Genomic DNA, 72,089 nt, shown 5'->3' on the forward strand with positions numbered 1-72,089 from the left:
AGATGCGTTTTCTTAATTATAGAAGATTTTTTTATCACACATATTTATAATATTTGTGAAGTCTATGATTATTTTTTTAAAAAAAATTAACATTGTCTTCTTTACCGTTTCTCCCTTTTGAAGAAATCGATTCTCTCTCTCTTAAAATCAAAAATCTCCGTCAACAATATATGATACATACTATCTAATACATACTCCCTCCGTCTTGCTTTAGGAGTCCCGATTGAGTCGGACACATATTTTAAGAAAGTGTTTGAGTGTGCAATAAATAAATGTTGTAATGAATATTGAGAATCACTTTTGGCACATGTTTTAAGAAAGTGTTTGAGTATGTAATATATAAATGTTGTACTGGATATTGGGACCCACTTTTAACACTTTTTAAAGAGTACAACCCCTTTTTGGTCCAAAACATATGGTCAAATTACGAATTTTGTCCGTTACATTCATTTTCAGGTTTTCGGGTCTATAACATACAAAAATCGCTCTCGGTTAGGTCCTTTTTGGACGGCTCCGTTAAAATACGCAAGTCAACCGTTACTTAGCAAAAGTTTGATTAAATTAAGCAAAAAACTAGATTATTAGTGACTAAATAATTTGCTAATTATTTTCTTCAAAAATACCAATTACCTCTCTATCGCCCCCGCTATGCTCTCCGCCGCCGCCGCCGCCGCCACCCCTCCCCCCTCAGATCCCCGCTCCTCGCCTCCGCCTTCACGAACGCCAGGCAGTTCCCGGAGTACTCCGAGGGAAGCGCCGGCTGCAACCTCCCCCCGGTAGTCCGCCGCGAAGCAGAAGTACTCCGCCTCGTCTGCCGGGGGCGGCGCCGCCTCCGCCGCCGCATGCAGCTCCACACGAAGGCGCAGGAGGCGGCGAACGTCGTCGGCCGGAGATCTGGGCGACGGCCCTGCACGTGGCTTTTCAGGCGGCGGATGTCGTCAGCGGTGAGGATGAAAGTTGCACGGTGTTTATTTAGGGGGAAAGTGACCGGAGGCGACTCGACTGCGCGTGATTGGTTCATCAAGTTCCAATAGTGTGAATCGAGGCCGCTGGGATCGGCCACGGCGGATCTGTCGAATGACGGAAGCAACAAGTTGTTCTCAAATTGGGCGGAGTTTTTGTTGACGGCGGCCCATGCCTTGATGAATTGGACGACGGAGCTGGCGTCGGCGATGGCATGGTGGTTGGTGAAGCCTAGGCAAATGCCTATATCGGGGAAAAGTGTGATTTGAATAGATAGAACGGAGAAAACGATGTCGTCGAAGGAATTCAACGGCGGAGGGAGGTGGGGGACGCAGGCGTAGAAGTCGTCGGCGTTGCGGGCGTGGTTGGCAGTGAGTTGGGAGAAGTCGTGGTCGGATTCGGCGACGGTGAGGGAGACAGAGTCGGAGGGGGAGAAGCGGGCGAAGGGGGAAGCGGAGGTGAGGGGGAGGAAATGGGAAATGGGTTTGGTATTTTTTGTTAAATTTAGTCAAACTTTTGCTAAGTAACGGTTGACTTGCGTATTTTAACGGAGCCGTCCAAAAAGGACCTAACCGAGAGCGATTTTTGTATGTTATGGACCCGAAAACCTGAAAATGAATGTAACGGACAAAATTCGTAATTTGACCATATGTTTTTGACCAAAAAGGAGTTGTACTCCTTTTTTAATTGAACTAGTATTTACACCCGTGCTATGCACGGGGCATATAATTTTTAAATAATGAATATTAATTTTAATGAAATATAGAAATTAAGAAGTAAAAACAATATAAAGATTTACAAAAACATAAATGTGATTATAAATAAAACATTTATAATAAATGAAGAATTTACTCATCAACTATAAATAAAATATTTCATATTCGGCAATCAATTTTATACAATTTTAATTTATGATATAAATGGAGTAAAATAAATGACAAATAAGAGATGTATGACTAATGGTCAATGAGTATGAGTTAGTTAGAAAAAGATACACAAATAAAGAACATGTTATTTGAGTAGAGATTAAAGAGAAGAATTAGAAAACAACAACAAACCAACTAATAGTTCATAAGTTTTGAAAAATTTCTTTGTAAACAACATTAACAGTAGCATCGCTTCTATTATCCTCTTCATCTCCACAAACTAAAATCTTGAGATTTCCACGACTCGTAACTCTAGATATAACAACATATAACTGTCCATAACTGGAGATTGATTTTCGTAAAAATAATCCAACATGAGATAGAGATTGACCTTGACTTTTGTTAATGGTCATTACATACGACACAGCCAAAGGAAATTTGTCAAGTTCTTATTCATTTATATAAATACATTATATTAAAACAGGCCCAGAAAATATGATGCACCCAAAAAACTATATGATTTCGCCTAAATTAAGTTTACAAAAAGCCCAAACCCTTCAATTAAAAAATCTAAAACAAAACAACCCAAATAGATAAAAAAAAAAATGGACAAAGAATAAATTAAATAAGAGGCCGAAAACAATAAAATTGTCCCAAACAATTTAACTACAATTAATCCCTAAACCTTAAGCTATTAATTTATTCATTAATTAAATCAACTAAACCTAACTTACCGAATAATAAGATATTTGCAGAATCGGTTCTTCTCCTCAACAGCGGCGTTCGATCCTTCATCCCTCTCCCATTAGATGATGATCACAAAGTCCCCAATCGGTGATAATCCTTGTATGAATCGGCGACGGATTAAAATCGACTCGCACCATGAAGTAGTTTCACTCCATTCAGCGAAATACTACCTCTCGAAAACCCTAAACGGATTTGTTCCTACACATCGAAGAGTTTCTCCAAAAATCTATACTAAAGGTAAAATCCATTTCTTGATTCATGAATTTTAAACGATTCGTAATTGATTTAGATTTCAGATCTGTTCTCATAGAACACTCATTGTTTTTCTACACGATAGCAGATCTGTTCTCATCTGTACAATAGCAGATATGAGGCAACAAAATGAACGGAAAGGGCGCCGATGAAAGCGGTGGAATGTCATATGGGTTTGTAAACTAACAGAGGACGTAAACTGAAGGTAACTAAATCCTTTTCCCAACCTTTGTATTCATGATTTTTGTACATGATTGTCACATATTGGTGAAAACCTACACAGATCTGAGAAAAAATTCGAAAGCATTCATACTTGGCTTTAAACACCTGGCTCAAAAACGTTTAACAACTTCATAACACATAAATCAATTGTTTTTTCAAAGCATGTTTAATTATTAATCATAGCAGGCTTCACAGATTGTAAAAAAATCATATCTGTGTCAAATTCTAGTCAAAATAGAGAACTTATACTGTTGCTAAATAAGTACCTGAACTTGAAGGAGTAAACTTCTTAGATGCCAAACTCTTAAGTATTACGGATTTTTTTTATTTCTTCATTGATTCAGAGCTGATAATTGAATCCACAACAGATTATAGTATAATATGAAGCTCGGCAGAAATAAAATTTAAGAAAACAGTGAGGGATAATGGATACTGAAAAAGCTTATATTTTATAGGTTTAGAACTCCACATAAACCAAGATGACCTTTCAGTTCATCCAACATTCCAGAACCCTAAATCTTGCAAAATGGGCTTTAAAATGGAAATTAGGTATTACTGTTGGGCTTGTAACAAAAAACCAAAGAATAACTTCAAAATAAACATAAATCATTTATATTTACACTGAGTGATTTAAAAACATATTTGACTTCAAAGGTGTGAAAAATATATCTACGACACATTTCTTGAAAAATTATACCAAGTGAACAATATCTATGTCAATCTTGAAATCTTACTTAATACTTGCTTTCAACAGGAAATGCCATGAATAACTGCTCCAAATCAAAATCCCACTTTACATGATTGAGAATAAGAAGAATGCCTAGAACTTGTGGTGTTCAGTAGATAAGTGCATAAACTTTAATGAGATTTATGTTCCTATGCCTTACACTTTTGTATTACATGTCTTTCACTTCTTCAATGCTTCCAGATGGGATTTCACTGATCTTGTCTTTACATATGTCTTTAACTTCTTCAATGCTTACATCCAATTGAGATGCAATACTAATATTGGGTTGATAAGCATATAAGTACATAAACTTGAATGAGATTTATGTTGTGATGCCTAACACTTTTGTATTACATGTCTTTAACTTAATTTAATGGTTCCAAATGGGATTTAACTGATCTCATCTTTACGTATGTCTTTAACTTCTTCAATGCTTACATCCAATTTAGATGCAGTACTAATATTGGCCTTATAAAGCTTGTAAAATATGTCATGCCAAAATAGAGATTTCAAAAAACTGTTGAGAACTTAAAAGAGGATTCCATTAATTGCTGCAGAAAGTGTGTCTGCATGTTTCTTGAATTTCTGTAATGCTATGTGACAACTTTTCTTTTAGTTGTTTTGTCCTTAAACAAACTATAACTAACTAAAAATCAATCAATTGTGATTTGCAGCGACGACATGGAATGAGGGGATAGATTCTCTCAATTGGATATAAGCATTGCCAGATTTGATTCACTCCATTTTTAAATGTTGGCTTCTACAATTAAATCTGAAATTTTGCATCTGATATTGCAGGTTTTGATTGTTTAGGATTAAGGTGAATCTAATTATAAGAAACAATGATAGGCATGGCATGCGAGAGAAGAAACTTCAAACTCATTTGAAAAAGAGGTTGGTGATTGAAACCGAGACTTTGAATAGAAATCTAATAGTTTTATCTCACATAGACATTTTTTCACTATTTTAGCTCTAATTATTTTGGGATAAGATCTGTAATACTCCAACTGATTTCTGAATTGGAGCTTGAACAACATACTCTGCCCCACCAGCTTCTTTTCAATTTCTTTAGCAATGTCCTCCATTGGCAAAACCTGCAATATAAGTGATTTTAGTAAAAGCTACTAAAGAATAAAAGCATCATATCAATATTTTAAATTACAAACCTGATTATCATCCCCTACAAATTCATAAACCTTTTTTCCTATCAGTTGGATCCCCTCCCTATCCCACACTAAAAGTGAAGTGTTGCTTGTATCATCAACAATATTGACAATAAATTTATACCTGCACAAGCTAAAAATTCAAAATATGTAACTTATCAAACATTAAACTTGTTGTCCTTTGCTTCAACATTCTTAAGATAAAAATTTAATACTATCATACCTTCTATAAGCATGGGAATAACTGCTCTTACATAGTGAACAGTTAAACTTATTATCCTCTGCTTCAACCTTCTTAAAACAGGTCTTGCATGACATGTAATACCATGTATCATAATGTGATTCCACAGATACAATCTTTCCAAAAACCCAATATAAACCATCCTGCGAATAAATGGCAGAAAAGAACTAATATTATGTAAGACAGTATAATTAACAAAATAAGTCAAGGTAAACTTTTTCATTTCAGTTGGAAAAAGAAGTATTAAATACCTCTTGACATTCTAAATCCTGCAAGGACTTCACTGTAGGATTATCAAACTCATTGCTAATCTTTGGTCCAACAGGACCCAAAGAACCATAGTGAATAAATCTCTCATCACCTACAATCTTATATAAATATCATCCAAAATCAGTTGACAATAAGATAATAAATGTAGTAAAACATATTCATTTTAAAAACTGTGAGAACTATATTACTGCTAATAGCTTATACCTTTTCCTAAAATCAGTAACTTCATCTAATTTTGGATTAATTAGAACATTTGATGCTTGAAAGTGTGTAGATATTCTCATTTCGCCTAATAAATAAAAACACATTTGATTAATACAACTTATGTCAGATAAACAAAGAAGAAAAACAAACAACAAAGAGAACAACGTTAGAGAAATGAAACCTCTAAATAAATTAGGCTTGCAAATTTGAACAATAACAATCGGAATGGTTCTTTCACTCTTTCTGAAATCAGAGAGATAAGAATCAACATTTGATTCCCAAATTGTACAAAAGATTTTATTATGCTTGTACACACAAAAAAAAGTATTAACTTTAAGACAAATTGTAGTACAGAATTTTAATTTACAACTCTTGATACAACTTACTGTTCATCACTAATTTCAATCTCAATAAGCCTATACTTAGATTGATTGAGAACTCTTCCTGGATTAGTGATGACACCAATAACATCTGTAAAATAAGTAATCAGAAACAACCTATGTAATGAGTATTAAAAACAAACATATTACAACATAGAATTTAAATTCTTACCAAAAAAGGATGTTTCGTCATAGTGTCTCATTTGTGAAATTTCAGGGAATGGCTTGAAAGAAAACATCATTCTAGGAAAAGTCAAATCTTTGACCTCAAACATCTCAGTGTAGCTATTCATTACCAGCCTAAATTGGTGGCTTGTTGCTTTGTTTTTAAGAGTGTTAATCTACACCAAGAAATTTTTTATAAAAAGACACCATCTTCCCTAAGTGGAGAGGCCATCTTTTGCATAATGTTATTAGTGAATGATGCTTGGATTCTTGTCTCCTGTAACACAACAGACATTAATAATTAGTTCCATTTAGTTTACAATAAAAGCATAGTTGTTTGGTAGAAAAAAGATCATACCGCATTATCATGCAAAACACACTCTAGGCTGTTATCATTTTTATCCTCTGGAACCCCTTCATACCTACGTACACATCTTACTTTAATGGTGGAGGTAGTGATTGCCTTGGAAAGATTGTTTAAGAAACATAATAATTAGAAAGGCCTTCCAAATAACAAAATTAATATATTCTGACTTAAAAATCTATTAATAAATAAGTCTTTTCATTATACTTCTTTTAACTACATATACTTAAATATTAATCACACAATACTAATATGTCACTCAAAGAGAATCAGATTAGGTGTTTCAATACTATTATTAAATCAGATTCAATTTATAATCAGTAGTATTAGATTTGATTGAGAAGCAAAATACCCTCAGAAAATAATCAGTAGTATTAGGTTTGATTGTGAAGCAAAATACCCTCAGAAAATAATCAGTAGTATGAAGCACAAAATAAAGTAATGAAGTCCTAAACTTAAAGTAACACAAAAAGGTAATAAAGATTGTCCCTATTTAATATATTAGTGCTTAGCTTTCCTGCAAATATAAGATTGAAGAAGGGCAAAAATAATACTTTGATGAATTAAAGAACACTGAACAAATGAGACTTTAATGAGACTTTTTGTGCAGAGATTATGATACTAAGATAAAAAAGTAAGCATGGTTACACATATGGCAATATATTTATCATACTTTATAAGATTTGCTTATAAAGTCTACTTTTGTGCAGGTATTATACTACTGAAGAAGGAGATAAAAGAAAGGAAAGGAATGCCAAGAAGATCTTTTAAAAGCATGGTAAGAGTTCTGGAAAAACTAAAGCCAAAATATGATTTGATAACTCCATTCACATGAAGCATTGAAATATATGAACCTTTCATTTATCTACCATAAAATATATAACAAATAATATTTTAACAGATTTATAATTAGAGTGTGAGAGTATCTGAACAAAATCAGGGTTATTAAACTGCCCAGCTATTTAAAAAAGGAATTAAAAAGAGTGGCAGTTGTATCTGGGAAAACGAAAGCATTAAAAGCTATTCATTCATTAAATGGCCCATTTAACTGTCCAATAAATGTGTTATTACTGGATATTTGTGTATTTAAAGAAATTCTATTTTGCAGGAATACAAAAGAGGTTCATTGAAACCCTAAAAAAAGCAGCTGCATCCTCTCTACCCAAACGAAAAAGTGAGACGAAAATATCGACATAGGCTGGTATCTACCTACACAGAGCTTGGAAAGGTGCAGAAGAGTGATTCATCCATGAGAAACTCTTCAGCTACACCTGCAGATGTGGAAAATCGGTGCTAATCAAAAGGTAATAGATACAAATATAATACACAATTCTAGAGCACAAACTATGCAAATCTACTTTCTAAATCTGATTACAAAATATATCGATCAGATTTATCAATCTAGGATTTCAGATTTAATTAGTTTAATTCTATAGTACAATTTTGGATTTCAGGTTTAAGTAATTAATTTGCTAATAATAACAGTTTTATGCACATATTACCAAATATTTGAGGATGAGAAACTATGTATCTCTTCACAGTTTAAAGTGGTTAGATATTTTGTATCACTATATTAACAATAATAGTTTTATGAAATGATTAGGAACAGATTTACATGATTCTGGAGCACAACTTTGGATTTTCAGGTTTAATTCTGGAGCACATTATCTATTACAAATAATACACTATTAATTAGTTTAATTCTAGAGCACAATTTTGGATTTCAGGTTTAAGTATATTAACGGCTAAAATTGCTTTTGTATTAGTAATACTAAGACAAAGGATTAGGAAACTTTTGAAAGTAAAGGTTAGATAATCAAAAGTTAATAGATCTATTACATCTTTGAAAGCAATATGGAGATTTATTAATACACCATTTATGTATTATAACTTTTGGATATAGTTGCTCATGTTAATACACCACTCTTTACATATATTGCTTTCATCTATGCTTTAGTATTACTAATTTACTAATAATAACAGTTTTATGCACAGATTACCAAATATTTGAGGATGAGAAACTATGTATCTCTACACAGTTCGAAGTGCAAAGGTTAGATACTTTGTATCACTGTATTAACAATAACAGTTTTATGAAATGATTAGGAACAGATTTACAGAAGATAATATACTAACAATTATAGTTTATACACAGGTTACCAAAGGATTTAAGGATGAGAAATTTTGAAACTCTCACCGTCTAAGTGCAAAGGTTATGAATTTATTTAAGGTAATAATTTCATGATTCTTTATGTCATGATTTGCATTTAGAGTTAATTGATTTAAGATAATAATTTCATGATTCTTTATGGCAATATTTGCATTTGGATTTAATATATGATTTCTGTCAGTCAAACAATGACATTATTGAGTTTGTAATTAAAAAAAATGTTGCACAACGTGTACTGTACAAATGAAATACAAAAGGTTATATAGAATGATTATACTTTATTTCTTAGATATAATCAACCACCTAACAAATGTGATTTTTATTATCAGGTACATATGGAAGGAGTGGTGTATTAACATGAGCACAACTATCAGCAGCATTGGGAACATGGAATTTACATTGTTTATTAAAATTTCACAGATTCACATGTGCAGACACAATTTCTGCATTTAATAGTGTATTATTTGTAATAGATAAACAACTAAATGGACAAAAAATATAAGTACACAGCAACTCCCATTTTTAAAATGACCATAAGGGTAAATAAAGATGCTTCGAAGTTTCCCGCCAAAAAGGGCAAATAAGTCCTTTCAACAAACTGGCACTTTAGATTAGTATAGATTGTAAGCATTTTTTATTTGTTTACCCCAACCGGGACTCCTAAAGCGTGACGCACAAAATTGATCAACCGGAACTCCTAAAGCGGGACGGAGGGAGTATTAAATTGTCAATAAATACATATCAAATTGTTATAACTCTAATATAGATGGATTGATTATCCTATCAAATTGCCCCTAAACATAAAAAAACTATTGGTTTGATTTGAGCTTTGAACTTTTGTTGAGGAGATAATGATGCAGTCCTAGTGAAATGCCAAATTTGAGACACTTTCAAAGAACATTTTGAATTCTTGAGCTCTTCAATCATTATTTTTGAGTGTTTTTGAACTAGCATGACCTATTTACCTAAAAGCAAGCATAATCTTAGGGTATGTGTGTATATATATATATATATATATATATATATATATATGGAAAGGTTGAAATGAAAACTCTTATTCAGTATAAAGAATGGCACAATCATGAATAATTTAGCTAGGTTCCTACTTCCTACAACAATAGTTGGATCCAGATACATGTGTCTTAAATATAATAATCTTTTTATCTTATCTCATATCACGGTCTCTAATTAAATAGTATTTCCTTAAAGAAAGTATAATTAATATTTTGTTCAAGAAAGTATATAATTTAATATTGGCACAAATTAATGATTACTGGTGCAATGATCGGTCATTCTCAAATCCTCCTCATCATCATGCTACTAAAACATCCAATAAAAATATGAAATATGTTCAATGGATGTGATTGAATGACATGAAACTCATTCATTCTTAACTAAATGACAAAAGATTAATCATAATTTTTAGATATAAAGCAGCTTTAAATCATTAGGCCTGCTATCTTATTCTTCAATGTGCTTACAAATCAGCATCGGAATAGCTATTAGGCTCGTCAATAAATACCTTGGTCTAACAATCCAAAAATATTATTGCAATTAACATAGAAGAAAACAAATTTTGAGATCCACATTGGCCATTTATTGCATATCAACGTGATTTGGACTTTAAAAAATAGGTTGCTGATGTGTGGATCGCATTTAGCAATTTTCCCATTTCAAACAAAACTGCTTGAGTCCCATAAAAATATACATTTTTTTAAATAGAATTAAAGTATTATTATTGGAAAATGAGTCCAATCTAACTAGAGAAAAAACAAACTTTTAGACCAAATAAAAAAACCAAAAATGGCCTATACTTCTTTGTTTTAAAAGCAATTAACAGTTAATTAAATATAGTACAGTACATTACAGGCATCCATTCTCAAAGCCAGAAATGTAGATATAGATTCAAAACATTTCAATAATGCCATTATTTTTTACTTTGAATAGCATAGAATGAAATACAACACCGATCTAATACAAAGCAACACTCAGCGGGATGAAAATCAATTGCAAGAACACTTATCGTAGTGATGATAAAAACTCTCTCAATCAAATTATCAAAACTATAATGTTATGCAACAGACATTCAATCCAACATATGAAATTGCTGCGACAGATCGAAAATTGGAGATAACTTTATATAGTATGTTCTAAACGACACAAAGATGCCACAACAACATTCGCAAAAACATTAAAAAGAACTCAAATTCTAAACCAAGCATTCGGTTTGAAACTATACTTCGACCTCAACCTCAGCAGGTGCCAAAGCTGGGCGGAATGCTTCTTCTTCCTTTGGAGGATGAATGATGACAATATCCGGAAGAGGGGTAACGGGGCCAAGCTTTCCCTTGGGATCCCAATCAAGCATGATCTTGACCTTGATACCAAGTACTCCCTAAGCAAATGAAATAACACAAGGTAAGAAAAAATACAAAAACACATAGTATGATAGAGTAAAAATAAATAAAACTTTACCTGTCTGAGAAGAACGTGTCTGACAGCAGAGTCGATGTATTCTTTAACTGGTTGACCAGAAGAAATCATGTATCCATCCTTGAACTTCATGGACTTGGCACGCTGAGCCCTAAGTTTCCCACTAACAATAACCTATGAACCACCCAAGTCAATTAAATTAATCTAATGTGGAGCAACATAGAGTAGAATGAGTGGAAGTTCAACACAAAATAGCTTACCTCACAACCCTTTGCCCCGTTCTCCATAACAAATCTTAGAACACCGTAGCAAGCCCTGAGAAACAAGATATTCAAGTTAGGGTCAAGTTTGGATTTTAATGCAGCCACTTTTACGACCAAAATTCAACAACAGAGAAGTGATCCTAACTGAATTAATCAGTAATCATGTACCTACTCCATGTCACAAAATGAGCATGATACAATTCATGATGATAAAGACATAGAGAAGACAATTCATTTAGTCATCATCCGACACAAAAAATGGTACTGAAACACCAAAATTGCTTTTAGGATGACATAGTATCATGAGCAAGTCACATTTCTTGTGAATTACTAGTACAATAGAAACACACAATACAGCTTATGAAGTAACAAATATATTAAACAAAGAATCAATTTTCAAATTTTAGACCCATTACTCAGAAAAACTTAGGAAATCTAATCATGTGCCACTTACATGAATGCAACAGGATGAAAAAAGGGAACTACTTATGACATTCCACTGACTGAAATTTAATGTACATTATAAACAGACACTAAACAGAGCCAGATCAGGGAATTATGTGCCTCCTCCATGACAACAACATAAGGATAGTACACTTCATGATGATTGCACCTGGAAGAAATTTTTTTCTAGTCATCATCCGACACAAAAATTGGTACAGAAAAACCAAAATTGCTTTGAAGATGACATGATAGTTTTAAGCACGTCACACACAGTAATCATTTATAAAAAAAACTTGGAAACCCATACTTTTCATGAATGCAAAGTGGAACTACTTATAACATTCAAGTGTCTGAAACTGAACTCTGCATATGAGTTAATTTTCAATACCTATAGACACTAACCAGAGCTAGATAAGATAATCATGTGCCTCCTCCATGACTACAACATGATAAACATTTCAGGACGATAATTGCACAGAGAAGATAATTTATCTAGTCATCATCCGACACAAAAATCGGTACTCAAACACCAAAATTGCTTTGAAGATGACATGAAATTTTTACTCAGTCACACAAATCAATCAATCCATAAACAAATGATGCAGAAAATAGTGGCACATAATTTGCAATATAAACAATATCAAGTGCGGATTTAACTAATTACCGTCTAACAGCAAGACCACCAAGGAGTTTGTAGCGAAGGGATTCAGCCTGAGCAATGGCGCAAAGCCCTCTGTTGTTAACCTTCTCAGCATACAGCTCCACGCTGTTTTCCGGAAACTTAAACCTCTTCTGCACCACTGAGGTGAGCTCCCTAATCCTCCTGCCCTTCTCTCCTGTTGTAATCAAGCGAAGTTAACACAATCAACATCTCAAAAAGCGTGAACTATATTTTCAAATTGATCAGCAAATCGAAAAAACTGACAACAAAATTCAAAATTAACGCAACGCATCATAGGAGAGCGATACTAACCGAGAACGTTTTGGGTGCGGGTAGCTCGGATGATGATCTCGGTCCTCATTGGAGTAACCCTAACCTCGACGCCGGAGTATCCGTCCTCCGCCAGCTCACGAGTGAGAACCTCGTTCAACTCCGCGAAGAACACTCCATCAGCCACAAACTGCGGCACATTCAATAAATAAGCTAAAACCGAACATAAATAACAGAAACAAACACGAATTTGGATTAAACGATGCAAAACCTTTCGCTTTTTGCTCATCTGAGTCGCCGCCATGGTTGGTTGCAGAAGCTCAGATCTGAGGATTCGTCCGCGAGAATAAGGAAAAGCCCTAGGGTTTGGAATGCGTTAACGTCATTTATTTAATTGCTAGGTTTCACTCAAACTTATGGGCTCTTATATTGGGCCGAATCAAATTTTGTCGTATAACCGACAATAATTTTTGGGCTTATAACAATAATTACCAGCATAATTGTGTTGTTTAATGAAGTCGTTATTTAAATAGAAAAATTGTGTTGTTTTAATAAAAATCATCAATATAATTTACACGTAAACAATAAAATATTTTGGTCCTAGAATAGTTGTGAGATCTAGTACCATAATTTGACAACTTAAGGGTTCCGGCACTTTGCGAGAAATGGGAATCAGATTTTTTAGGAGTTTTTGTGCTCCACCATCGGTTCATGTATTTAGACGGAAATCTATATCAATTTTTATCAGGGTACGATTTAATGAACAATAATTCATTTTCTACACACTACATGGTTGAGGGTATGAGTATTCGGTTTTCTGTTCAATTTTAATTGGTTTTCAATTTGGTTTTCTACCAAAATTGAATTATAAAACTCACCTCAAAATCGATAATCACATCATAATATCTTCAATGCTGTTAAAATCAAATCGAAAAAATATCTTATTTCACTTTTCTTATTTGGACAGTTCCAATAAAATAAAGAGAAATGGTTATTTTGCTTGTCAAGAGGGCTCGAACTCGTCACCTCATGCAATAATGTCTAAGCTTCTTGCCGCTAAGACAAAGGCTCTGGACAAAATGGTTATTTTGCTAAATGCGTGGTAGTGATAAGTTTAATAAATGAGATAAAATATGTTCAGTCCATTTTGGACAGATTTGCTGCTAACTACTGCTATTTGCATTTATGAGGCGGCCCAATGCTCAAAACTTGGGCCATAGAAATGGTAAATGATGTTTCAAATGCATGAAATCTTTAGAAAAGTCAAGGGTTAGACCATCCACAACGGGTCTCGCCGGCGTCTCGCGTCTCGTCTCAGCGAGACGAGACCCCGGCGAGACGCGTTGCAGCCTCCATCTCGTCCCGTCTCGTCGCGCGTCTCGCCTCGGCGAGCCACGAGACGAGCTGTCTCGCCACGCGCCTAGGCGACGTGGCGCAGCCCGGCGTCGTGCGTGACGCCCACTCGCCGGCCCGCGAGTGGGCGTCGTCACGTGCTGATGCAATAAATATTTTTTTTAAAAAAAATTCGAATTTAAATAAAAAAAAAATTTTGTAACGGTATTATTACCGTTTTTTTGTTTTTTTTTTTATATTTTTTTTGTTTTTTATTAAATTTTTTACTCTATAAATACTCCTAAACCCATCTTCATTTACACACAACTACACATCTATTCTTCCTATCATCTAAATTTTCTCTCAAATTTTCGCTGAAATTTTCATAACCCAACTCAAGATGTCCGGCGACGGCGAGGGCAACTATGGCGGCTCCGGCTCCGGCGGGTGGGATCTCAACTCATTCGGCGATTGGGAGAACATGATCAACACATTGGGCGGTGGAGGTTCGTCAACGCCGGGGACCCAGGGTTCGGCGACGCCGGGGGGGTACCAACCACCCAATTTTGACCTTGATGCATATGTTCGTCCCAACGTCCCGCGGTTTTTGCAGGGATTATCCCAGATCCGGGAGGATTTTCCAGTTGATCCCACGCCGGGAGTAGGCCGAGGCGGTGGAAGTGGGCGAGGCGGTGGAGGTGGCCGAGGCAGTGTACAACCCCAGACGGGCGAGGACGAGGAGGAAGAAGAGGAAGAGGATCTTGGCCGACATCCGTACAACAACCTCGAAACGATGGCGGTGTACAACGCCTGGATCACGGTCTCGTACGATCCCATCGTCGGGAATCAACAAACCCGGAAGTGTTTCTGGGAAAAGGTTGTCGAGGTCTACCACCAAATAAAGCCGAACCGCTGGTGCGTCTAGTGGTGACACTGCTGAAGGCATCAGCCAACATGATGTTGAATCCCAGGAGTTTGCGGGTACAGTCGGCGCTGCAGGAGGATCCGCGAGTGGGCGCCGTCGGCCGCAAGGGACGAAGGCGGCGAAAGCGGCTAGAGCAAGGAAGGGCCGAGGCGAATCAAGCCAGTCGGCCTCAGGATCGGGCTCGCGAGGAGGCTCGGACACACTTATGGTGGCGTACATGACTGCCACAATGGCGGACACTTCCCGCTTCTCGCACTCCCAATTCGCGGCCTGGTGGAACGAAATTGTGCATATGACAGCACAACTTGGCCTTCCGACTCCCCCTCAACCTCGACCGCCTCCGGAGGATGATTAGCCCTTCCGAATAGTTTTTTTTTTATTTTGTGTGTTTTTTTATTTTATGTTTTTTTTAATTTTTTTTTGTGTGTTTTTTTTATTTTGTGTGTTTTTTTTTGTTTTAATTTTAATAAAGTGTGTTTGTTTAAATTGAATTGGGTTTTAAAAAAAATTATAAATTAAATTGAATGAATAGTAATTAAGAGACGGTATAGAGACGGAGCGTTGCAGGTTCCGTCTCTTAGTTAAGAGATGGAGGAAAAAAGGACAGTGGGGCCCTCAAATAGTGCTCAAATAGTAGTTAAGAGACGGTTTAAGAGACGGTATAGAGACAGCGTTGTGGATGGCCTTAGTGTGCCTACATGTACCATGCAAAAGTCCTCATATGAGTACATGTTAAGAAACAAATTCCAAATTTCGAAATGTCTGTGACATGTCTGGTAATATGTCACGTCCAAGTGTAATACACCCTTAAATCGTACGCCCCTAATAGTTTTATATGGAGTAGATAATTTGATAATGATTGGCTGAAAAAATTATACTACTAGGTAGAATGGAATAAATATGGAAAAAAAATACAGGAGCGTACTAACCAAAAAATTAGAATAAAACTAGATAAAATGTAAGTACTACTAATGGAATAAAACCAGAAAAAAAAACTAGATAATAATTTAGGAAAATACCTAATCTATACTATTATATTTTTCTTCCTTAACTCTCTATTCACTATAAAAATCATAAACATATTACCAGAAGAAATAATAGTACTAAGATATACATAAACAGTCTATTCGGTGGTATATATACAGATAACTCAAATAAAAAATTGAAGTCTATTATGTCCATCTTCCTTCAATTTCGGTTTTCTCTATATTGTTCTATTTCTTATTTTACTTCTCTCTGTTGATTTATTGTCATTTTCTTAGCTCGGATGATGATCTCAGTCCTCATTGGAGTAACCTTAACCTCGACGCCGGAGTATCCATCCTCCGTAAGTTCACGATTGAGCACCTCGTTCAACTCCGCGAAGAACACTCCATCAACCACAAAATGCGGAACATTCAATCATCAGTTAAAACATCATTAACACATGAATTTTGAATTTAATAATTAAAAACCTTTCACTTCCGTTTCTTGCTCATTTGAGTCGCCGCCATGTTTACAGTTTTAGAAGCTCGGATCTAAGAATTTGCTCTGCGAGAATGTGGAATTAAGATTAGGGTTTGGAGTGTAACATCATTTATATTATTGTTGGATACTAGGCTTAAGTTTCATTCGAATTCGGGGTTTTCTTATATTGGGCAATGTCGGCCCAATCTAGTTTTTGTCATCAAGTTTTTTGTCACTTAGGTCATCTATAACAACTTTAAACTATTTTTCTCTTAAAATTCAAAACATTGAACAGTTATATTTCGAAAAAATCATTGTTCATTTGAAAATTATAAATTACAATTAAGAAATACAAACCCTAAAAAATCATAAATTACAATTCATAAAATTTGAAATTGTTGAACAATTATATTCTGAAAAATTCATAGGAATAATGTAGACGAAATGAAAACGTTGGGGTTTTAAATAGGCAAAAAATAAAAATAAAAATTGTTTTTTAATTTTTGAAAAATGGGGTTTGGCTCAATCTCCCGCAACGGGGCGCGGCCCCAGTCGCGGCCTAGACCAGGGCTCCCCTACCTGCAATGCACCCAGGCCTGAGGCGGACAGGTGCGGTCCGGCTCAGAGCGTTGTGGATGCCCTTAGGGTACTCATAATAGAGTCCTTAAACCCGACATAAGTGTAGGGCAGGTTTATAGACTCTATTACATGTGATTGCCCGAGGCCGATGATCCTGTCCCAAGGATAGGGCGCGCCTATGGGCACCCTATCGGCACTATTGCAGCTCCCCTCTGCCGATTTTTCTACCGATCGCCTAGGCTTTTTTTCCATTATTTTCATTCTATTAATATCCTCTCTTCTTTTTACCTTATTTCTTCACCTCCTCACTCCTACTCTTCTCATCTCACTTTTCTCTTTCTAGAAAGCAAAAAATGAATCACGGTCATTTCCCAAAATTTATGTTATTTTGATATTTTACCTTTAATTTATGTTATTTTTCTATTTAATTTCATTTAATAACATAAAAAAATTTAAAAATAAAAATAATAGTGAAAATGAGGATAGGCAGTAATGAGACTATAAGATAAAATGCTATTGCGAGGATACACTATATTGGCCTTACAAACAAATAATTTGACCAATTTTTTAAAAATATAGGAAATGGCCTGTTTTTTATTCAAAATTGTTAAAATAATTCGTTCTGAAGCTTCAAAAATCAGTCACGAGTTTAAGAATAGTTAAATAAATCTAAACACGAGCACTTATCACAAATTTTTAGTAACATTGTTTATATTTTAATAGTAAATAACATAGCACGAAAAATAAATTGCACGAAGAAATGTCGTACTGGCAGAAAAAACTCTCAATCAAATTATCAAAAAACAGGAATGTTAGGTGATAGTAATCAATCCAACATAAGAAATTACTGTAATGGATGGAAAATTGGAGATGACTTTTATATATGTTCTAACTGAAAACGATGCCCTAACAACATTCGCAAAACATTAAAAATAACCCAAATTCTAAACCAAGCATTGGTTCAAATCTATACTTCGACCTCAACCTCAGCCGGTGCCAAAGCTGGGCGGAATGCTTCTTCTTCCTTTGGAGGATGAATGATGACAATATCCGGAAGAGGAGTAACCGGACCAAGCTTTCCCTTAGGATCCCAATCAAGCATGATCTTCACCTTGATACCAAGAACTCCCTAAGCATATGGAATAAAACAAGGTGAGAGAGGAAATAATAGAATACACACTATGATCGAATAAAAATACAAAACTTACCTGTCTGAGAAGAACGTGTCTGACAGCAGAGTCGATGTATTCTTTAACTGGTTGACCAGAAGAAATCATGTATCCATCCTTGAACTTCATGGACTTTGCACGCTGAGCCCTAAGTTTCCCACTAACGATAACCTATGAACCACAAGTGAATTAAATTAATCTACAGTGGAGCAAAAATAGGGGCGGATGAGTGGAATTTTCAACAGAAAACAGCATACCTCACAACCCTTAGCCCCATTCTCCATAACAAATCTTAGAACACCATAGCATGCCCTGAGAAACAAGAAATTCAAGTTGGGAAAAATTGGATTTTATTGAAAATGAACACTACTTGAGGGTGGTTAATTCAAATTACAAAATATCCAAAAGATACACAAACATATTTCTTTAAACTATAAAAATATCCTAACTTAATTAATCAGTAATCATGTGCCTACTCCATGTTACAACATGAGCATGGCACGCTTCATGGTTGTAAAGACATAGAGAAGAAAATTCATCTAGTCATCATCCGACACAAAAATTGGTATTGACAAACCAAAATTGCTTTTAGGATGACATAATACTACACCATGTTACAACATGAACATGGCACGCTTCATGGTTATAAAGGCATAGAGAATATTCATGTAGTCATCATCCGACACAAAATTGGTATTGACAAACCAAAATTGGTTTTAGGATGACATAATATCAAGGGCCAGCCTCATTTATGATGAATTATTAAGAGACTCAATTTCCAATTTTTAAATCGATTACTCATAAAAACTCATGTGACACTTCCATGAATGCAACGTGAAGAAAGGGAACTACTTATGACATTCCAGTGTATGAAATTTAACAGTGCATATAATCTAAATTTCAATTCCTACAGACACTAGATCAGATAATTACGTGCCTCATCCATCACTACAACATGAGGATAGCATACTTCATTATGATAATTGCACATGGAAGAAAATTTCAAAAAAATTGGTACTCAAACACCAAATTGCTTTGAAGATGACGTGATAGATTTACTCACTTCACACACAGTAATAGAACTACTTATAACATTAAGTGTTTGAAATTAAACTCTTTAAATGACCTAATTGCTAATTCCTAAAAATACTGAACAGAGCTAGACCAGATACAACCATGTGCCTCCGTGATTACAACATGATGATTGTACATTTCATGAAAATAATTTCACAGGGAAGACAATTTCTCTAGTCATCATCCGACACAAAAATTGGTATAGAAACACCAAAATTGCTTTGAAGAAGACATGAAAGTTTTTTACTTAGTTGCACACAGTAATCATCTTGAAAAAATCCTTTATAATACAGCATCTTTTATGAGATGTAAAAGATATATGAGTGTAACATGACCAAAGGGAAGTTAATTATCGTTTTTTCATTCCTAAGCACACTGAACAGAGCTAGAACAGACACAAGCATGTGCCTTCTCCATGGATACAACATGAAGATGGTATATCTTATGATGGTAATTGCACGGAGAAGACAACTTATCTAGTCATCATTCGACACAAAAATTGGTACTAAAACACCAAAATTGCTTGGAAGATGACAAGAAAGTTATTCTTAGTCACACATATCAATCAATCTATAAACGAATGATGCAGCTAATAGTAGCACATAATTTTCAATGTAAACAACATCAGGTGAAAGGATTTAACTAATTACCGTCTAACAGCAAGGCCACCGAGGAGTTTGTAGCGAAGGGATTCAGCCTGAGCAATGGCGCAAAGCCCTCTGTTGTTAACCTTCTCAGCATACAGCTCCACGCTGTTTTCCGGAAACTTAAACCTCTTCTGCACCACTGAGGTGAGCTCCCTAATCCTCCTGCCCTTCTCTCCTGTTGTAATCAAGCGAAGTTAACACAATCAACATCTCAAAAAGCGTGAACTATATTTTCAAATTGATCAGCAAATCGAAAAAACTGACAACAAAATTCAAAATTAAAGCAACGCATCATAGGAGAGCGATACTAACCGAGAACGTTTTGGGTGCGGGTAGCTCGGATGATGATCTCTGTCCTCATTGGAGTAACTCTAACCTCGACGCCGGAGTATCCGTCCTCCGCCAGCTCACGAGTGAGCACCTCGTTCAACTCCGCGAAGAACACTCCATCAGCCACAAACTGCACACATCCAGAAAATCAGATAAAATTAAACATAGATTACACACACGAATTTCGGTGTTAAGTATGCAATACCTTTCGCTTCTTGCTCATCTGAGTCGCCGCCATGTTTACCGTTGCAGAAGAGCAGATCTGAGGGATTCGCCGTGCGACGGTGCGAGAATGTGGAATCCCTAAGTTTAGATTGGGGTTTTGGAGTCTATTGAAGGTTTTATATTATTGTTGAATACTAATGGGCTTCATTTGGGTTTTCAATGTATTGGTTAATATTGGCCCAATCAAGTGGTTGGCATCAAATTTATTGACACTTACAAACAAATAATTTTTGTATTTATAAAAATGACTAGCATTTTAAGACTACAGAAAATGGCTTTATTTTTATTAAAAATTGTTAAAATATTTTTACTTTGTTCGGAAGCTTCAAAAATCAGTAAAACAATCATAAAGTTTAAATTTATTTGCAAATTAATTTTGCTAAAATTATACTATATGGTTGGGGACAAATCATACATAAAAGTCATTGTCAATAATTTTAAGTATATCGTCTATTTATATAAAAAAAAAATTGGTTGTTTTGCTTAAACCTAAAAATATTAATGATATGAGTGTCGCATATAAGTAATCCAATTTTTTGGTAATGGGATGGATGTATTTGAGAACAAATCCAAACTTAATGATATATTTGACTGATTTTTAAATTGTCAAAAATTGTGGAATATAGTCGAATTTGACAGCCTCATGGGTCTCCTGACACTTTGCGTTTTGTTAACAAATAACCTTTCTAAAACACATTGAATGTAGTTCAATTTTGATCGTTTCTAGTTCTTCGATTTTGTATGAAAACGGAATCGAAAAATTGACATTTTCAAATTGATAAGCAAATCCAATCGAAAATTTGTCAAATACTACATGAAGCCTTCCATGACAGGTTATTCATTGGTAATCAATTTAAACTTGTCAAAATAGACGAAATCGTGCCATTCAAATATACTCCATATTGGAGTAATAGTTTATGTTAGGAGTTTTGTGATGATAACAACGAGCGAGGGTGCATCGGAACCGAGCGTGGAGTGTGCGACACATGGTCAAGAAGTTTGAGTTCAAAACTCTGTTATGCAACGGCTATTAAAGTTGTTACACATTCATGGCAGTTTCAACTGCATGATACAATCCCTATAAATATTGCTGCAATCCAAGGAGTTCATTTGAGAAGAAACGAGAGAGAAATCAGCTGAGAGATCATAACAACAATCAATAGACACACTATCTTTGTGAGGAATTAGCTTGTATAGTCTTCGGTGTGATATGAGTTCATATGCGAAGAGAGAGTAGCTTGTTCTTGAGGGTGTGATCTTGTTGTATGATTGTAGTTCTTGATCGTGATTGAAGTAAATCGATTCTGATGGGGTACGAACTAAACCCTAATGGCAAGCCCAATAACAGTGACGGCCCATCAGCCCAGAGCCCAAGAAAGAGTATCTGTTCGGCACCAAAGAGTTCGGCACAACCAAAGAGTTCGGACTCAGCCTACAGCTCGGTAAAAGCCGACCAGTCAAGCTCTCCTCTCAGATCGGCAAGAGCTGATCGGTAAAGTCCAGCAGTTCGACCTCCACGACCTCCGCTATACCCACGATCTATTTAGTGGTACGAAGCAGTTATTGAGCAGTTATTGCTCACCCACGATCTTGTTAGTGGGGCTGCAAACCACGACCTTAGTTCAATGTATAAATAGAACTTAGATCAGATAGAAAAGGGTTAAGCTCTCTCGAGATAAAATCATATAGCAAGTCTGTGTTGTAAGCTGTAATCCCAGATCAAGCAATACAATCTTGCCCTCCCTTCTTCCCGTGGACGTAGATTTACTTCAGTAAATCGAACCACGTAAATTCTTTGTGTCGTAGTTTTCATTCTCTACCAGCATTTACTAACATCAGAAGTTCGCGGATCCATCAGATTCGTTATTCTCCCGTGGACGTAGGCTTACGCCGAACCACGTATATCCTCGTGTTCTTGTTGTTCCATTTCGTTTTTGCTCCGATCTCGATTTCCAACGGTTTATGAAAATCGTAAGCTATTTCCAAAGAGGAACAGTTGTAATCTATCAACAAACAAGGGGAGTAATACATCTGACAGATTATTAAAAAAAACAAAAAACAGAGATAAAATGAAAAGCTTCAGGCCCGCTTGACCGGGTCGAAGTTGGCGAAGACCACCACGCTGCCAGCGACGATGCTGAGCAGGAAGTTCTTCAGCGAAGGGGAGCCTCCGCCACGTCGGGGACGACCATGGAGGCGGTCAGCGCGGCGGCAGTCAACCCAGCCGCGGCCTTTTCCTTGAACGAATTAGAAGCCTTGATCACTTCAAATCTCGCGGCGGCGGCCGCCTTAGACTTGGACGACGGCCTCAGCTGCGCACCCTTGACGAAGGCGGAGGAGGAGGTGGCGGCGCGGGGGAGCGGCAGCGCCATTGACACGGCTGAGGTTGAGGCCATTTGATTATGTGTGTGTGTGTGTGTGAAGGTGCGAAGTGAGAGAGAGTGTTTTGAATCTTTTGATGGAGTTTAAGAAAGATCTAAGGAGATGTGGAGAATCGATGGTATCTGACGTGGCGAATTCTCGATTTGCTTGTCGTGGATAAGCTTATTTATACCCTCTCATTTTGCCACTATTTTCGTCATAAAAATATTTATATTTTGATTTTGACACTATTTGCCTCGTAAATTCACTTTTGTTTTGGGCTTGCTTGTCGTGGAGTTTTACTGTTTCCGTTATTGATCGAGAATCAGTTGGGTTGTCAAATGTGTATTGTTCTCTCTTGATAATATGTGGTGAGCTAGTCTTTGTATATAATAGTCATCGAAATTGGAATCAACAAAAAAATATATATAAAGATCAACAACTTACCAACGAGGCATAAAGTAACGCACATTGTGGGACACCTTTGCTACAAAATAAACCAAGCAAAACTACAGCAAACTAGACATGCAGGAAAGTAAGAAATAACTTTAAGAAAGAAGATGTTGGTTTCTCGGATTACAAAGATAACTACCGGGCGTAATACAACCCAAAAGAAAGGAAAGGAAGAACTGAACTTAAAAATACAACGTATAATCGAAACTACTAAACCAGTGTGATTAGCCGAGTCGAGGAGGCCTCTTCCCGCAAGACGAGATACGCCCCGGTAGTGCTCTTCGGTTTGGCGTGTCGTCCCCAAAGGTAAAACGGCTACGTCTCTATTGATGCAGCACCGCAATCAACAGAGCTCCGGCGAACTGGATGGAGGAGAGGGCAGAGCTTCGACAGAAAAAACTATGCAGGGAGAGGGAGAGAGCTTATGATGCAGAATGCTTTTTGAATTGTGTAGTGATGCATGGAATGGCTGGCCTATTTATAGGCTCAGTCCACTGCAGGGGGTCAACAGCCATGATGGCTGTCATCATGGCAATTCGTAACCGACGTCGGTTACAGACGTGTGGCAGGAGTGTGCCATCCGTGTGTGGAGCGTGTGGATTTCTCACGTGGCAACCGTGACTGTGCCTCGCTTGACGACGTGTCAAGCCACTTGGATTGCTGACTCGGCGGTGGTCCAAAAAGAATAGTTTGGGCCAAGCACCAAGCCCAAAGACCACCCAAAGACCAATTGCCAAGATCCAAGTCCAAGTCCAAGTCCAAGTCCAAGTCCAAGATCGAGATCGGGATCGGGATCGGGATCGGGATCGGGCTCGGGCTCGGGCCCGGGCCCGAGGCCCGAGGCCCGCGGCCCGCGCCCGCGACCACGAGCACGAGCACGAGCACGAGCACGTGCACGGGCACGGGCACGGGCTCGGGCTCGGGCGGGCGGGCGGCGGCGGCGCGCGCGTGTGCGCGCGTGTGGGCTCTTTCACCCATCTTGGTCCACTATAATTATTAAGTAACATAAAGTCACTTAATTTATACACATTAAAGATGTGTTAATCCTCCAATGTGGGATAATTAACACTAGTTAATTATTCCCTAAGCTCCATCTCCAAGCTTTAATTAAAAGCTAATTATGCCCAACTTTAATCCACTATTTCTCACTCACCGGAAATCGGATTTGAGAAAGTGAATATACTACATTTACCTACGTAAAATGTAGATCGACGCTATGTCATTTAATTTCACAAAATTAAATGTCTCGTCACATTTATTATTTGGTCAAAATCCATTGACCGGGCATATTTAATCCATGATTTTTTACAATCCCCCACATGAGTGGAAATAGCCGAATGCATATGCATGCAGACACAAGCTCAACCCTCGCGAGGTATATAAGCATAAGGATAGGTAGTTGTTGACTTTGAACCCTCCATAGTCGACACCATCGGATACACAGGCGGCTTAGTAGCGCGATGCTTTGAACTAATCCCCCACGGCGTGCACCGAGACAATGGTGTTAACACTTAAACACCTCAACCTCATCCGTTCTCACGTTTTGTGTCCATTGCGGTCTTGGACACCACTTTGGATTCATAAGTGCGTTTTTTACGAAGCGACCACACTTCGCACTTACGTAGGTGATTCTTAGTCAAGTACCTTGCCATACTTGGTCTCTTTGAGAATTCCATCTCTTTGAGATCCTTAAGAACCATTAAAAGTCATAGACTTAGCCTTTACCACGAGGCAAGTTCTCCAACACTCTATTGCTCTCTAGGGAATAGATATAGTTTGAGTGTTTTTCCTTGAACTCTCATAGCTTAGTTGTCCCTTTGAACCAAGTTCTTGGGATCTCCAGTCATCATGGTTGGGTTACCACTATGACAATTCTTTAGTTTGTGGATTTCAAACCCATTCCCTCTAGCAACTTATTCATTTGATCACGGTTTAACCCTTTGGTTAGCGGATCCGCTAGATTATCTATTGACTTCACATAGTCAATTGTAATCACCCCTGTTGTGATCAAATGTCTCACGGTGTTATGTCGTCGACGTATATGTCGAGACTTACCGTTATAGAAACCATTGTTTGCCCTTCCAATAGCCGCTTGGCTATCGCAGTGAATCAGCACTGGTGGCACTGGCTTAGACCAACATGGAATGTCTTCAAGGAAGTTCTTAAGCCACTCGGCTTCCTCACCAGCCTTATCCAAGGCAATGAACTCCGATTCCATTGTTGATCGGGCTATACAGGTCTGTTTTGTGGATTTCCACGATACAGCACCACCCCCAATAGTAAAGACATATCCACTTGTTGAAAGTGAGTCTCTATTATCGGATATCCAATTGGCATCACAGTACCCTTCAAGCACCGGGGGGTATCTCGAGAAGTGTAGCCCAAGATTTTGAGTGTGTTTTAAATATCTCAAAACCCTCACAAGAGCTCTCCAATGCTCTTTGCTTGGATTGCTCGTGTAACGACTTAACTTGTTCACGGCACAAGCAATGTCAGGTCGAGTGCAATTAGTCAAGTACATAATGCACCCGATGACCCGTGCATACTCTTCTTGTGCAACGGGCTCGCCTTTGTTTTTGCTCACGTGGCAACCGTGACTGTGCCTCGCTTGACGACGTGTCAAGCCACTTGGATTGCTGACTCGGCGGTCCAAAAAGAATAGTTTGGGCCAAGCACCAAGCCCAAAGACCACCCAAAGACCAATTGCCAAGATCCAAGATCCAAGATCCAAGATCCAAGATCCAAGATCCAAGATCCAAGATCCAAGTCCAAGTCCAAGTCCAAGTCCAAGATCGAGATCGAGATCGAGATCGAGATCGAGATCGAGATCGAGATCGGGATCGGGATCGGGCTCGGGCCCGGGCCCGGGCCCGCGCCCGCGACCACGAGCACGGGCTCGGGCTCGGGCGGGCGGGCGGCGGCGGCGCGCGCGTGTGCGCGCGTGTGGGCTCTTTCACCCATCTTGGTCCACTATAATTATTAAGTAACATAAAGTCACTTAATTTATACACATTAAAGATGTGTTAATCCTCCAATGTGGGATAATTAACACTAGTTAATTATTCCCTAAGCTCCATCTCCAAGCTTTAATTAAAAGCTAATTATGCCCAACTTTAATCCACTATTTCTCACTCACCGGAAATCGGATTTGAGAAAGTGAATATACTACATTTACCTACGTAAAATGTAGATCGACGCTATGTCATTTAATTTCACAAAATTAAATGTCTCGTCACATTTATTATTTGGTCAAAATCCATTGACCGGGCATATTTAATCCATGATTTTTTACAGAAGACAATCATGAGCTCCATATTGTATCGTAGACAGAAGATGAGAGAACATATATGAATTTCCCAACTACAAATACATACAAATACATTAAAAAAAAAGTATTATCTTCTCGAATCCCAATTGGAATTGAAGTCTTGAACCAAAATTTTCTAATGGATAGTCTAAATTGACCACATGTACCAAAGACTGGACGAAATATTACAGTTGAAAAAAAGGTGGTCAACTTTGTTTTGGTTCTCCTAGCAAAAAGGTTCATTGATCATCAACAGTATCAGTCATGCTCAGCTTGGAAACAAAAGATCTCCTTAGTATTGAATTGTTCTTAAGCCAAAAAAAAAATATGGATCTCCTACTCCATTCCTATACTCCTATACTCACAACACAATAAAATAATGTTATAAACATGTAAGTGATGGTGGGATTTTATAATATTATTTTATTGTGTTGTGAGTGTTGAAGTATGAATGGAGTAGGCGAGTAGGAGTGTTGGCAGTGGCGGAACCAGAATTTCAGCAGTGGGGGCCCAAACTGCCATTAAAATTTGCTGAGTGCTAACGATACAGAAACAACTCGTATGTGAGCAATATAAAAATCCACACGTTAGAAACGAATGATGAGAAAATTTATTAGTGAATAGATGTTTAGAGCATATCACCAATTTTACTAATAATATGATATATTTGCATATTTATTAGATCAAAGAGTTATCTTCTATTCTTGATTTTTTATAATAAAGGACATCAAATTAAAAATATTATAATATAATATTTTAAAATATTTATAGAATCAAAGAATTATTTAGTGAATAGATGTTTAGAGCATATCACCAATTTTACTAATAATATGATATGTTTGCATATTTATTAGATCAAAGAGTTAACCTCTATTCTCGATTTTTCATAATAAAGGACATCAAATTAAAATTATTATAATATAATATTTTAAAATATTTATAGAATCAAAGAATTGTTTTCTATTTTCATATTATAAAAATCATTTTTCATGATTATAATTTAAAATGATTCGTACAAAATTACTAGTGAAAAAATCAATAAAAGTTACAAATGTGAGAAAACCATAAAATATACTCCAAGCATAAAATCAATGTAGGAGTAAATGGATATGAGGAAATTTTTAAAAAAATATTAATTTGAGAAAGAAAAAAAAAAGTAAATGAGCTACAAGAAGAGAATCAATTTTACTAATATTAAATCTAATTAATATAGATATAATAAAACATAAAAGAATAAAAAATAGAAGGAAATCACTGGGTGTTAGAAAGGTCCAGCTGGGAATCAACTTTACACCTAAAGCACAACAAGCTTATGTAGAAACCAACTACCCTACTATTTTATTTATATTACATTGCATACATATATTATATATTAATCATCCAAATGGCTGAGGGGCCCAAGGGCCCCTGGCCACACCGTGGCTCCACCCCTGAGTGTTGGAGTAGGAGATCCTTTCCTGTGTTCGGAGTGCGATGAGATTCCTCCGGCCCATTCGCTCATCCAAGTTCATATATATTGACTCATAAAAAAACAATAAGCAAGGGTAGAACAAAAATTCAGCGCCCTCTCATACTAAACTACTACAAAAGCCAATGAAGTACAAGCAAAAAAACACACATAGAGACACGAAGATTCGAACCTATGCCAAAGAAAACAAAATTGCACCAATAGTATACAGGCGTAGAAAATAGCATATCACTTCAGTAGCATCTCACAAGATTTCTGTTTTTTTTGTTCTAGCAAATAATTGGTTTTGTCATGTCGATTATGGCAAACGTTCAACGCGTAATAATATGGTTTCAATTGCACCATGGTCGTGTGTGTGAGCGTTTCACATACATCTGCAAAATTGCTCAGCCATGCATTTGAATTTGAAAAACAAGATTACGAATTTGATAAATACAGGAAATGAAGATAATGTTGTTGATCATGACTTCATAAATTGTTTTGGATTTGAATGTTGAAGTTTTATTAATTTGAATGCTATGAACAAGATTTTTTTGTGATGAAGTTTTATTGTTTTGGGCTTTTTTAAATAGCTAAATGCTTGAATTGTTATTTTAAATATTTTGGATACAATCGGTATATATCGGTACGGTATCGGTATGGAATTTTGTCATACCGTAATTTCCGGTAGGGTATGCGGTATGGCACGGTCGGTACGGTATACCGTACCGACCCACCCCTAAATCTATTACTATAGTCAGAATTTCGTGAAATAACAAACTCAAGGTAAAGTTCGTGATATTATTTGTCAATTTCAAAATTAGTGGAATAAATCCCAACTTTTTAAAAGTTTCATGATATTAGGTGTCAATATCGCTTTTTATAATTGCTACACCACTTTTCATACTCACAATTATAATGCATTTCGGACATACTATTTGATTCTCAATTTTTAAAATTTTTTATTAAAAAAAGTGTATTTTCTAATTTTATAACGAAAAAAGCTTAATAATTTGGACTTTGATTACATTCAAGGATTTAAGTTAATAGTAATATAATTTTTTTTTATCATTTTCATCCAATAATTATTGGGCAGAAAACATTAAAGACGTAGAATTCGAGTGAAATTTGAGTGATTGGAATTCGAATTTCCCAAAAGTATGGCCAGTATCAACATTACAACCTTAGAGCATCCACATCCGTGCTCTTGCCAACGAGCACGGATGTGGGTCCAGATCCACTTTTTCTGCCTGCTCTTAGGCAAGAGCACAACACTCACATCCGTGCTCTTCCGCAAGGACGAGTACAAGGGTTCCATCTTTCAATTATTCAATTTAAATAAAAACATTTCCACAATATTAAAATTCATTAAAAATAAACGAAATAATATTACAAATTACCAAAAAATTAAAAATTACATAATTAAAATCCTAAAAATGAAAATTTATATAATTAAAATCCTAAAAATTAAAAATTAAATAATTAAACCCCAAAAATTAAAAATTATATAATTCAACTCTTGTGTCCGAATTTCGCCCAAACGTGTTTGATTAGGTCTTCTTCGCGCTCTGCTTCCGCAATGAGATTAGTGAAATCCATTTAAGGGTTTGAGTGAGAGATGAAGGTGTAGATAAGTTGTATGAAAAAATATGAATGAGAGATGATTTGATGTGAAAATGGACGATGAATGTGTGTATTTATAGATGATTTTGAGGAAAAAAATAAAATAAAATAAAAAAATCCAGAAAAAAGGTCATAAACGGCCATTTTTTGGGATTGTGAAAATATTTTTTTTATTTTTTGATATTATTTTTTATTTTTTTTTTAAAAAAAGAAAAAATTGAATTTCCAACGGAAATGCCTTTGGCAAATCAGAACGTGCAACATCGACTGCTCGCTGACACGGACGTGCTCGATGCATCGAGCAGCGTCATGCCAACGGCAGACAGCAGTGTCGCGCCGTTGGCACGGACGGACGGACAAGCAATTACTCGCCGCGGTGGATGCTCTCATGGGTCTCGTGACACTTTGCGTTTTGTTAACAAATAAACTTTCTAAAACACATTGAATGTAGTTCAATTTTGATCGTTTCTAGTTCGTCAAATTTCTATGAAAACGGAATCGAAAAATTGACCTTTTCAAATTGATAAGCAAATTATAACTAAAAATTTAACATCCAATCGAAACTTTGATCTATCCAAATCAATAATCAAATCTCACAAGAAGCCAATGAAGTACAAGCAAAAAAAACACACATGGAGACACGAAGATTCGAACCTATGCCAAAGAAAACAAAATTGCACCAATAGTATACAAGCGTAGAAAATAGCATATCACTTCAATAGCATCTCACAAGATTTCTGTTTTTTTGTTCTAGCAAATAATTGGTTTTGTCATGTCGATTATGGCAAACGTTCAACGCGTAATAATATGGTTTTGTTGGAAATATTGCAGCCTTTTACACGGGTAACCCTTGCTATTACAAAAGAACCAAAAAACTGGAAGGTAAATAAAACAAAGTAGATACAATAAAAGGAACAAGATGCAAACTATTGTCTTCTTCAAGTCGAGTCGAGGTGACCCTCTCTCCGCAAGACGAAATACGCCCCGGCTAGTGCTCACGGATTGGCGTAATGTCTCCAAAGATGAAACGACTTTCCTCCTATCGAGTTGAAGCACCTCAAACTCGTAGGCTCCGGCGAACTTGAATTGAAGGCGAGAACCGAGCAATGCAATGCTCCTAAGATGCGAACTAGAGTGCTTGAGCTATGAGAGAAGAGAGAATGATTGTAGATTGTGTTGTGTGTCTTCCATCTCTCAAAACAAGCATATTTATAGGCTAGGAGTGGCCACACGAGAGGTCTCGGGTTTAAGGCACCTCATAAACACTTGGAGGTTGAAAAGCCAAAAGACTTAGGAAAAGGAAAGGTTTTGAGTCCTTTCTAATTTCCCACATGTTTTTCCTACAATCCCCCACATTGGTTAGAGCGCAGCAAGCTCAAACCAACATCAGGCACAAATGCATGTATGCAGACTCTTTTGCTCAGTTCTCAGGAAACGATACTGTATTTGGAGAGGTAACTTGTGGTTTTGAACCTTCCATAGTCAACACTATCGGACATACCGGCGGACTAGTGGACGCGATGCCTTGAACTATTCCTCCTTGGTGTATGCCTAGTCAATAGCATCAACACAATATTGTCTCAACTCCATCAGTTCTCACGTTTGTGTCCGTTTCGGCCGTGGAACACCTCTTTGGAATTCATAAGTGACTCACACACACGAAGCGGCCTCACTTCTCACTTACATAGGTGATTCTTTCATGAGTATCCTGCCATACTGCATCTCCTTGAGATTTCAAGAATCATTAAAAGTCGAAAGACTTAACCTCTTACCACGTGCAAGTTACAACACTCAATGCTTTCTAAAGAATGGGCGAAGATTAAAATCTTCTGAGTATTACAGCTAGATTTGTATAGCTTCGTTTTCCCATTGAACCAATCCCATGGGATCTCCAATCGTATGGTTGGGTTACCACTATACTCATCTTTTAAAATATGGTTTTCAGTCCCATTCCTTTTAGCAATTTATGCATTTGATCACGGTTTAAACCTTTTGTTAACGGATCCGCTAAGTTATCCACTGACCTTACATAGTCAACTGTGATAACACCACTTGTGATCAATTGTCTGACGATATTATGTCGCCGACGAATATGTCTAGACTTACCATTGTATAAGCCACTGTGTGCTCTACCTATAGCTGCTTGGCTATCACAGTGTATCACTACTGTCGGCACTGGCTTCTTCCAACATGGAATATCTTCTAGGAAGTTTCTAAGCCACTCGGCTTCTTCCCCTGCTTTATCCAAAGCGATAAACTCAGATTCCATGGTGGAGCGAGCAATACACGTCTGTTTCGTTGATTTCCACGAGACAGCACCACCCCCCACAGTGAACACATACCCACTTGTAGAAAATGAGTCTTTTGAATAAGAGATCCAATTTGCATCACAGTACCCTTCAAGTATTTGGGGATATCTTGTGTAATGCAACTCAAAGTTAAGAGTATACTTCAAGTATCTCAAAACTCTACACAGAGCTTTCCAATGTTCCTTACTTGGGTTGCTCGTAAATCGGCTCAACTTGTTTACAGGACAAGCAAGATCAGGTCGAGTACAGTTTGTGATAAACATCAAACTTCCTATGACCTTTGCATACTCTTCTTGAGCAACAGAATCACCCATATTCTTGCTCAGATGGACATTGAGCTCCAAAGGAGTCTTTGCTGGCTTACAATCAAACGAGTTGAATTTCTTAAGCATTTTCTCAACATAATGAGATTGCGTTAAGGCAATTCCCTCATTAGTCCTCAATATTTTGATTCCGAGAATCACATCAGCTAGACCCATATCTTTCATATCGAAATTTCTTTTCAACATGTTTTTTGTCTCGTTAATAATGGCACTATCGCTGCCCATTATCAACATATCATCAACATACAGACACACAATAACAAACCCGTTATCTGTGTTCTTAATGTAAACACACTTATCACACTCATTGATAGTGAATCCATTTGCCAACATCACGTTGTCAAATTTCAAATGCCATTGTAATGGTGCTTGCTTCAACCCATATAATGACTTTACCAGTTTGCATACTTTACGCTCTTGCCCAGGCACAACAAACCCTTCGGGTTGTTCCATATATATTTCTTCTTCCAGATCACCATTCAGAAACGCAGTTTTCACATCCATTTGGTGAATCTCAAGATTGTGCAAAGCAGCAATCGCTAGAAGCACCCGAATGGAAGTGATTCTCGTAACAGGTGAATAGGTATCAAAAAAGTCATACCCTTCTTTCTGCTTAAAGCCTTGGACAACTAGGCGAGCTTTGTACTTATCTATAGTACCATCAGGCTTATATTTCCTTTTCAGAATCCACTTGCACCCTAAAGGCTTACAGCCTTCAGGCAAGTCTACTAACACCCAAGTGTTATTTCTCATGATGGATTCAATTTCACTGTTGATAGCTTCTTGCCACCACGCCGCGTCTGGGCCAGACAGAGCTTCCGCCAATGACTTTGGTTCGTCATCCAACATAAAAGTTATGAAGTCAGGACCAAATGTTTTAGCAACTTTAACTCTTTTACCACGTCTTGGTTCAACATCCTCAGGACTTGACCTCGTCCTTTTTGGAGGATTAGAACTAGTGGATTCATCCATCATTCTTTCACTAGAACGATCCTCTTGCCTCTTGCAAGGGTATACATTCTCAAAGAATATAGCATTCCTTGACTCAATCGTTGTTCCTTCAGCCACGCCAGGCACAACTGACCTATGGACTAGGAAACGATAGACACTACTATTAAGTGCATGGCCAATAAAGATGCAATCGACTGTTTTAGGGTCTATTGCAACTTGTTTCGGAGGTGGCACTTCTACCTTCGCTAAACACCCCCACACTTTGAGGTATGAATATGAAGGTTTCTTCCCTTTCCACAACTCATAAGGAGTCACATCCCTATTTTTTAGTGGAATTTTATTCAGGATATGATTCGCTGTTAACACAGCCTCCCCCCACATGTTCTGGGGTAATCCTGAATTAATCAACAAGGCATTCATCATCTCTTTTAGTGTTCGATTTTTGCGCTCAGCAACTCCATTTAAATGGGGAGAATATGGAGCCGTTGTTTGGTGAATTATACCACTTGCATGACATAATTCTGCAAACGGGGCTACATACTCACCGCCTCTATCACTTCGAACACACTTAATTCGACAATTAAGTTGATTTTCGGCTTCATTTTTGAAGTCTTTAAACGCTTCAATTGCCTCATCTTTACTTCTTAATAAGTAAAGGTAACAATACCTTGTGCAATCATCTATAAATGTGATGAAGTACTTTTTACCACCTCTAGTTTGCACAAATTTTAAATTACATACGTCTGTATGGATTAACTCTAGAGGTTTTGTGCTCCGTTCTACCGAGCGAAACGGTAGCTTGGTCATTTTTGCTTCAACACAGACTTCACATTTTTCTTGTGAGTTAAACTTATCCACTTTTAGTAAATTAAGATTTACTAATCTTTTTATAGCATTTAGATTTACATGTCCCAATCTATTGTGCCATAAGTCAGAGCTTTCAAGCAAATAAGAGGATGTGTCATTTTCCTTATTGCTTATTCCTTTTCCACGGTGAATGACCGTAACATTCAGCTCAAAAAGCCCATTCACTAGGTGACCTTCACCTATGAACTTTTCATACTTGGTTAATATAATCTTTTCACACTCAAATTCTAGTGAAAATCCATGATTTACTAGAAGTGAGCCTGACACCAAATTATTTCGGATGTCTGGGACATGCAGCACATCCTTGAGGGTAAGAACCTTTCCGGATCCTAATTTTAGGAACACATTACCCACACCAACCACCTCGGAAGAGGCTTGGTTTCCCATACGTACTTTTCTACCTCCAACAGATTTGTAAGTAGAAAAAACGCTTCTCTCTGAGCACACATGACATGTGGCACCCGTATCAACAAACCATTCATTTGGATTATTACCATGGTCCACGTCGGAGACCATTGCGATCACCTCGTGATCTTTGTTGTTTATAACAACACGTTCAAATAATTTGTACAGTATTGTTTCCAACAATAAGTACACAATTATATTGAACCAAATGTGCATTGGCATATTCATCAACCCATGCATCCCAATTACTACTACCAAATCTAAATTGGTCTTGCTTGTCAAATGACAAACGATAAACATCATTCTCAAGAGAATAGATCTCAAGGAATTAACCACTCCATAGCGCATCGACATTGCGACCGTTCGTTGCTTTATTCCAGCTTTGAATTTCATGTTTCCTCCGGCATCGGTCGACATGAATTCAGCAAGAGTACAATATTTCGTCTTGCGATTGTTGGAAATATTGCAGCCTTTTACACGGGTAACCCTTGCTATTACAAAAGAACCAAAAAACTGGAAGGTAAATAAAACAAAGTAGATGCAATAAAAGGAACAAGATGCAAACTATTGTCTTCTTCAAGTCGAGTCGAGGTGACCCTCTCTCCGCAAGACGAAATACGCCCCGGCTAGTGCTCACGGATTGGCGTAATGTCCCCAAAGATGAAACGACTTTCCTCCTATCGAGTTGAAGCACCTCAAACTCGTAGGCTCTGGCGAACTTGAATTGAAGGCGAGAACCGAGCAATGCAATGCTCCTAAGATGCGAACTAGAGTGCTTGAGCTATGAGAGAAGAGAGAATGATTGTAGATTGTGTTGTGTGTCTTCCATCTCTCAAAACAAGCCTATTTATAGGCTAGGAGTGGCCACACGAGAGGTCTCGGGTTTAAGGCACCTCATAAACACTTGGAGGTTGAAAAGCCAAAAGACTTAGGAAAAGGAAAGGTTTTGAGTCCTTTCTAATTTCCCATATGTTTTTCCTACAGGTTTCAATTGCACCATGGTCGTGTGTGTGAGCGTTTCACATACATCTGCAAAATTGCTCAGCCATGCATTTGAATTTGAAAAACAAGATTACGAATTTGATAAATACATGAGGTTGAGGTATTTGCACAAGAAATATATGCTCGACATAATTAGCCTTGAGAAATAATACTTGAGATTGAGGAGGGTGGTTCAGTCATTTTAGTAACGGATAAAGCTTAGAGATGAATATTGACAAATAGTAATTTGGAAACAAGCACACAAAGCAGTAATTTGGATACAAGCAAACAAACAGCCCAGTTTTAAATAATCTGCTAACTCATCCATTATTTGTTTTTTACCATTATAAAATGGAATGACAACTATAGGTAGAACTCTGGTTCACTCATCTTGAATCTCACACTATTTAGAAATTAAATAAATACAGATATAATAGAAACGGTTTATTTGTCAACATTCTGGTTTCTTAAGCATACAAATTTCCACACTAAATTGCATATTTGATTGCACCATATAACTTGCAAGAGGCTACAAATAGTTAATTACAACATATTGCTACCCTCATACCAACAATCACAAACGCGCACACAGTTTAAGTTGTGACAATCACACTATTATTAAATAATCACAATCAGATGAGATTCTCCTATCATTAGTTTCTTCAAATACTCAATCAACTTCATAAGAAACCTCTCCTCTTTTCTTCTCTCCAAAGAAAACCATGGCAGACCCTCAAACCTCCTCTACAACACCACCCCGCCTCCGCTAGTAAGGTCGAACTCCGAGATGCTCTACTATGGCCTCGTTGTCTCGTCGCAACAGCGGGTATCGTGCTCGTTCTCTACAACATCGCCATCGTGAGATGGTGCGCGGATCAAAGGCCACCTCAGAGAATCAGACACAGACGGCCGCGCCAGGCTGCGACGTGGAGGATCACCGACTCTCCAGCGATCTCGGTCGCTAGCTTCAAGTACGAGGGCGGTGGAAAGGGGCAAGATGGTGGTGGTGGTGGTGATTCAGAGTGTGCAGTTTGCCTTTCAGTGTTTGAACAAGGTGAAGAAATTAAACAGCTGCCTAACTGTAAGCATTACTTTCATGCACCTTGTATTGATATGTGGCTCTACTCCCACATGGACTGCCCTCTTTGTCGTTTGCCGGTGGAGCCATCGTCGGTCCACCGCCCGGTAGCCGGGGTGGACGAGACGGAACATTCCCGGGAAGTGTTGCTAGGTCCAGGCTCATTAGTTTAGAAGCCTTTCTAGTTTTCAGTTGTTAGACAAGGTAATGTAGCAAAGAAATTATGTAGCATTCAATCTGTGAATTGTCAACAATATTGCACAATGGAAAAAACATAACTAAATTATTGCAATATTATTGAAGCGAAGCTGTAACAGAACATGTATTTCAACATCTTCATAAAAGTTACACAAAGCCAAATAGGATTGTTTGGTTTCAACCAATGTTATCAAATAGCGGATATGACGGAGCCATGACGCTATGGCATGGCGTTCGGTGGTGGAAACGCCATAGCACCATGTCGCTGCCATAGCACCGCCATATCCGACATTTAACAACATTGCGTGTGTACTGCATTTAGGAATAGGGCATTATGCAAGAAACATGGTGGTTAGAGTGGTATAGTATGCTTTATTAATTGTTTAAAGTGTTTTAGATGTTATATTTTTAATATTTTTTAATTATATATATAAATATATAAGTATTATTTTATTTATTTAATTTTTGACCGCCATATCCGCCATACTAATACGCCATATCCCTGTGGCGGTTTTTAGGCAAACAGCCATAAGCCACCATACGAGATTGATAACATTGGTCTCAACAAAGAAATTTTATGTTACACGTCGGTTACATCTCTACATCCTCCTCAGATTGTCTAACCTCGCCTGGAGGTCGCTGTCGATCCCACCATCATCAGTTCCTGTAGTTGCCTCTGCTTGTGGGACCTTATTCTTTGCAGCTGGGGCAGCTACTGCCGCGGAAGGTGCATTAACAAGCTGCATTAAGAGAATACCGAGGCTCGTCATGACAACAGATATGTTAAATGCTCATAAAGTGCGAAAGGAACGATAGAGCTGTACCTCATTATTAATGTCAATGCCAATCTCATCAAGAACCTGGCTCACCAACTCTTCGGTCTCTTCTTCCTCCTCATCTCCTTCCAAGGCATCATCAATGGCGTCTGCCATCACTTCGCTTGTTAGTTCCATCTTCTCATTTTGCCTCTCAAATTCTTGCATAATTTTCTGCAGTGATGGCAGGTTCATCTGCCTGTTCATTTGCCCCATGGCCTTAGTAACACCTTTCATTGCCTCCCCCATTGCTTGTGTAGATTTTAATGTCTAAAAGGGAATAAGGAAGAGAGAGAGAGAGAGAGAGAGAGAGAGAGAGAGAGAGAGAGAGAGAGAGAGAGAGAGAGAGAGAGAGATCACGGACCACACAGGGGGAAAAATATTCAGAAAACTTAACAAGATTACATAAGAAACCAGCATCCAGGACCAAAAGCCGGTCAAAATATACCAAATGCCATGTGGAAAAAATTGAAGTGGTTAAGAATTCAAACCGCCAAAATAATATAGTAAAATTGATAACTTAAAAAAAATGATTAGCAGAATATCATGCAGATGTGTAGCAGAACCTGCAAGGGGTGATTTTGAGGGAACTAAAAAGAGATACATCTAACTAGCAGAAACCGGAGGAGGTAAAGTTAGCAGAAACTGAAAGGATTTGTAGTTATATTACGTAAATTTATGTCTATCCTTTTACCATGTATTGGAGAGGGATGGCGACTATTCGACTAAGCAGGATCATATCTCTTGTATCAATTTACTAATTATGAAACCAAAGTCCAGACACAGAATGTGAACTAGAGTGACTTAATGCTCAAATTTAACAAACCATAGAAGGGCACAATTCATCCATCCATATGAAACCATTATAAAAAATTGACAAGTTGATTGCAAAGTTCAAGTACTCAAATATTTGATATATACCTGGATTCTGAGAGATACACCTTGAAGTTGAGATTTCAGCTTATAGAACTTTTCGATCTGATGTCTTGTCCTGATAAGATCTTTGGCCATCACCTTGACAGCTCCCTGTAACAAATATACTAGAAATCAAACAAGGACTTAAGTAATTGGACTCCCCACAACTTTTACTTGGATTGTGAAGTAGTACCAAGCATCAATATACGTACGATGCCAATGATACAGTTTATAATTGTCTAAAGATAAAGATTTTAAGCAGAAGAGATTGAAATGGAGCAGGTATAATGAAGGGCCAATCATATAAGATTGAGGGAAACAAAACACAAATTCAACAATAGAAAGTAAATCAATACTAATTTTTTTTAAGTGTATTTCAAGTGCTTGAGATGTGCTGATAATTTTAATGCAAATAATCTGCATCCCACCAGAATTAGCTAACGTACTGCCTAACAAACAAAAGTAAAAATAATGACACCAACATGACATATTCAGATTTCGGCAAGCAGATTTTTGTTTTGAGAGGGGGGCGGGGGGTCAACAGAATCATCATGAAATAATATTGAACTCTTCAATCATATACATTATTAGGAAGTAGGAACTTAGATTTATTAAGACCTTGGGGAGTAATAGTGTTCCAATTCCGATTGCCATATTCATTAAGAGCACAATGATTTTGCCAGCCAGATGTCCTAATACTTAAAGATTGGAATGTCATCTCGATGCATACGTAAGCTTATACTTTATCACATAGCACTTACGGTTATAAAAAAGGAAGGAAAAAGAGGAACTGCCCCTAGCTGATGCATATATAAAATATGCAAAGCGAACATACCATCTGTCCTTGCTTAGCACTTTTCTTTATCTCCGCGATAAGTTTCTTTTCTTGCGTTTGTAAACCTTGCCTCTCCCTCTCTATTTCTCGAATCGACTTATCAAGCATTCTCTTGTTTTCCCGCAGAAGTTCTGCAAGACACAAAACATATGTGGAAAGCTATATGACACAAGTAAAAGGCAGCATGTATTCCTGAATACTTGCATCAACGCAGAACAGAAACACTACTCACCAATTTCACAAATCAACCAATAACACTGTATTTACCTTGAAGAAAGCACTTTATACAATTACAGAACCCTAATCAATTCATCAACAACAATGGAGGAGGAGGTTCCCAATTCTGTCCCCAACCCAATTTCATTGAAATCAAAGTAGCTAAATTTCTCTAGATGGGTACAAAAAAACACTCGCACAATTCTGACATTCTAATTAAAATTAATTTGTCAAAATGATGTCAAACCGTAACTTGAAGGCACGTTACAATTACTTGATGAATCCTAAGATACAGGAAACATAACTCGCCATCTCCCTTGTCATCAACAAATCACAATTCTAACCAGGATTGGAAACACATCGATTAGCTTACATATTCGCGAGTGATCAACGATTTATCAACTTCATTTATCTCTTATCCAATATCATCCTTAATAGTTCAAAGCTAATCCAAGCCCCAAATTCTATCAATAAACACAGAATCCTCTCATGATCAACATCATGACGTCAGCTCAGATCTCAATAATTCAGATAAATTGAGAAAACGTAAACCCTCAATCACATAACCTAATTCAAAATAGGCACAAATATGTAGTTACAAACCTGCGGGAGTCTTCCTCTTCCCGAAAAGGAAACTCATGATCAATCGATTTGATTCCGGCGAAAACTAGAAATCGGATCGGAGGTGGGAGAAGACTTCTTTCTGCAATTGGAGATGGAAAATCCAAAATTATACGAAGAATTGCAGAAAGAAGAGGGTTTTGAATTGTGATCAAACAACGCGGAGAATGCTATACACGCACAATATTATCAAGCATCTTCGGTTTTACGCTTTATCTAATCGAAGTGGAGTTGTTACATATTTAATCCGGGTGATCAAAATATCTCTACTTTACAATAATAAATTATGAATTCAATATTTGCAAAATTGAATTTCAATAATTTTCTCAATTTATTTAAATATTTTAATTTTATATCTAAAATATGTTCTTGGTTTGATACACACACTTCATAATAGTAATTAATAACTTCTGGAATGATTTCCTCATCATGTTGAGGAGATAATAAATTCATTCGCGGTCTACTATAATTTCACCAAAATTCGTAATTACATTATGACTAATTTAAAAGTTTGGAGACAAATAAGAGTTTAACCAAAATTTATTATTTTTCCATTTAATTTTATTCAAATTAACTTGGAAAATTTAAAATTCTGGACCAATCAATTTTTTTGTAAGTTTAAAATGTTCGATTGAATATTTGGACATATTAATTTAAAAATTATTTTAGAGTTTATTGTAAATTTTGGATATTTGGAGTATTTAATTCGATTTGAATTTTACTAAATAACTTTGATTTTCAAATTTTTTTTTTGTATGAGTTCAAATTGATATTTTTTTTTTCCAAAAATCGATTTGTTTGAATAAGAAAAAGAATCCAAATTTCAAATAAGTTGCCCAATAAAAAAATCAAATTATTTGAGAATGTAGGTTTAAGGCTAAAGTCGGATCCAATAAAGACTTGCTTTGGGCTGTCGATTATTTTTGTTAGAAGGAACTTTGGTTTTTGTAAAATAAATTTAATGTGAAAAGAGAAGGTTTATTTTACTCTATTCATGTGCGATTACCTGTCTCACTTTAAGTCGGGTCATATTTAAAAAATATACTTCATTCGTCTAATAAGAATACGCACTTTTGGTTGAACACATGTTTTAATGTATAATTTGTAATGTAAGAGAGAATTAGAATATTATTAGTAGAGAATGAATACTCCTACCTCATTAAACAAAAAAAGAATTCAAATATAAAGTGCATATTCTAGTAGAACGAACTAAAAAGAAAAGAGCGTTTATTCTTATGAGACATATAGAATATAAAGAAAAGTAGATGAAAAAGTTAATTGAATATAAGTCTTATTTTCATTTATTAGTTACCATAAAATAATGATTAAAATAAGTTACTGAACTATGTTGTTCCATTTAGCAAAATTAGTAAGAGTAAAAATGAAACAGATATTCGCGAATAAATTGACTAGGTTACTTTTGAAAGTTCTTTTTATTGAACTGAACTATGTTTTAAAATTAGAGATGAAAAAGAAACACTTTTAACATTTAATTCACAGTGCACTAAAAATTGGTGTACCAATCTTGAAAGGATATGAGCTAGATTAGATTAATATGGATTAAATAATTACAGTTGGGCTACAATTATAATTAGTCCATAAGCCCAACAATCATGAAATCCTAATGACTCTTTGTCTATATATATGGTTATTTATTCTCCATTGTGGGGAGATGAGAAATATCGTAACACAGAGAGAAAATACGTAAAGCTTTGTAGAGAATTCCTAGCTTTCACTATAGAGCGATTGTACCGAGGAATTGTTCCTGCATCGGATCAGAATACACGTGGACCTCGATAGTAGTGGATTCAACTTGCAGGACACAATCGTAGAAGAAAACAACACAACAAGTAAGATTTAGTTCTGTTGTATATTACGTGCTCAACTTGCAATATGATTATGAATCTAGATCTGTTATTCTTGTCTGCAATTTCCGCTGCGCTCATTAGATGAATACAAGAATTCCTAACAGTGGTATCAGAGCTCAGGGCTCGATTCATAATTGTTTTGTAGTCTAATAATTTGTGGAGTAATTTTTGAAATTAAAACCGTGACTTGATCTGTGGAATGAAATCAGATTTCATATTTGAAATTGTTGTTTAATTCGTGAATTTAGAATAATCGAATTAAAGGTTTGTGAAAATCTTGTTGAAAACTAAAGTTAGACTATGAAATTTTGTATTTAAAATTCGTCCAATAGTGTTTTGAACATGATGTGATGCTTTAAAATTTTTCGAAAACAACTCGCAAGTTTGTAGACCAGTTTTCATTAAAATATTTTGAAAGGTCATCTTGAATACTTTTCTATTATAAATATGAAACCAACATATATATTTGAAATCAAAAGAACGTGCAATCCAATCCGAAAATCAAAGTTTTACAGTAAAGGAGACCTTTGGAAATGTGTTTTAGTCACCGGAAGCACAGTGGAAGAAACCAGACAGCGGCATCACAACCTCTGACCCTAACGGGTTTTGGGCCTTGTCTTCGGGCTGGGTTAGGGGTTGTGGGTTGTTTGGTTTTGTAGATCTGTTGGGCTTCCTTAAAATGAGCAGATTCCAGAATTGCAGCTAGGCTGCTATTTTTCAGTAGGGTTGAGAAATATTAAAAGCTACGCTAATGATTTAATGTTAATTTGGAATCAATAATACAAACTTCAATTACACAGACAAACTTGTTACTGATTTGCGAATTGTATTTTGCAATAGCTGTTATTTTGGAAATAGCAATATTATATTAATTTAGAATTAATATAATTTTTAAATCCACATTTAATTAGAGAATAAAATTTGATTTTATTTGTTGAACATTATTTGATATCTTATGTGATATGCATGCTATTTGATTTTATGCTTATTTATTTTAACTATAGTAGTTAGAGACCGTTTTATTGTCTGGGTATGCGGCGCCCAGTATGTGTAGTCCGTGTTATACTATGTCTGGGTAGGCGGCGCCCAGTATTTGTAGTCCGTGTTATACTATGTCTGGGTAGGCGGCGCCTAGTAATTGTTTGAAATTTAATATTGGATATTATATTCACAAAACTAGTATCACACTTTTCCCCATAAAATATAAGTCTTGTTTTTGAAACAAACGTGTCGTCCATCACAATTGTTTGATGTTCCTAGTCTTTTCGACCACGAGTTTTACGCCCTCGCGTTTACTCTAAATCTACAAGGTTTAGGCTCATTCATAGATGCATGGTTGGCATCGTGTGATGGGGTTGACTTGCTTAAATTATTTTGAGTAGCCCTCGCAACCAGAATAATTTATGGACGTATATTAATTGGATTAATAAACCAAGAATTGTAAAATTGTTGTTACAATTGGCTTGGAGGCCTACCTGGTGATATTATTGTAGTCATCAGCCCTCGCAGAGGCTGCAATAATATAGACTTGGATCTTGGACCACTAAAATTTATATTAGATATAAATTCGTATTTTATGTTTGGGGGACATAATATATGTTAAAATTAGTGGGAGCTAATCAATACAATAAACCCTTGTTTGATTAGTGATGCGATTGTGATCTTTGTATGCTTTTCTAATTTGCTTTTCGTTTTATTTTCTGTTCAGATAATATGTCAAACTTATCTTATGAGTGTATGATGGAAACAAACAAATTGACTAGGTCAAATTTCACGGAGTGGCAGAGAGACTGCCCAAAACTCAAGGCACAAGGTGCAATGAGTGGGAGCTCAGCTATGTTTGTCATTGAGATAAATATGTCTATGAATAACTCACAATCCTGGGTATTGGATACCGCTTGTGGTTCACACATTTGTAATAGTGTGCAAGGTTTAATTGACAGCAGGAAAGTGAGGCCTGGGGAAGTAGACCTACGTGTTGGAAATGGAGCAAAAGTTGCTGCCGAACGCGTGGGAACTTATAGATTAGATCTTCCCTCAGGACATAGACTAGATTTACATAATTGTTATTTCGTTCCAGTTATTTCAAAGAATATTATTTCCATTCCGATGTTGGACATCGAAGGTTTTTCCTTCCATTTTGCAAACAGCAGGTGCTCGTTTTCTAATAATGGATTGTTTTATGGAAATGCCTCTTTAGAGAATGGATTATATATGCTTGAATGCAAACGGGATATTCTCAATGTGCAAAATAAAAGACTTAAACTATGTAATACGGATAATGCTACTTATCTTTGGCATTGTAGACTTGGTCATATCAATGAGAAAAGGATAGCGAGATTGAGAAAGTTAGACTATCTAAATTCATTTGATTTTAAATCATATGGTGCTTGTGAATTCTGTCTCAAAGGAAAGATGACTAATAAGCCACTTTCTGGGAAAGGGGTGCGTGCTAATGATGTGCTAGAGTTGATCCACACAGATGTGTGCGGACCGTTTCCAACTCAAGCAAAAGGTGGTTATTCGTACTTCATTACTTTCACTGATGATTTGACAAGGTATGGATATGTGTATCTTATGAAACACAAATCTGAGGCCTTTGAGAAATTTATAGAGTTTAAGTGTGAAGTTGAGAAACAACTTGGGAAAAGTATAAAAACTCTTCGATCAGATCGAGGAGGGGAATACTTGAGCCGAGAATTTCTTGATTACTTGAAATCGCATGGAATTCAGTCGGACTGGACACCTCCTGGTACACCACAAATGAATGGAGTATCTGAAAGGAGAAACCGAACATTATTAGATATGGTTCGATCCATGATGAGTTTAGCTAGTCTTCCTTCATTTCTCTGGGGTCATGCTTTATTGACTGCTATTTACATTCTGAATAGAGTTCCATCTAAATCAGTTGAGAAAACACCATATGAGTTATGGTATGGCAAAAAGCCTTGTCTTAACTATATGCGGACCTGGGGTTGTCCAGCTTTTGTTAAGAAACAAATGACTGATAAGTTGGAATCTAAAAGTGAGAAGTGTTACTTTGTGGGATATCCTAAGCAAACTAGGGGATACGATTTCTACTGTCCTGAAAATCACAAGGTGATAACATCAAGGAATGTGACGTTCCTTGAAGACAGTTATGTCTGCAAGGAACAAGGTCAAAATACAGTAGATCTTGAAGAAATTCAAGAACCACAAGTTAACAATGAGGATGATGTATTGTCAAATGGTTTGAACAATAACTCAGTGGGAGTTTTTGATGATCTATTGGGAGGGGAAAATACTATTAGAGGAGATCTTAGAGGGACTCTCGAAGAACCTCCTCAAGACAATGAGATGCATCAAATACAAGATGATACAATAGTTGCATCACCTCTACCTCAAGAAGATCATAGTGATATTCCTGGGCCTACTCACAATCAGAATGAACAGCCCGAGCCAGAAGAAAACCAACTCAATAGGCCTAGAAGGATTCGTCGTGCACCTGAGAGACTGAATCTAATGGTTGAGAACCAAGATGATGAAGTTGATTTAGATGATGATGAGCCTAAGACCTATACCGAGGCGGTGTCGGACACCGATCGAGAGAAGTGGCTTGAAGCCTTGATATCTGAAATGGACTCGATGTACTTCAACTTAGTCTGGGAACTAGTTGACTTGCCAGATGGGGTTTACCCCATAGGTTGCAAATGGATCTTCAAAAAGAAGAGAGATGCAGATGGCAAAGTACAAACCTACAAGGCTAGGTTAGTGGCAAAGGGTTATAGTCAGCGCGAAGGCATTGACTATGATGAAACCTTTTCGCCAGTTGCTAAGATCAAGTCCATTAGGATATTACTTGCAATTGCTGCATACTACAATTTCGACATTTGGCAAATGGATGTCAAAACCGCATTTCTCAATGGAGAATTAGAAGGCGATGTCTATATGACACAGCCAGAAGGTTTTGTATCGAAAGAAAGGCCGAATGCAGTGTGCAAGCTAAAGAAGTCCATCTATGGACTTAAGCAAGCTTCGAGGAGTTGGAATATTTGTTTTGACAGAACAATCAAATCGTTTGGTTTTGTCAGAAGCAAAGAGGACCCATGTGTTTATAGTAAACGCGAGAATGGTAACGTTGTCTTCCTTATCATATATGTTGATGACATCTTGATTATGGGAAGCAATCGTTCCATGATGCAATCCGTGAAAGAATGGTTGTCTAGTTCCTTTATGATGAAGGATCTGGGTGATGCTTCCTACATCCTTGGAATTAAGATCTATCGAGATAGACCGAATAGGATGTTGGGATTATCACAATCCACTTACATAGACAAGTTGCTAAGGCGCTTCTCAATGGAGAATTCTAAGAAAGGTTTTCTTCCTATGGGACATGGCATTGTATTGTCAAAGAAGGATTGTCCTTCTAATGACAAAGAAAGAGACAACATGAAAAGGATCCCGTATGCTTCGGCTATAGGATCTATTATGTATGCCATGATTTCTACTAGGTCAGATGTGGCCTATGCGCTTAGCATGACAGGCAGATTTCAGCAAAATCCCGGCGAGGAACATTGGAAAACCGTTAAGACTATTCTTAAGTACCTTAGAAGGACTAAAGAATATTTCTTAGTCTATGGTGGACAACCAGAGTTATCAGTTACTGGGTACACTGATGCTAGTTTCCAAACAGACCACGACGACTATAAGTCTCAGTCTGGATATGTTTTTGTCCTCAATGGTAGAGCAGTGAGTTGGAATAGTTCTAAACAAGGTACAACTGCCGATTCCACCACCGAAGCCGAGTATATTGCTGCATCTGAAGCTGCCAAAGAAGCTGTTGCTTTGTTAGAGTTCGTTAAAGAACTGGGTGTCATTCCGAGTGCCAATAGTGCAATACCTTTGTATTGTGACAACACTAGTGCTGTTGCGCAAGCAAAAGAACCCAGAGCTACGAACAGGAACAAGCATGTTCCCAGAAGATATCATCTGATCAGAGAAATAATTGAAAGAGGCGACATAAAATTAGAAAGAGTACCCACTGATGATAACTTGGCTGATCCTTTCACCAAACCGTTATGTATAGCAAAACACAACAAGCACATTGAGAGCTTAGGTGTTATGCATGTTGGTAGATGGCTTTGAATCAGTGGGAGTTACAGTTTTATATGTCTTAGAAACATTTTGTGTTGAGACAATATTACTTGATCACATTATATGAAAATTTTATTTCCTATGGGTTTTGTGCACTTATTGGAATAACTGTTTTAAATGTTTGATTTTATTCTAAATATTTGTTCCCTTGAATTATGACTGTCGTTAATGGTGTGAGACATTAATGATATAGTATAATTCTAAAATAGCCCTAACCAATGATCATCAAGAATGGGATATTGATGATATGTTATAGGTTAGCATGTGGTTTGCATCACATTCTTCGAGAATGTAGTTGTTCTCACAACTATGAGATATTAGATACTCGTGATGGACACATGGTATACTTTGGAGAGTATTGGTATACCCTACTATTAAACTGTTTTGTTGAGTGTCTACAGTTTATTAGTACATGAAGTATGTAATAGTCCTTGGATCTGAGGTCATTACACATTTTGTTTGTTGAGTGGTGTGCTTTGACCTTGTACAACGCTTTGCCTCCCCCCGGAGGATTAAGACACGGACTTGTGTTGGGTACATCATAAGATAAATGGAAATGGTAGTTGAGCCAAGAATGAGATTCATTCCTCGATTAAAATTTCGAGAGAACACTCAAATTCTCTATATTACTTGACCATTAAGTCATTGGCCAATGCAAAGATATATTCAATTAAAGTAATTGAATATGATCGAATGGGTCATTTAATAAAGATGAGATAAAGTGATTGAGCTATTTGGATGACACATGACAAATCTTAGGCTCAATCGGGTGGTTCGTGAATGAAAGGATGTTACTATAAACTTTGTGTAAAGGCTTGTTTACCGAATTCACGTAAACGTTCTTCATATATCGAGCTACGTTGCCAACGCAGTCTAGGAGTTTTGTGCAAACTTCGATTAGATCGTCGTCGATAATGAGGGCCTAAAGGGTCACACTATAAGTGTATTTTGATCCGCTCAAGGGTACAAAGTTGGAACTGCGTATTATATCTAATGCTAGTCCAAGTGGGAGATTGAAAGGATATGAGCTAGATTAGATTAATATGGATTAAATAATTACAGTTGGGCTACAATTATAATTAGTCCATAAGCCCAACAATCATGAAATCCTAATGACTCTTTGTCTATATATATGGTTATTTATTCTCCATTGTGGGGAGATGAGAAATATCGTAACATAGAGAGAAAATACGTAAAGCTTTGTAGAGAATTCCTAGCTTTCACTATAGAGCGATTGTACCGAGGAATTGTTCCTGCATCGGATCAGAATACACGTGGACCTCGATAGTAGTGGATTCAACTTGCAGGACACAATCGTAGAAGAAAACAACACAACAAGTAAGATTTAGTTCTGTTGTATATTACGTGCTCAACTTGCAATATGATTATGAATCTAGATCTGTTATTCTTGTCTGCAATTTCCGCTGCGCTCATTAGATGAATACAAGAATTCCTAACAAATCTTACTAAATTTAATCGAACCATTATTTTCAAAGAATTGTGATTGCTGATTTACTAAATTGGCGGGATCACTAGTTAAATCAATACATTAAATTTGTAATCAAGAAGCTAATTTGATCAAAAAATTAATGATGAAAACATTTGACCACTTCTAGTAGAGTTGGTGATCAATCGTAAAATTTACTCAAGGTAACTCAAAGTGTGTTCATCATTTTATCTTTTTCGGATTGAGGAAATAAAAAATGAAATCATTATTGATTTGGATTTGTGCTCGAACTTTTCGATACAATAGTATGTAAAATAAAGATGTTCATTTGTGGACTTATTATGATTCTTTCTTTAATGAAGAATAATAGTATAGTATATTGAAATTAAATTAAAACTAAATTAAATAATTGGGCCCAAAGCCTAAACAGTAAAATGTGTGAAAGTCTTAACATTCCAAATCAAGATTAAGGTCATCCACTACGCTGTCTCTATACCGTCCCTTAACTACTATTTGACCACTATTTGAGGGCCCACTGTCCTTTTTTCCTCCATCCCTTAACTAAGGGACGGAACCTGCAACGCTCCGTCCCTTAACCGTCCCTTATTCCGTCCCTTAATTACTATTCATTCAATTTCATTTTTTTTCCAACCCAATTCAATTTAAACAAACACAATTCATTAAAATTAAAACAATATTACAACATAAAATAAAAATACAACTTAAAATTAAAAAAATAATAATAATTAAAATCTTTAAAAAATAAAAATGACATAATTTAAAATACAATTTTATATGGACATCCTTGAATGTTTTATGTTTCACTTTCGATGTGAGACAAAATCATTCTTGGATGTCTCTATAAAAGAGAAACAACAAAGAATGATTTTGTCCCACATCGAAAGTGAAACATAAAACATTCAAGGATGTCTCTATAAAAGAAGAACAACCAAGAATGATTTTATCCCACATCGAAAGTGAAACATAAAACATTCAAGGTTGACTCTAATAAAGAGAAGCAACTAAGAATGACTTTGTCCCACATCGAAAGTGGAACATAAAACATTCAAGATTGTCTCTATAAAAGAGAAGCAACCAAAAATAACTTTGTCCCACATCGAAAGTGAAACATAAAACTTTCAAGGTTGTCTCTATAAAAGATAAGCAACCAAAAATAACTTTGTCCCACATCGAAAGTGAAACGTAAAACATTCAAGGTTGTCCCTATAAAATAGAAGAAACCAAGAATGACATTGTCTCACATCGAAAGTGGAACATAAAACATTCAAAGTTGTCTCTATAAAAGAGAAGCAACCATGAATGACTTTGTCCCACATCGAAAGTGGAACATAAAACATTCAAGGTTGTCTCTATAAAAGAGAAGCAACCAAGAATGACTTTGTCCCACATCGAAAGTGGAACATAAAATATTGAAGGTTGTTTCTATAAAAGACAAGCAACCAAGAATGACTTTGTCCCACATTCAAAGTGGAACATAAAACATTCAAGGTTGTCTCTATAAAAGAGAAGCAACCAAGAATGAGTTTCATAAATTCGCAAGCCCATCAAATATATGTGGGCTATTACGAATTTCTTGTATTTAATTATTTGTAAAAATTGTTTTTAAATATAAAAACAATTTTTATAAATAAAAAGTATTTTTTTAAAATTCGATTTTTTTTAAAAAAATTGATTTATTGCGTCAGCACTTGACAACGCCCACTCGCGTGCCGGCGAGTGGGCGTCACGCACGACGCCGGGTCGCGCCACGTCGCCTAGGCGCGTGGCGGGACGGGACGGGACGGCGAGCTATAACGCATCGCGCGACGGACCCGTCTCTCCGAGATGGGTCGCGGGACGCCGGCGCGACGCGGAGTGGATGCTCTAAAGTTAACTGACAATACAACTTAGAAAAGCAATGGCAGAATTTGCAGAAGAAACATAAACCCCCACACACTTACACATGGACCACTTTCACAGTGCACGTGCGGTAGCAAACTCGAATCAACACCTTTTTATTTCACCACTGCTTTCTTCTTCTATCAATTATTCATTTATTCATCATCAATGCCTTCCACAGATCATTTTCTTATTTAATTATTTTCTTTAAACTGACACATAGATTCATTGCCTATCAAATTACTAAAATTTGCTCGAATTTTTGATGTATCCCGCGTCTTTAAAATGAATGATAAATTATAAAGTTTAAGAAATTCTTATTATCCCAGTTTGGAGGTCGGTAAGAAGCTTATCTTCACGATGATTTGAGCTACGTTAGAAATTGAAAAAGGGGTGATGACACAAAGAGTCGGAAAGTCTGAACTTAATAGCATAAGATCTAGTAGTACGAGTGGATTTTGTTATATCTTATAACTTCCTTTTGCTTCGTCTTTTGCTCCTTGTTTTAGCTTATCTGATTGTGGATTTATTTTGCTATTTTGTTTGTTGGTTGACCGTTATGTAACAATTACATGTGCGTTTTGTACGCCTGTTTAATTTTTTTTTTTGTATTGTACGTTTTGTAATATGCTAACAGGTGTACGCCTGTTAAATTTTTTTTTGTATTGTAAGTTTTGTAATATGAACATGTTTACTTTCTTTATTTGATCTAAGATTTTTTCTTACACATAAAAAAGGTAAAATAAATGAGCAGCACATTACATATGTTTAAAGGTGTCAATCTCATCTACTAGACTAGAGATTAGTAATCTTCAACAGTTTCAAAAGCAAAAACAGTGAATTACAAAGGAATTAGCTGTAGTGCATTTGTGGTTGAATTTTGACTTAATAAATGTTACTAGTACAAATTTAAATATTGGCTTTGCCTAACACATTGATAACACATAGCTGACAAGATGAATAATAGGTTTGGACCCTTTAATCTGCCGACAGCTCTATCTAACGCATTCACATTAGTAATTTATTGTAAGATGCATTTCCATTTTATATTAAATGTAAAAAAGTAATTACCTCAAAACAAATGTAAAAGGTACAATCCCTTTACTTTTTCTTAACGTGACATGATGCGAGGACTTATATGAATAATCATGTATCATACGCATAACGTAAAATTATCCCTTCAAATTTCTTAAACAAACCAATCTTTTGATACTATAGATTCATCACTATAGAAATTTTTTATGTAGCTGTGCCCTAGGCCCCTAAGCCATATTTATATGCGAGTTCATACAATTTCAGCTTATTTTTATTTATAATTCATGTGGAGTCTACTTAGCAAGATAAATAATAATGTCATAGTCTATGGAAATTCACTCTTGTAGACTACACAAGTTTTAATAAAGTTAAAGACATAAGGTTAAAAAGTTGTTAAAAGAGTGTCAGTTAAAAGTGATGCTTATATTAAAAGTAGTACTATTTGTTTAATTATCGCTCCTATTCGATGCATAAGTTGTAAATAAGATAATGTGGTAAGATAACTCATCAACGCAATGTATTAAAGATGTCAACATGATGACATTAAAATAGCAATACAGTATATTGAAATGCCAATAAAATTATGTGTTGATATTTTTAATACATTGTGTTGGTAAGTTAGCAAGTTAAGAAAGTTATCAATTGATCACACCCTAAGACAATGTATACAAATATATGTAACTAATGTGTTCCGAAAAATATCTAAAAATAAAAGTAACTTGATTTTGATGAATAATTTAAAATTGAAAAGATAATATTTTTTGTGGGTGGATGAAGATTATACAATTAGTAAATAGTAATTGAGGATTCGATAAATCCTACTAGAGACAAAACTAGTTATTAAATAATTGAGGATTCGATAAATCCTACTCCAGGAAGATTATACAGTAAATCACATTTAAATATATTTTTTACTTGCCTAACTAGACAATGTGATAATACTATAAGATATTATCCCTAAGCTAGGAACCCTATCTATTTCAAAACCAGACAATTATTTCTATTTCTTTAAAATCACGATTTGACTTGTAATTGTTTTTTTTCTCTGTTCACTTTAATACTTTTTTAAACGAAGATTAACCAATAATTAAGGTGATAATAGGTTAGTTAGATTCCAACACTCACCAGACAAAAACGTTATCATCTATCATTGACAAATTCGACAAAATATAATGAAAATAGCTATACTTTCCGTTGATGCAAACAGAAGTCAATTAATAAGCCAAATGGGAGAAAAGTAGGAAAAAAAATTGTTAACAAAAAATTACTACTAGAATTACAAGGGTGATACATGCATTGTTGGAGCTTCAATTGTTACACTTACACCACATTTAAAGCGAGTATACAAGAATTCACATGTATAGAATTTTAATTTCACTAATGTCTTTATAGATTTGAGCCTGCCACACCTGATTTTTCAAGAGTGTTTATTCTGTAATGTGTAATTTGCTAGTTATTGCACAAGAACGTGTGTTTATCTAGAATTTTCAAACTTCGATATACTACTATATGTGCTAAAAATTGTTTTAAATTCAAAATATGTAGTGTGATAAATATTTGATAGTACAATTTCAAACTAAAATTATGCAATATAAGTTTGAAAAGTTTGCAAAAATTAGTTGAAAAATCTTGAGCTTTTTGTGAGTGCAAAAAAAAAAGTAGGATTGCATGTGACATATTTTGACTTGTGAGATTCCAAATGGGGCCTCTTTCAATGCCACTAACTATATTCTATTCTCAAATCAAAATTTGATTTCCTCTGTTGCTCACTAACAAACATATCTTAAACATACCAAATTCCATCATATTTACTTGTTAAAAATTGGTAGTTAATCAAATCTAACCCCATCACTAATTCTTATTTCTCGTTCACTTTTATTGGCAATTATTAGCGATGGTGTTGGATTTCAAGTGGATGATTATGGCATTTCTCTTTTATTTTAGTCTATGTTATACCTTGAGAAATAGTATTTGTATACTTATTTATGTTAGGGCTAAGGGGAGAAGGGTGGAATATGGGAGATTGCATTATTTTCTCTGGTCATAGCACCAAATATAAACATAATAAAGTTATATGGCAAAATTGGTTCATCACCTTATAATTTGACTCTTTGAAGATGGCAATAATTAGAACATGAGACATGAGTTAGTCATTTCAATATTTTTTTAAACCACTACCGAATACCTAATTTTTCGGGATTGGATACCCGAAGTCCAAATAAATTATAGTAAATTTTTAATTCAATAAGTTACACAATAAATTCAGTAAATTTATAAATTCCATGAATAATTAATAAAAACTCACAATAAGTCCTTGTCATGTACACATGCATAGATATTCTTCCTCGAATGCGTAAACTCCCTCGATCACTTTATGTTGCATACATGTGTGCTTCTTTGAAAATACCTTCGTTCAAAATAATTTATAGTAGACAACATCATGCAACTTCACTTTACTAGAATCACTTTTGCTCTCCCTCAAAAGATGTAACCTTTTTCAACTTGTCCGAAAGTACAAATATACAATTGCAATCCAATCTAAAAAACTTATATAAATCAATAATAATAATTACTGTAGACACATGTATAAGATGATGATACACCTTTGAAATCTAAGCCCACACTTCACACATCCCTCAAAAGCAAATCATTTTATCTTCATTTCAAAGATACAAGAGACTCCTCTCCATCATTGCAATTTTCACATTCACCTTCTCCTTTCACAATCTCTTTTATATTTTCCTCTATGATCATAGGATAGCTCTCCTACTGAAAAAGACTATTGTATGTTTTCTTTGTCCGCAATTAGTTGTCTTATTTTAAATCTACTTATATTTTTAAAGATGTTCTAACAAAAATTGATTAGAAAAGTAAGTGGAATATGAGTACTCACAAGCAAATAAACACACCACATTTGCAGTCTTAGTTTGTCGAACTTGAGAAAAAAAAGGACTACTCGCCTTTAAATATCTGAAATTTTGATAATTTTGATTTTGTATATAATTATAAAAATTACACAGAATTATTGATTTGTTATCTTTTAAACACGAACAAGATTATGGCAAATACGAGTACTGAGTATTGACACAACTTGCTAATTACTTGACATGACATAATCGGAGGAGAAGTAATACGACGTCGCATTTAACATTATCTTGGCCAAAATAAGAAAATCTCATGCCAGAGCACTATTATTCGTCGATCGGAAAATCATATGAAATCAATATTACTTCAACAATTAGCATGCAAATTTTAAATGTGACATAAAAAATCAGAATTTGTCGAAAATTTAAAAAAATTTACCTACAAATAACCCATAAAATTTGCAAACTAAGCTCGATAAAACATGCTAAAATACTCTTGAAAATCAGAAATTTCCGTTGACACGAAACGATGAGTACTACACAACGAAGCCACTAGCAATGGCGCGATTGAAATTAACATGTGTGGTTCCGTACACCGGCAATTCTTCGTCGTAAGCCCCGATGTTTTCGAGCTCGAAAAGATCGGAGCTCGCGTCGGAGCATCTCCGCTCATTCTCGTACACCAAAATGCTCTCCATGTTCTTCTTAATAAACCGGCTCCCCACGCCCCCGCTGTCGAGAACCGGGTTGAACCGGACCGACCGTTTCGACTTACTCGCATTCCGGTTCGCTGCCATCAAGCACGATCTCGACATCGTTGATGATGATGATGACGACGACGATGCGATTGTGTCTTTCATTGATCTCGATTTCCTGACCGAGCTCCACTCCGGTTGATGATGATGATGATGATGGTGATGGTGATCCTTCTTCGCATTTCTGGGGCTGAAGATGGAGTTCAGGAAATTGGCGATCCGGGCGCCGGGTGAGACCGGCTGGTGCGGCTTTTTGGTGGATTTGGTCCGGTTGAACCGGTCCGGTTTTTTGGGGGTGGCGGAGGAGGAGTCGGTTTCGGATGAGGTGAAGATGCAGCTGGAATTGGAATTGGAGTCGGAGGAGGATGAATTGGTGGGGAAATGCCTTGATTTTGTGGTGGTGGTGGTGTGATTTTGCATCCATTTTTCGACCATGATGGCGCGGCGGAGGCTCTGGATCTCGTCGTCGACGTGGGCGGAGGGGTTGCGGCGGAGGGGGAGGGGGGAGGGGGATTGAGGGTGGTCGTCGATGGAGTGGTAGATGGCGTCGAGGAGGGAGGAGGAGAAGGAGGGGGTTTTGCGGCGGTGGTGTCGCTCGCCGGCGGCCATTTGAAGTAACTGATATTGATTATGAATGTAGATCTTTATTTTTGTATTTTTTTTTTGTGGTGTTGAGTGTTTGAAGGGAGAAAAGCCAAATGGCACGGCTTCGATCTTGGGTTGAAATAATGGGAGAGAGAGGGAGGGGGTGACTGTAGTTGACGGTGAGGGAGGATATATAGAAAGAGAGGGGGATTGGTTTATACTGCAAAGTAGAGCACGCGTGCGAGTAGAGACTGTGACAGAGTGGCCATGAACACCAAGCTACTGTACCTCTATTCGAATTTTGTACTACTACTAATTCTTTTTGTTGTCGAAAAAGGTGAAACTCAGGGAAAACAAAGATGGTTGTTTGATGAGTATGTTAGATAGTTGAAAGATTAAATTAATACTCTTTTTTATATTGTTTGGTGGACTAATTTTATAGAAATTTATGGATTCCATCCTAAAACCAATTGGTGATAGGAGAAGAGGTCCATGAAACTTATACAGTGGAAATAAGCTCCTTGTGTACAAAGATGTGGGATATTATTATATTCATTTTTATGTTTCAATATTGGCCCAAATTTTCAGCCTAGTAATACTGTTGTGTCAGTCATTTTTTTTTTGTTTCAGCCCAATATACTGTTGGGTCAGTTACAGCCCAGATATACTGTTGGGTCAGTTAAATATGACCCACGGTCGACAACCCGCTCTAATACCATGGTAGAAATTCATGGGTTCCATCCTAAAACCAATTGGTGATAGAAGGAGAAGCCCATGAGACTTATATAGTGGAATAAGCTCTTTGTGTACAAAGATGCGAGATATTATTATATTCACTTTTATGTTTCGATTGCAAACCTAATTTTTTTTTTTGATAGACTAATATGTAAATGTATATGTTTTTCTTCCAATTTTTCATTGTTTCTTAAATCCTAAAACTACAACAATGTAGCCTGAAAATATTGAACAAAAAAAGAAAAAAACAGAGCCATGTAATCTTTCCTAATAGGGCTAATTAACAAAAGGGCCAGAGTGGATTTATCAGTTCTCATATGGGAAAACCACGTGTTGGTTGATGTTTTCGAGTACGGACATCCAACATTTTTTTCCTGAAAAATACGCTAATCAAGAATGGGACTGTTAATTATTTGTTGTTAACTACAATAATGTTGTACGATTTAATATTAATGAAAGGGACAAAGCACAGAATTAATTATTTAAGACGGTATTCCCGAAACAATATGTCACTATGCAGCATGAGCTCGTGTCTCTGCTCTTTACCCTGTTATTTTATTAATATTATATCCAATAAAAATACGTGTATTCACTAAATTTGCTTCATTTTTTCGCTTTTTTCCCCTATTATTATTATTATTATGTCTAAAATATTTTACATGCAAAACGGCAAAAGATATTGTATTTATAGGAGTTGAGAAAAGATGTTATGAATCTATATGATGTACGAAAACAACAGAGTCAATATAATCCTTCAGAAATTGGGCTTTTTTTGTCTTATGAGTTATGACCCAATAGTTTTTGAGCTTTTTGTTCTGAATTTCGACTCCCCAATTCAAAGTTAGATATTTTAGTTACTTATGTAATGAGTCTTATAATTAGCACATAGGAAATTTTCAACAAATTAAGTTAATTGAAGGTAACAAACACATTGTTTATAATTGGGAGTCCTTCCACATACATAGCCGTTGCTTATATTCACTTTCCACTAATCATGGACAAAGACAGAGTTGTTGCATCTGAACTTACACCTCATTTAATTAAATAGTACTCCCTCCGTCCCGGACTACTCGAACGTTTCCTTTTCGGCACGGAGATTAAGGAATGAGTGATAGACAAAGTCAAATATTACGGCTGTAGGTGATAATTTTTACTAAAAATGGAAAGAGTGCAAATAACTTGGGACGCCCAGAAAGGAAATAAGTGCAAGTAGTCCGGGACGGAGGGAGTAGTAATTTATATTGGGAATGGCTGAGTAAAAATATTTCATTTACATAATCATGTGAAGTGAACTAATGAAATTATCCTACTCCATATGCTATAATAAAGAATTGTTGGACAGTTGTTTCGCCTCTTTATTTCTTAGAATTTCCAATTTATGCATGTCAAAATGCCATGAGAATGCACTTAAATCTTAAGTACTTATAGTATTTTATTGTTACAGTATATTAAATTCATAATTATGAACAAAAAATCATAATGTTATTTTAAAAAATACAGATTATATAATTAAAATAATCATACTATAATTTAATTATACTGTTTGTTGGAATTCGGAGTGAGTGAATTGTATATTTGTTTGCATACATATAGATAGTCTACACGTGGGCCACGTGCTCAAGCACGCAGCGTGCTTGGTGCCTAAACGCGCAAACGCATGCTTAACGCAGCTACGGTTGCCCTCAAGACTGTAGAGCCAATGATATAATACTACATCACGAATATATAACAAAGAATCACCATAATATACCACAATTTCATATAACAAAAAAACAGGCATATATAGAAAAGAGAGGAAAAAAAATGAAAAGTTGTTGTTAGGTTCACCACTTACACATAATAACTAAATTTGGATTCTCATACCAACACTTCTTCTTTTCATCAGAACTTCTTCTATCAGAAAAAAAATGAAGCCTCTCGCTTGAATCCAAATCACAAGTACTGTTTATGTATCCTCCCCCGATTCTCCTCCCACCACATTTTAGCGTGTATCTCCCCAAATTTATCACGGCTGAAACGACCAGTCCAAGTTCAATCAAACCATGCCGGAAAAAACAAGTAAGATACCCAATTCAACATTGATAATAACACTGACCTGAATCTAACACGTCTGAGTTCCCTTCTACCATCAGGCAGAGCCCTGATGGTGATATACACCCCGGGCTCGTCCTGCTCGACCCACTCCGTCTCCAGATCGCTGGCATTGCTCATCGAGCTAGTCCTCATGGATGACGACGCTTCTGTCTTGGCGCCACTGATGCTCGAGAGCTTGGGAGTTGATTCATAGTTAGGGATTGAATGTGTGGAGGTTAGGTCTAAGGAATCTGTGGAGTATCCCTTTGTTGTCCCGGTTGGTCGAAGGAATGCACGAGGGGGAGGCTCTCTGCCTAGTGGTGGCGTCACGGGGCTGCTGTCCATCTTCGAGCTGGTGTCGTCCTCGGAAATTGGAGTTGTCGGAAGAGGGCAGCCTTGGAGGTTTAGCCTCTGCACATTGTAGAGTTCCAGAACCTTCTCTGAGTTCTCAGCCCACCACCTTTGAGCTTGCCATTGGTTGAACATGTCTCGGCTGGTGAAAGGTGAAACACAACCAGTTTCGATCAATACGGTTACGTTAGGGTGCGTTTGGTACTATGGATTTGAAATCGAAGACTATGGATTTGAAAACTTCGATTTCAAATCCATTATTAGGGTGCGTTTGGTACGAATGACACACACACACACACACACACGATGCACAGTGTTACATACACTTCAAAACACAATACACACACATCACATACACTCGCACACTCGACTCAACATATATAGAAAAATAATATGCATACATAATGCATATAAATGAATTTTAAAATAAATATTCAATCAAAAGTTAACATGAAATGTTAGGGGAATTTAATTTGACAGTAAATTTTTTTTAATGACAACATAACTTCGGTGGTCAAAGAGTAATGCACATTGTTCCGTTTCAAAATAATCAAAGCATGGTTGGTAAGCTGGTAAAGCACAAGTTTGCTGGTCTAAGACTAAAAGACGTGATTCCATTTCCAAATAATCAAAGTGCAGTTGCTATGCGGGTAAAAGGTAACTACTAGTATTATTTTTCATCTCTTAAAAAAAATAAAAAATAAAAAGTGTTCAAAGGTGTTTAATTATACCTCATTGAGTGTAGCTAATCATGGAGAGCCACTAAATTGGACCCTATGTATGTGAGTATGTCAATGTGGGGTAGCTTATTAAGTGGTGCATAGTTGAAAAATGAAGATTGGCATTTGGAACAACATATACATGCTTTATTGACTTTAGCTTTAAAGGGAATCCAATTATTTCACATATAGAAGAAAAGAAAATTGGTAATCGACATATATAAAAAAATTAAATAATTTTCAAGGACATGGATCGTGTGTCACTAAGCATTTTTTAGGACCAAGATTCGTTAAAACCACAATCACAATTCACAAAGCATTGACTAGAGAAATAGTTGTCACAAGGTGACAAATTTAGAAGCAAAGGCGTGATGAGGATATAAAGCAATGACACTCCCCGACAAGCCCAACAACAATTAGTAAAAGGTTTTCCAACATAACCAAACACACAGCCCCACCAATGGTGTTTTAATGAGTTCTTGCCCAAGGGATTTCTACTTCTTTTCTCATGGCTTTTCAACTAGGATTAGGGATTTCTACTTCCTCTGTTCTCATGCCTTTTCAATTAGGATTAGGGATGCCTGGTTCAACTCGGACCAATGGTTAAAATAGGAACCGGACCAAAGTCGCCCTCTGAAGACATCCTATTGATTATGGGCATTATCACCCTCTGAACCGCCATATCGATTCTATGGGTCTGGTTCCAGACTAGTTGGAACCGTAACCGATGGATAAGAAGCGCATAAAAAATGTTGAAAAAATGGAAAACAAGCAGTTTTGAACTGGATTCTTTTCCAAAAACCAGAAGCTGCAATTTCCTTTATCGGGTTGGTTACGATTTCAATTTTTTTTAAATCGGAACTGCCGATTCTTAAAATGGAGGCTTGATAAAGGGCATTATCATCATCAGACATTTGTGCTCATTTTTTCCACAATCATTATATATATGGGTATGGGTATGGCCAGAAAATTTTGAAATTGCATAATATGGCCCTAGATTTCCTTTAACTATAAGCCAGCACAGTATTTTACTACATTGCATAAGTTATGTTAGTATCTATTTGCATTATTTTATAACTACCTTATGAATATATGCATTTTGACTTTTTGAGGAAGACTATGCTACCATATGTCTACTCTGTCTCCCGAAATCCATTAAATCAGACACCTTTCTTCGCTTCAAAGGCTTAATTCTTGAATGATGAATCTAACTGAGAATGACACTACTCATGTAAGAAACGTCGAGATGAATAGATGATTACAGTAAAAATTACTCAACCTCTCTCATCTTAATACCTACTTTCCACAAATAATTCGACATGACAAATGATTAAATGCCAGAAAAAAGTTAGTAAGAAAAATCTTCCCAAGCATGCAACTTTTTTCCCTAATGGTCGTAAAGCACTCTTAAGAAAATCGGATCCGACAAGCTATATGCAGCACCTATGAATCCTTAAATGATGGCAATTTAACTATTCCAATCATGACAAATTATAACCTCCACTACATCATAATTTAAATTATTACTTCTTGTCCATCCTTTTTTTAATAAAATTCAAATTCCCGGCTTATTTTCTAAATAATCAAACGCCACCAATAATGTGTGACACATATTCCAAATGTTTTTTTTGGGCATCAACTAAGAATATTATACTAAGAACTTTGTTCATTAATTTATCCTTTTGTGACTCTAGGCCTAAGACTAAGTGGCTATACAGAGAGAGAATTTTCTTTTTGTTAGTGGTTGGCACATTTATAGCCACTCTATTCTAAACGAGACTAAAAAATCATTAAATAATATAAGCTCACCTAGAGACACTTATGATAAATAATTGTTCGTTAAAGATATTCAAAAAGGCAAAGTTGGTACATTTATAGGCATCTCTTTTCTAATCCAATTACCTAAGACTCAATATTAAATTGTCTCGAAATTATGTAAGATTGAATCAACTCGAAAATTAATATTGTCACGGGAGAAGGGCAAAACTCGTAATCAACACTAATTTTACGTGCCATTTACACAGTACATTTATATTTATTAAGGTTCACCTAGCTTCTTTCAATATAAATTGTACTCTTACTTGAATATTTGGGTAATCATTCAATATTTATTTATTTATGTTCGTAATTACTTATGCGTTTATTTCTCAGTCTACTGAGACCCGTATACTAAGACTAATTTTACGTGTTATTGTTCTGATTCTAAATTTCTGAATATAGAGGCTTATGATAAAATTGAGAAATTAAAACTTGAAATACGAAATGACGAAAATACGTACCTGAACCGAATGCGCTTGAGATCATTCCCGCCACGTGGCAAGGACAGAAAGGTAATTAAAACACCGGGCTCCACCTGAGCGACCCACTCCTTGGGCTCATTCTCCTCAACAAAAACGATCGGATCAATCCGGCGGCCGCTCGCCGACGCCGGCGTCCCCTCGCCGCTCGATATCCCCTTCAGCCTCGCCTCCAGCTCCCTCCTCCCCGAGCTCGAGCTCCCCGTCCGTCTGTACGACCACCGGAACTTCTCCTGCGCCGCCGCCAAGTCCATCTGCTCACCTCCGCCGCCGCCGATCGTCCCCGGCGGCGCGGCGGACTGGTTTGCGCACGGCGCACAGTGGCGGTACGCGCCCGACGCCTTCAGCGCCATGTCCTTAATCTGCGACGGCCGATTTCCGATCACGAAATTGGCAACAATCGAGCAAATTAAATCAGTGGATTAAAATTGAATTGACCTACCTGAGAAGAGAGCGATTTGATCGCGTGTTTCGAAGGAGCGGCGCCGGATTCGGAATTTAGCTTTCCAGACGGCGGATTCCGGTGATCGATCGACGGCGATTCGTCGCTCGCTTGCTTCGAACGTGCTATGCATGTGAGCATTTTCGTTTCCCCCAAAATCCCCTGCACCATCAAAAGCTAAACATCAATATATATATACTGCTGTATATATACAGAGAGAGAGGGAGAGGGAGAGGGAGAGAGAGATCACCAAAAAGGAGAAGCGAAGTAGGAAATGGTGTGAGTGAGTTTTAACTTTAAACTCAAAAATATATACAGGTATATATATAGTTTAATTATTTGAACACTAAGAAAGATGATTAAAGTCCAGATATTGTTAATTAAATACAGATCTACTAATTAGTCTAATTTGATCTTTACTTAAAAAGCTAGAGTTTTCAGTTAGATTTGAATTTTAAATTCGAACTTTAAGTCATTTTCTGCTGTACTCATTTTTAAATTAAGGATAAAAATAATAGTATTACTACTACAAAGGGGAGATATTGTGGACATTTATGTAGTAGTATATGGTTTTAATTTGATAATATATCCTTAATTAATCGGGAGGGAGTATATCGTTTTAATTTGATACTCCATATCCTTAATTAATCGTATCTTATCTAGATTGTACTACTCCTACTAAGCATGTGTGTGGAGTAGAGTTTCTATATTAAAATAAAAAACAAAAATAAAAATAAAAATAAAAATATGCTAATTCTAATTTGATTATTAATCAGTTATACAATTTTGGATGAAAGACCAAATATTAAAGTGGGAAACATAAAATATTGTTGTATTGGTGAATCCTAGACACTATTAAGTTGTAGCTGTTGATACTTTAAGACAACAATTTTGTATTCAAACTAGCTATGTAACGTGTTCATGATGGAAGTACATTCGTAATTCCATATGGAGTATATAATACCATCAGAAACATACATGCAGTGCGAATGACTATAGATTCACCAAAACATGAAACTATTATTACCTAAATCTTGTCGTTATGATGTGGATGCATGGAGAAATAAACTGTCACGGGATAGCAATAAAGAATATGTACTAATGCTAATGGAATATGCAAACGTGGCTGCACCCGACGGGGGCTAGTCGAGTTGCCAATCGAATGTCAAAAAGTCGAAATAGTAGAGAAATAAACTGTCACGGGATAGCAATAAAGAATATGTACTAATGCTAATGGAATATGCGAACGTGGCTGCGCCCGACGGGGGCTAGTCGAGTTGCCAATCGAATGTCAAAAAGTCGAAATAGACCCTTTCCATTTATATATACTACTGCTCACTTGTTTATATTTTTATGTTAATCACTTTCTTCACTCACAGTATAATTTTTTTTATCATACTACCATTACTTTCACATTGTGGCCATTTCTCCATTATACTTCAATTAATATCAAAATCTATGTTAAAATGATTAAAATGTTGTGTCAGTGTGATAAAAAAAATGACATATCGAAGGTCTTATATTGAATGAATTTTTTTATTTTTTGGTTAGTGAGTCTATATCAGTACATATGAAAAACGATATAAACTAAATATAAAATTCAAAGTAAAGATCCGAATAATATTCAAATTACATAATAGGAGTACTTAATTTTAGATTGTTCAACAATAAACATCACGGAGTCAAACTGTATCACACTGAATTTAAAATGTTAAACACTTGAACACCATTCTTTTATTCTGTAATCATACTCTTTAGTTTCAAAATTGATTATTCAATTTAACTTTGTAGTCTTCAAACTCTTAACTAATTACCTATCAAAAACTACTTATATTATTAAAATATAATATGATTTGGCAGTTTAGAATTTTATAATTAGAAAAACATGTCATTTAAATCAAAACATTTGATTCACTTTTGGGCAATTTAATTTGTAACTTTCAAAATCAGCAAATTAAATTATAATATTATCTCATAAAACTAATATATTAATAAAATTTATCATTTAAATCACAATTTTTAGTAAACTTTTGGATAATTAACATTGTTCTATATTTTGGTAGTCAATTTATATATAATTATTATGTACGGAGTATGCGGTAAAGACATAATAATAATAATAATAATAATAATAATAATAATAATAATAATAATAATAATAATAATAATAATAATAATAATAAAAAGTACAAAACTCACCACAAATTTCATCAAAATTTAACTCTATGAAATAATTAGAAACATACAAAAAGTTATACAATTAAATTCACAAATTTTGAAAGTAATAAGATTGACAAAAAAAATATGATTTATAGTACATAATAATTTTCTCTTACAATAAATATAAAATCTTATCATCGAAATATTTATCAGTTTGGTATGTAAATAAGAGCTTGTACGAAATAGTGCTAAAATTATCACAAATGGTCCAAACAGAAAATAGACAGCCCGTTCAGTTAATCATTACTGCATTAGCCAAGATTATTGAAATAGATAAATTACTTAAATAGATTATTAGTCCATTCATTTCATTATCTTTGACATGGAGTATAACTCTCTTTTATTACTATTATTCAACTTCACATATTTTCTCTTATCTCTCAAATTTCCCTTTTTTGCGACTCACAACACTCACACAAACCAGCCATCGTGTCTTCGTCCCTATCTTCGGCTATGTTTGACTATGTCAAAATTAATGCACTTATTATAGTAGTACTAATTATGAAAGAGACCACAGATACAGAGAATTGCAGATGAAGTATTGCGTAGAATAATCTTGGATTTTTAAAACGTGAGAAGATGATATGAATATCTTGGACACTAAAAGCTTATTACCAAAAAGGTTGGAGCATTAAGACTCCCAAATCTTCCTTCTTAATTTGAATTAAAATCCATGATCCTCTAAAACACATGCATATATAGAGAGAGAGCAAAGATGAGATTAGCATACTAGACATATCGATCGACGATCGCAATGACTCGGAAGAAAGTGAAGCTCGCGTTCATCAGCAACGACTCCGCTCGTAAGGCTACGTTCAAGAAGAGGAAGAAGGGTCTGATGAAGAAGGTGACATACATAGGAAGATCTCTACGCTTAATCCCCTATCAAACATGTGTTTTTTTGTCCTTTCATAATTTTTTGAAATTTATATCAATTTTATGTACTACTTTTTTTTGAATAAAAACCACTTTTAATGAGCTAAACTAATTTAAATATTTTTAAAAAAAAATAGCTCCTATCAGTGATGATTTATGTATGCTCCTGATTAAGTGATTATAGTTTACATAAACTTTTTTAAAAAAAACGTCCTAATTAGTGATGATTTTTGAGTCCGCTCTTAATTAGGTTATTATAGTTTAAATTTTTTTAGGCATTATTAGTGATGATTTATGTGTCAACTTCTGATTAGGTGATTATAATTTAAATATTTTTTTTTAGAAAAATAGCCCAGTTAGTAATGATTTATTTTTGTGTCCGCCCTGATTATATCAATTTAGGTGAGCGAGTTGAGCACGCTGTGCGGGATAGAGTCGTGCGCGATCGTGTACAGCCCGTACGAGTCACAGCCGGACGTGTGGCCGGACGCTCGGGGGGCGGGGCGGGTGGTGGCGCAGTTCAAGCGGATGCCGGAGATGGAGCAGAGCAAGAAGATGGTGAACCAGGAGTCGTTCATCCGAGGGCGCATCGCGAAGGCGGCGGAGCAGCTGAAGAAGCTCCGCAAGGAGAATCGGGAGAAGGAGGTGACGCACCTCATGTACCACTGCCTCACCGGTAAGGGCGGCCTCCACGGCCTCGGCCTGCCCGACCTAAACGACGTCGCTTGGATGCTCGATTACAACTTGAAGGAGATTTACAAGAGGATCGAGGCGATTGGGAAAGATCGCGCGGCGCCGGTGGCTGCGGCGGCGGCGCCGGAGGAGAGGACGCAGCAGCAGCAGATGTTTTCGGAGTGGATGGGGAATCCCGGCGGCGATCAGCAGATGGGAGGGGAGGAGATGATTGTGCCGTTTAACGACGGTGGAAATCAGGATGTTTCACTATGGTCTAATGCATTCTTCTCTTAAGACCTTATTTGAATTATGAATAATAGAAATTTGTGTTTTCAAACTTTGGCTTTAATTACCGGAGATTTTTTCTCGAGATAATATATTGTTTGATTGACGAATCCAAGTAACAATTATGTCTGCGCTCTATGATAACGGTTTGGTATTTGGACCAAACATGTAATGTGTCCATATTCGAACCCGTGTGTTTAATGCTGGAAGGTCAAGAATCAGTACGATGCTTTGAAACATATGTACAGTGCGGATTGCTAATAATGCGAGAAGCTAATGTGAATGCACGAGGAAATAAACTGTTATGAGATTGCAATAAAGAACATTTGTTGATACTATTGGTATCTACGAATATACCAATCATTTTTAGTAAAATTCATATTAGGATCATTTTTATTAAAATTCATATTAGAATGATTAAAGTGATAGGTAGTGTGATAAAAACAATAATAAGTTGAAATATTAGGGGTAATATACTATAAAGTACTTAGTGCTTTTGGATGTAAGAGCAATATTTATGCTTAATGATTCTATATTTAATAGTACTAAATAAACATATACTACAAAAGTTTAAAATATAAAACACGTGCCAAAACATAAAGTTTAAAGTCTAAAAAATCAAATGAGTTCAAGATTACGTATATAAAATCATAGATAAATTATTCAACAATACCATCTCGAATCACATATACTTGAACAATTAATATTCTTATTTTATATCGGTAATCTTTGAAGCATCAATAGTCTTCAAACTCATCACTGTCTATTAAAAAATTGTAGTAATATTTAATATAATATAATTTGATAATTTTAAACTCGATAATAAAACTACAATTTTACCACCAAGATATTCATGCAAGTGTAAATAAAGTACTCCGTAGTAATACATTTCAAATGGGCCAAATGAAAAGTAAAGAGCCTGTTCAATAAATCAATATTAATATTAGCCCAAGACTGAAGAATATAGACTAGCCCATCTGTCTTTATTTTATCTTCTATACTTAAATAGTATTTCAAATGGTTCACTTTTCTGGATCTACGTAATTATATTAGTATTTTTTTTTTATTTCAGGTTATACACAGTTTCCCTTAATTTCAAATTAATAGGATGATTTTGACCAAACTTTATTCTTCCAACAATTTGCACAAAAGATTAACTTAAAGATTTTCGAATTTTGAATTTTGCTCGTTTAATAGCATCAATTAAAGGAACTAGCAAACGAAACATCCAAAATTACCGCACAACATTATCACTTTGGGGTTTTATATTTCTTAATAATGTCTAATTTCCTTTAAATTTGTATTTTGCATATTATTTCTATATTATATGATTATATCATACAACTGAAAGGAAGGAATGTGCATATTATTTCTATAGCTCAAAGGAATTGCAAAGGCAAAAGAGTAGTTAAATTATAAATTATTGAAATTTATTGCCACAATTGAAATCAATGCGTTCAATAAGCATCACACCACTTTATGAAATGGAAATAAATATGCATTTATACAAACTAACGGTTTGCATGTTCAAATTATTTATTCTTTTTGACTTTAGTACTTTTTTCGTCCTAGCTACTAATATAGCCCATTATTTATTTTCGAGATATCCTAAGTCATATTCCATATTTATAATTTCAATTATCTTAAATTATTTTTACCTAATAATTTATATGGTAGACCACTAAATGTGGGTTTAAGGTTTATTTGGTAGATTATTCATATTTCGACTAGATAGAATAATGTTTATGGTACATATCTTAAAATTCACATGCCAAAGAAAGTGATGAAGCTCTCTACAGGGGAGAAAGATGGAATAGGGCAAAACGAAAAAAAAGTCAATTAGATTTCCCAAAATATTGAAAATGGAGTATATACATTGATTAGGAGGATGGATCACGGAGTATTAGGAAAATACCATAATATCATTCACAAATTAAAATAGCAAAAATGTATGTAACTTACACTTTCCAAAAAATATTAAATGTACTTTCTTAATACTATGTGTTAAATTGAAAAGTGGACTGCATTAATTAGACGAATGGAGTATAGGGAAAATATTCACAGATTAATGTATATCATGATCATGTTAAAATTTAAATTAATAAAGGTAAAATAGCAAAAATATGTAAATTACACTTTCCAAAAACATAATTAAATGTACCTTTTTAATAAGTATAAAATGAAAATGGACTACAGTGATTTGACAGATGGATGGATCATGGAGTATTAGTAAAATACCCTCGTCCCAAGTTACTTGAGTCGTATTCCATTTTGTTTTATTCCAAGTTATTCGAGTCATTTCTCTTTTTAGCTAAAAACAAAATATTTAATCACCTACTTTATTCTTTCTTTTACTTTATTCTCTCTTCTTTTACTTACTTTATTCTCACCTCTACTTTATTTAATTCATTAAACACAACTTTATTAAATGTTCTGCCTAAAATAAATATGCACAACAAAACATCATAAAAAACGAAAGGGTCAAAGGGCTTTGTCAGTCTACTTGAGGAATTTTATCGTATAGTGGTCGTGTAAGTACACTTCAATTATATCAATATTTTAATTGTTATTCGTCAAATATGTTTTTGTCTAATGCAATTTGGCTACCATGTGAGAATATACTCTATCGATTACACCTATAGTTATTGTGAGAATTCTAGATCAATTCTTGAAACTTATTAATTCTACAGCTTTTTCGAATTGTATCATTTTTATCGTCGAAATTTGACCACAACAGATGAGAATTGAGAAGTGACATGACGAGTTGATGTTGCAATATTATTTTCTTATAAAAAGTAAATTGTAGGAGTATTATACAATTAATGATATTAATTTCCACACTAATTTAAAAGATTTAGAGTAATTCTGATACAATTGATAAAGACTGAGACGTAACTCATCAATTTTAAAGTGTAAGATACAAAGATAATATTTCTAAAGATCGAGATAATACATTTTATCACTAACCTTTGAATTGTTGTCCATAAGTATAACTTAGCTTGATATATATAAAAGAGAGGTTTGAATTGATGTTATTGAGTAGTACTATAATTTAGCTCAAGATATACCTTAAATTGATATCAGTGAGTATAATTTAACTCAAAATATACCATAAACATTATATTTTTGTCGCAAAAGCTAAAGATCCCTAAAGCTACGCCAATAACAATAATGTATTTTATTTTTATATTTTCATATTCAAATATTCATATTTGAGTTGTATTGCATTAAAAATATAAATCGAAAAAATATCAATTTAAATACATAGTGAGTCACTCATTCTATTATAAATTGGTTTTGAAATGAAGAATCATTAGGTTTTGTTTGGTCTCTCATACAAGTACTCAATGACGAATTTAGGAAACACCAACTAGTCGGCCAACGACTTATAAGCCTTGCATCGTATTTCATTCCAGCACCAACCACCAACCTCCAACGCCAATATTTTCATTACCAATTCAAAATTTATTTAATTACGACACCAACCATAACCTTTAATGCCACTTTTCTAACCAATTTAAACAAATTTCAAATCACAACTGAACGGAAAAACCGGGTCAGCGAATTAAAAACGTGAGAATTTTGTATATTTATTATAAACCAATTGCATTATTCGTGTCCATAAACTAAACACAAGAAGTTAAATTAGTAGATTAATAGGCTTGGATTTATTGTTGAAATATTAGTAGATTAAAAAGCTTGGATTAATAAACCAAAATACCGATTAATTGAGTTTTACAATAACAATTATAGGCTAACGATGGTATTGGACAACCCACTACATTAGTCACTACACATATCATTACTTTTTAAATGAATATGATCATACATTCGTATTTAATCCTCATACAATCTAATCGATCATTCATTGAGCCACCTCGGTTGAATCTCGATTTACCTTACCTATATATGAATGAATAAAATGTGGAAATGGGGGGGTAAATAAGTGTGTGACAATGAATTGAGTTGGAAGATAGGTTTTTGGTGTAAAAATTTGGAGTGTTGTATTTGTATGGTGTTTGTCTGTATGTGAGAAAGTGAAAAGAGTCAAAAACCACCGGGAATTGGAAATGTGGAGAAGGGGACATTTAAGTCTACATCATAGGTTTACAGCTTTTTTTGGACACAAGAAAACGACAACTTTAACTACTGCAACCTTTCTTTTGTCCTATTCGTTTACCTCTTTATCTTCCTCAATCTTTTGACTTTATCCAATCTCCTATTTCCCTTTATTTTGCTTTTTTGCAAAGTTTTATGTGGCTTCATTATGAAATTGAGATGGATCCAAGAAAGAGATATAACTTGGTATGTTGAACTCATCATTTGAGTTAAACGTGGTTTCTATTTTTTTTTTCATTAGTAGATAATTAACTCAGTAGAAAAACTATATTACCATGATCAGTTATAAAGGAGATATGTTCATAATTTAAAAGATGATATAAGTATAACGGATGTAATATGAGGTAGTGTAGCTGGTTCAATTTACATGCATAATTTTTTGCAGTTCTATTGTGTTTGATCAAGAATACTTTATGAGCAACTATAAAATGAACAAATAGCACTATTGTATATAAAACTATAAATTTCCAATGCCTAATTTTAGCCATGGTATGACTTACCTCATTAATCCATGTAAAGAAATTTAAATATTTAGTGGATGTGACAAAACAAGTACTCCGTCGCACTTTAACGGTCTCCGTTTAACATTTTTTATGTCCCATTTTAGAAATCCCGTTTAAAATATTTCATAAATAGTAATAGATCCCACATTTTACCAATCTTTTTCTACTCACATTTATTATAAAAGTAATATATGAAAGTATGACTAACATTCTATTAAATTTTTAATTAAATTTTCCTTACATTTCTTAAAATACGTGTTAAACTCAAATGAGACTCAATAAAGTAGGAAAGAGAGAATATTAAGATTTGGTATTAGCGGATTCCATACACATAAGTGTTGGCCGAAATTAGTCATACCAAACTAATATTATACTCTTTCTTTTTGGTTCATGACCATAGCACTCATTGACGATTTCTACTTCCTGATTCATTGACATCTCTAATAGTGACACAGTTTACCAAGAAATTTAAAATTATTTCATACCCAAAGTTAATGATCAGACCTTAAACCTTTAATTAAATACTAGTAATTCTATGCAACTCAATAATGCCCTTTAAATTAGATATTAAACTCTTTTATTACATATCTAAAGATGAGATTATGATCCATAACATCCTAGTAACTCTATTGGGGGAATTTACAAAGGACCAATAAACCTGACTAGAGGTAGTAAGTGTTATCCTACTATTTAATAATTCTATTTTTAAAAATCTTTTTAACATAGGTTTTTACACGCATATACTATATATATTCAACACGTTTAAGTAATAATACCATACATACAACATAATTTTACGTATAATAATAAAAACTCTTTTTTTGAGCTTAGAGCATCCACAACGGGGCGGACGATACCCGATGCATCGTCCGAGCCCTATACTCTTAACGATGGTAATCGAGAGAGGCGGAACACTCATCGATTGACATTGGGAACACAGAGATTTGGGAGTAGAAGGTTTTTTGTGTATA

General features: G+C 35.7%; 7 protein-coding genes across 8 annotated transcripts; 1 reads left to right on the forward strand and 6 right to left on the reverse strand.

Annotated features, from left to right (window-relative positions):
* Positions 1-3,946: 3,946 nt before the first annotated feature.
* LOC121801131 lies at positions 3,947-7,264 on the reverse strand. Its single transcript, XM_042200584.1, has 4 exons — positions 5,164-7,264; positions 4,944-5,064; positions 4,657-4,871; positions 3,947-4,052 (listed from the first exon to the last, which is right to left on the reverse strand). Exons 1-4 carry the CDS (start codon positions 5,256-5,258, stop codon positions 3,947-3,949), a joined length of 537 nt encoding a protein of 178 aa, XP_042056518.1. The 5' UTR covers positions 5,259-7,264.
* A 3,498-nt stretch (positions 7,265-10,762) lies between these two features.
* Positions 10,763-13,193, reverse strand: LOC121800014 (40S ribosomal protein S3-3). The gene is made up of 6 exons (XM_042199553.1): positions 13,077-13,193; positions 12,848-12,995; positions 12,539-12,710; positions 11,428-11,482; positions 11,210-11,341; positions 10,763-11,129 (listed from the first exon to the last, which is right to left on the reverse strand). Exons 1-6 carry the CDS (start codon positions 13,107-13,109, stop codon positions 10,968-10,970), a joined length of 702 nt encoding a protein of 233 aa, XP_042055487.1. The 5' UTR covers positions 13,110-13,193; the 3' UTR covers positions 10,763-10,967.
* A 4,663-nt stretch (positions 13,194-17,856) lies between these two features.
* LOC121800015 (40S ribosomal protein S3-3) lies at positions 17,857-20,644 on the reverse strand. Its single transcript, XM_042199554.1, has 6 exons — positions 20,513-20,644; positions 20,290-20,437; positions 19,981-20,152; positions 18,514-18,568; positions 18,296-18,427; positions 17,857-18,216 (listed from the first exon to the last, which is right to left on the reverse strand). The coding sequence occupies exons 1-6, from the start codon at positions 20,543-20,545 to the stop codon at positions 18,055-18,057; spliced, it is 702 nt and encodes a 233-aa protein (XP_042055488.1). The 5' UTR covers positions 20,546-20,644; the 3' UTR covers positions 17,857-18,054.
* A 16,688-nt stretch (positions 20,645-37,332) lies between these two features.
* On the reverse strand, positions 37,333-40,556 carry LOC121801329 (vacuolar protein sorting-associated protein 2 homolog 1). 2 transcript variants are annotated; one of them, XM_042200799.1, is made up of 6 exons: positions 40,420-40,556; positions 40,220-40,319; positions 39,401-39,531; positions 38,572-38,676; positions 37,660-37,920; positions 37,333-37,575 (listed from the first exon to the last, which is right to left on the reverse strand). In XM_042200799.1, the coding sequence occupies exons 2-6, from the start codon at positions 40,254-40,256 to the stop codon at positions 37,435-37,437; spliced, it is 675 nt and encodes a 224-aa protein (XP_042056733.1). In that variant the 5' UTR covers positions 40,257-40,319; positions 40,420-40,556; the 3' UTR covers positions 37,333-37,434. The 2 variants fall into 2 exon arrangements, with proteins under 2 accessions (XP_042056733.1, XP_042056732.1); XM_042200798.1 differs by having other exon boundaries at positions 40,220-40,479.
* Positions 40,557-54,878: 14,322 nt separating this feature from the next.
* LOC121799259 (protein BIG GRAIN 1-like A) lies at positions 54,879-56,015 on the reverse strand. Its single transcript, XM_042198579.1, has one exon. It carries the CDS (start codon positions 55,845-55,847, stop codon positions 55,020-55,022), a length of 828 nt encoding a protein of 275 aa, XP_042054513.1. The 5' UTR covers positions 55,848-56,015; the 3' UTR covers positions 54,879-55,019.
* A 2,248-nt stretch (positions 56,016-58,263) lies between these two features.
* On the reverse strand, positions 58,264-62,805 carry LOC121800042 (protein Brevis radix-like 4). The gene is made up of 5 exons (XM_042199596.1): positions 62,691-62,805; positions 62,441-62,602; positions 61,981-62,360; positions 58,654-59,124; positions 58,264-58,569 (listed from the first exon to the last, which is right to left on the reverse strand). Exons 2-5 carry the CDS (start codon positions 62,579-62,581, stop codon positions 58,491-58,493), a joined length of 1,071 nt encoding a protein of 356 aa, XP_042055530.1. The 5' UTR covers positions 62,582-62,602; positions 62,691-62,805; the 3' UTR covers positions 58,264-58,490.
* A 2,609-nt stretch (positions 62,806-65,414) lies between these two features.
* Positions 65,415-66,548, forward strand: LOC121800428 (agamous-like MADS-box protein AGL80). The gene is made up of 2 exons (XM_042200001.1): positions 65,415-65,507; positions 65,939-66,548. Exons 1-2 carry the CDS (start codon positions 65,415-65,417, stop codon positions 66,503-66,505), a joined length of 660 nt encoding a protein of 219 aa, XP_042055935.1. The 3' UTR covers positions 66,506-66,548.
* The last annotated feature ends 5,541 nt before the right edge of the window (positions 66,549-72,089 follow it).

The sequence above is a fragment of the Salvia splendens genome, chromosome 4, assembly GCF_004379255.2.
Source record: "Salvia splendens isolate huo1 chromosome 4, SspV2, whole genome shotgun sequence".
NCBI classification, from domain to species: domain Eukaryota; kingdom Viridiplantae; phylum Streptophyta; class Magnoliopsida; order Lamiales; family Lamiaceae; genus Salvia; species Salvia splendens.

Excerpts from the sequence above, each read along its gene's own strand:
- LOC121800042 (XM_042199596.1), bottom strand. The coding sequence starts at position 62,581 with ATGCTCACATGCATAGCACGTTCGAAGCAAGCGAGCGACGAATCGCCG. Across the intron at positions 62,361-62,440 it reads TCAAATCGCTCTCTTCTCAG|ATTAAGGACATGGCGCTGAA; the intron begins GTAGGTCAATTC and ends CGGCCGTCGCAG. Across the intron at positions 59,125-61,980 it reads CTCAAGCGCATTCGGTTCAG|CCGAGACATGTTCAACCAAT; the intron begins GTACGTATTTTC and ends ACCTTTCACCAG.
- LOC121801329 (XM_042200799.1), bottom strand. The coding sequence starts at position 40,256 with ATGAGTTTCCTTTTCGGGAAGAGGAAGACTCCCGCAG. Across the intron at positions 39,532-40,219 it reads GAAGAGGAAGACTCCCGCAG|AACTTCTGCGGGAAAACAAG; the intron begins GTTTGTAACTAC and ends TGTGTCTTGCAG. Across the intron at positions 37,921-38,571 it reads GTGTATCTCTCAGAATCCAG|ACATTAAAATCTACACAAGC; the intron begins GTATATATCAAA and ends ATTCCCTTTTAG.
- LOC121800015 (XM_042199554.1), bottom strand. The coding sequence starts at position 20,545 with ATGGCGGCGACTCAGATGAGCAAGAAGCGAAAG. Across the intron at positions 20,153-20,289 it reads CCGCACCCAAAACGTTCTCG|GAGAGAAGGGCAGGAGGATT; the intron begins GTTAGTATCGCT and ends TGATTACAACAG. Across the intron at positions 18,217-18,295 it reads GACACGTTCTTCTCAGACAG|GGAGTTCTTGGTATCAAGGT; the intron begins GTAAGTTTTGTA and ends CCATATGCTTAG.
- LOC121800014 (XM_042199553.1), bottom strand. The coding sequence starts at position 13,109 with ATGGCGGCGACTCAGATGAGCAAAAAGCGAAAG. Across the intron at positions 11,483-12,538 it reads GGTGGTCTTGCTGTTAGACG|GGCTTGCTACGGTGTTCTAA; the intron begins GTAATTAGTTAA and ends CTTGTTTCTCAG. Across the intron at positions 11,342-11,427 it reads ACGGGGCAAAGGGTTGTGAG|GTTATTGTTAGTGGGAAACT; the intron begins GTAAGCTATTTT and ends GGTGGTTCATAG.
- LOC121801131 (XM_042200584.1), bottom strand. The coding sequence starts at position 5,258 with ATGTCATGCAAGACCTGTTTTAAGAAGGTTGAAGCAGAGGATAATAAG. Across the intron at positions 5,065-5,163 it reads TATTCCCATGCTTATAGAAG|GTATAAATTTATTGTCAATA; the intron begins GTATGATAGTAT and ends TAGCTTGTGCAG. Across the intron at positions 4,053-4,656 it reads CCAACCTCTTTTTCAAATGA|TATTGCATCTCAATTGGATG; the intron begins GTTTGAAGTTTC and ends ACCCAATATTAG.
- LOC121799259 (XM_042198579.1), bottom strand. The coding sequence starts at position 55,847 with ATGGCCGCCGGCGAGCGACACCACCGCCGCAAAACCCCCTCCTTCTCC.
- LOC121800428 (XM_042200001.1), top strand. The coding sequence starts at position 65,415 with ATGACTCGGAAGAAAGTGAAGCTCGCGTTCATCAGCAACGACTCCGCT. Across the intron at positions 65,508-65,938 it reads AGAAGGGTCTGATGAAGAAG|GTGAGCGAGTTGAGCACGCT; the intron begins GTGACATACATA and ends ATATCAATTTAG.